At 40.1% G+C, this 62,664-nt stretch overlaps 1 protein-coding gene across 12 annotated transcripts; it reads left to right on the top strand.

Annotated features, from left to right (window-relative positions):
- The first annotated feature begins 5,207 nt into the window (after positions 1-5,207).
- arhgef9a (Cdc42 guanine nucleotide exchange factor (GEF) 9a) lies at positions 5,208-60,702 on the top strand. Of its 12 annotated transcripts, XM_077531413.1 has the most exons (16): positions 8,411-8,632; positions 9,177-10,821; positions 14,105-14,443; positions 15,602-15,719; positions 16,071-16,186; positions 38,012-38,191; positions 39,810-39,899; positions 43,104-43,304; positions 44,234-44,413; positions 45,097-45,329; positions 46,684-46,813; positions 47,997-48,128; positions 50,933-51,176; positions 52,143-52,211; positions 54,191-54,258; positions 55,097-55,244. In XM_077531413.1, exons 2-16 carry the CDS (start codon positions 9,247-9,249, stop codon positions 55,100-55,102), a joined length of 3,681 nt encoding a protein of 1,226 aa, XP_077387539.1. In that variant the 5' UTR covers positions 8,411-8,632; positions 9,177-9,246; the 3' UTR covers positions 55,103-55,244. The 12 variants fall into 12 exon arrangements, with proteins under 12 accessions (XP_077387537.1, XP_077387536.1, XP_077387542.1 ...); XM_077531411.1 differs by lacking the exons at positions 8,411-8,632; positions 54,191-54,258 and adding an exon at positions 5,208-5,286 and having other exon boundaries at positions 55,097-60,702; XM_077531410.1 differs by lacking the exon at positions 54,191-54,258 and having other exon boundaries at positions 8,410-8,632; positions 55,097-60,702.
- The last annotated feature ends 1,962 nt before the right edge of the window (positions 60,703-62,664 follow it).

Raw genomic sequence — 62,664 nt, 5'->3', positions numbered from 1 at the left:
ATTACAGGCCAAGGATAAATCAACATTTAGTGTACACCAACACTGTGGAAATATTTATTCGGGAGAACAAACAATGTGTGCGACAAAGCTGCCATACTGGGAGAAGCAAATAAGGCAGATTAACTGTTCTGGTGATGTCCTGTTCCCAGACATGTTCTTTTGGGACAGATGGAGGCAATGAGACATGTAAAACTCATTGTTATCACAGAATGGGCATAGACACATAAGAGTTAATCACACAAAATAAGAGTGAGGATCATTACACTTCATGAAGCAATGTTTTGGAAACAATAGGGGTTGGATTACAACCCCTTGTTTGACCTCACATCGTCGGTTTCTTTCTTTCTTTCTTTCTTTCTTTCTTTCTTTCTTTCTTTCTTTCTTTCTTTCTTTCTTTCTTTCTTTCTAATCTGACAGTATAACTGCACAAACTAAGGTCTTTAAAGGCATTCTTGTTGGAGTTTTTCGTGGTTGCGAGTCCAACCCCATCAATCATCTTTGGGATGAACTCGAACAATGATTTTGAGCAAGACATTTTTTGTTCATCTTTTTTGTTTACTACCAAATTACACGCCAATATTCCAAAGACAAAGAGAGAAAAGTGAGCCAGCTGTTATCGCTGGGAAAAGACAATCATTATCTACTTTCAATTCTTATACGTGTAATGGCCAATTTTCAATTTATGCACAGCAAATCTTGTTGATAGTTAAATTGAACAAGAGGAAGCTGAACTGAACAAGGTGACCTTTCAGCGCTATTGTTCACATTTTGCAACCATTATTTTAAACCTTCTATTTACACCGATGGGAGGTGCCGTGTGATGCCAGAGCATGTGAGACTGCAAAGGAAGTAGTTTGTAGTGCTTAATTATGCCAAAGCGCTTTCGTGCATTTAGTATCAGTCGAGTGAGCATCATTCTAGTATTTCTGGGAAAAACTAAAACTTATTGCAAAGACGTTCAGGTCCACATTACATCTCATCTCGGCATCGTTAATGTCCCAAGACTTTATTTGAACCTTTGTGCCAACATGTCCTTTTTATTATCTGATTAGGATCTGTATTTCCTGGACAAAACAGATATTCGTGTCTGTCCACCTCAAAATGTCTAGCCGAGCGAATGAAATAAAACATTTTCTGTATCCCTTTTCAAAGGCAGCCAAAGCCACCCACATGTGACACTCTGAGCTGCAATATCAAACCTGATGAAAAGCCAGGCAGAGATATTTCATCTGAGAAAATAGACTCCCTTTCACCGTCCGGGACTCTCATGCTGTTTAAGCTTCTGTTCACTGAAACTCTGAGATTGTTGCACTGGTTTTAAAGCAATACAAAATAAAATGTTGCCAATAAGCATGATGAGATTTAATTTTTAGGCTTTCGGAATACTGTATAAAAATGTCCTTAACTCATTCAGTCCCAGCCATTTTCACTGAAGCAAACCCCCTTCGCTCCCTGCTGTTTTGCTCGATTTTGACTTTGATTTTGAGTTTGATTCATTTTTTGGGGGGGGGGGTTATATTTCTATCTCTCTGTTTCCATTTTGCAACAATTAGCATTAGAATATAGCTCAGTTTCATCATTATTCACAAATCTATTGAAAACTGTGGTGAAAACAGCTTGTTGCAACATGGCCCTGGTTGATCTCTTATACTCTGCTACCACCTGTTGGCCCTTTATGTAATAACTACCATTGCTTCAACCGTTATCTTCAGTTCAGAGGCTGCATCAAAGCCTTCTGTAAAACAATGAAACGTATAAATACGTAATTTGCTAATGTTTAAAATAGAACGTATTTATACGTCTTTGGGAGCAAATGCATTTTATTTGATTTTTTTTAAGGGTATTAGGTACATATTCTATAATTGTATTGAAAAACAATGCATTTACAGCACCTGGACAGATCATTGCCACTGTTGCAGGATTCAATTCACTCTCAGTAACAGTATGCTGATACTACATATTTACTTTTCCTGTCATTCTTCAGGACTTGCTTATTTACACTGCATAATCAATGTGAGCAGGCCAGGTGATGCAATTGCAATGATATTATTATTATTATCATAAAAACAATTCCTGTGTGTAGTCACATACCAGAGGGACCCATTTAATTGAATCCATTTCCTTTGCAAATGATGGATTCACCTCCTGTCATGGTGGATGTTGTCTGATTTCCGCGGGTCTCATTTTGTGGCTTATCGCCGCCGTTTTTTTACTTCATCTGCCGTCGGCTCCTTTCTATCTGCCTGATGCTCCCGCTAACATTACCAACACCAGCAGGAAAATGATGGTAATTGGCCATTTTTTGGCTCAGGCAGCTGCTAACATGAAGGCGACGGGCTTTGGCTAGGAGTGCTGAAAAATATTCGACAATCTTTCCCCTAATAGTCACGACTTTCTCTCTCTTTTTACCCCCCATGAATGTGTGAATCCGCACTCGGGAAAAAATATGGATTAAAAGGTGGAAACATGAAGCGTAAACTCAATGATTAGACCTTGTCGTGACTGATAGGAAAAGAGAGATGCGGCAGATGTATGTCTCCCATATATACAGATTAAAAGAGGCTCTTATCTCACCTCTTAAAGCCCTTAGCAGGGATGATATGCTTCACTGAATAATGAATGAGAAAGTTCCACATGACTTGTAGCTTCTAATTCAGACCAAGTCATTACCTAACTTGCATCAATTAGCTGCTATCAGATTTTATGAAATTTCCTTACAAATGAGTACTTTTTTCTCCCACCCAAAATTAGCCATTTTAGCAGATAATATTTACAGTGAAAATCACAAGAATGAATGCAGCGATTCAACTATTCTACAGAACATCCTAAAGATATTGGAACCTGACAGTGGAAAACCAAATTGATGCCGGCGGCTTTCGTCATTCTAGTCAGATTCTTTTTCTTTACTTTTACGTCAAATTACTTCTCAGCCCGTGGGGTGTGTCTTCTTCACACACACACACAAAAAAAAGGCGACTGATCAGTCGCAGCTTAACTCATTCACTGCCAATGACGACTATAGACGTCAAAAATCCAAGCAAACAGCCAGTGCAAATTTTGACAAGAAATTTGAATTTAGTTTTAGTTATTCATTGTTTTCATTCATAGTTATTAATCCCCATTGTTGTTAATAACAACAATGACAACAATTTCATTGCTAAGTGCTACCATCGTGCATAGTGATCGGTCTTGGTCTTACTGAGACCACAAACTGGGTCTCGACCTCCAGAAGTCAATTTAGTCGACTAAAATTGCTCCTTATTTTTGTCGACTAAAGGTTGGATTAAAACTCAAATACAATCAGGTGACTAAGTTATGACTAAGGCTTTAATTATATTTAGTCAGAAGACTAACTAAAACTAAATTGAAATTTCTTTTTTTTTTTTTTTATTAAAATTTTAATTTTATTTATTTATTTATTTCAAAATTAACACTGGCTGTTTGCTTGGATTTTTGACGTCTATAGTTGTCATTGGCAGTGAATGAGTTAAATATAACAACCACGATCCCCTAAATGTCACTGATGGGTCTCCGTGGAGAGCGTTCCTGGTACCGTATGTGGCCAGCTGCCTGAAATGATTGCACATGTACTCATACAATTGCACCCTCATTACAGGGAGGTGACCCAGAAGCCTCCGGGTGCCATTTATGTATGGCAGAATTCAGACACAGAGTAGTTGTATAGTGGACAGCCCCGGCACTTTTATTAAGTTTGGGAGCAGTGTCTTATTGGAACCATCTAATACTCACCAAATAATTCAATGAAAGTGTGAACGGAACCTACTCAAGCAGTTAATTAAAAATCCGAACAGCAAATTTGGCGCATATCATTTCATCACTTTAGATTAATTCCTCTCGTTGCAGTGGATTGGTGCAAATCCCAAAGAAACCTGGATATGCCTGTATCGTGTGGCTTTCTGATAAAATGATATTCTCAAATGTGCAACTGTATCTGATTTGTTACAATAAAGGATCATCTTGTGAACCAGGCAACCTTTTTTTTTATTTATTTATTTTTTTTTGGAAGACCCAGAGCACCATCATGTGGCGAGGAGCTTTCACTACACATTTGTTACACAGTTGAAGTCAATGGCAAGATTTTTTTTTTTAAGTCTATATTGTAGATAGTCATTAAGAGTTCAGACAGGTAGATTAAAAAAAAAAAATAGCATATAGGCCTACTACATATATTGTTCACATACATATTGTATTTGTTGATATTCAGCAATACACTTCCCTTTTTTTTGTTTTTCTTTTTTCTTTCTTTTCTTTTTTTAGACCACTCCTCCTTTTTAGGGTCACGGCTAGGTCTGGAGCCTAAACCATTTGGATTGGCGTAAATTGGACAGTTATTGTGAACCGCTATCATAAAAGCTATGATATCTGTCTTTTTTCTGACATCCAGTGAGATTACAAATAAATCAAGACGACAGTTTCGGATAGCAACCTCTAGATGTCTCTCTTCATCCATGTTTAACTCTGAAGCTGTCTCTGTCGGCCTTTTCGATGCAGCAAAGTTGCACCATAACAGTCAGAAAAACTGGCCGTGTTAAAATTGTGCAGATTTCATGATGAGAAAGTGGAGGGATAAACATTGAGGTTGTCATATGCAAAACTCACTGTCCTAAAGCTGCTAAAGTACAAATTGCACTTATTTTTGCAAGAAAGTCTCCAACAGAGGATGCTTTGAGTGCTTTTCCATTCCCACATTTAAAGCTAGGATCACCAGTGGATTAATGTAAACGTGCAGAGGAACATTTAGCCCCTCCCTCTCACTTCCGTTTGTGACAAATGAGTGGAAATGCCCACGACCACATTATAGGCTATGTCGCTAAGTGAAGAACTATATTTGTCGGATCATTGAATAATGTTGCTTTACCATCTACAATCCTGAGGTGAGAGGTCATCATTCATCACAGAGATAAAACAGACATCTCTAAACGAACATTCCGAACAAACAATAGCTGACAGGAATGGCAGCGTTCTATCCATCGCACGCTAATTATGTACGAAGTAGCCTTCAATCACCAGTATTTTGAAAAAAAAAAAAAATACCCTGGCCTCATCTGCTGGATGATTTGGCTCATTCTCTTGTGGGAGTCAGTGAGACGCTCCGCTCTCCAAAGAAGTGGACGCATTCAAAAGACCGGAAACATTTTTTTTTTTTTTTTTTTTTTTTGTGCCAGGCCGCCTTCCTCTCTTTGCTGCTGACCCACAAACGACGCCAAGTCCAGCTCAGCCCGAGGCTTGTGCAGGAAGATAGCACACCAGATAACCAATAAACAGGTTAGCTTGATCATTTTTTCATTCTGACTTCTCATTTGCAAGCCCAAAACCATCCAAAGTCAACAAAGACCAACCATAAGATCATGGAGGGAAGAAAAAGAAAAAGAAACCAAGTATGACTCATGAAAGCTAATTACTAACGAGAGTACGTTTTAAGTGAGGACCGCAAAGTTCAGATTTGAATTCCTTAAAAATCTGCCGTTTCCTTTCTTGCTCTGAAACAGGAAGTAGAACTGCGGTTGTCTTCCGTTCGCCTTGTTTATTGGAACCCGCCTTCCTGTTTTTAGATTCCTCCTGATAAAGGCTAAAAGTCCCCAGCTGAAGGCCCCCCCAAGCATCTTTACACATTTTTTTTTTTTTTTTTTTTTACCTGCTTGTTGCCATTGGGATGTTTTTTTGTGTGTGTGTTTGACAAAAATAAGACAAAACAAGTATCCCATATGCAGGTGCAGTTAAAAAAAAAAAAAAAGTGAGTTGGTGGGAGACTGACTGGCCAGTGAATGTGATTGTGCGCGTGTGTCTCAATGATCGTGCCATGTGCAGCATGGCCAGGGTAGAATGCAGGTCAGCAGAGAGGGAATGTCTGGAATGTCAGGATAATTCAAACTTTTGGACTACAAGAGAAAACTTACCTGAGCCTGTTTAATGTATTTTAAAAAAAAACCTAAAAAAAAAACCTATTGAATCCAGTTCACATGTTTGTAAACCTCCCTTTTGATATCACAACTTATCTACTGCCATACACCCACCCCCATTGACCCAGACTGGCCAGCTTTTTTTTTTTTTTTTGAAGGCAGCCTGTTTTCACTCAACAACTTTGACAAAGACTGGTGAAATAATTACAGCTGGGCTGAAACTCTGCGAGTGTTTGTGTACCGTAATCTCCACCAGTGAGGACCGTGTCATAGGAAGAGGAGGAAGAGGTTGATTGTTCTGACAATCGAGACCGCAATGACATCATATCAAAGAGCTCTGTTGAGAGCGTTCAACACTTGAGATAAATAGGAAATTGGCGCTAATGCACACGGCTCAATCATCAACAAGACTTATCGTTTTAGACACAGGCACAGCTGGCCGAAGGTCCATACGTCTCTAATCTTTCTTTCCATTAAATGTAAAAAATAAATGGAAACAATTTCATAAATATTAACTAAAAATATACACATTAAAAAAAAAATACATTATATTATCAGCTGCCACAATTTCAAAAATTGTATATTTGTGTTGTGGATAATATTTGTATCTGTTTGTGTTTTGCTTCAATTAGTATTAGAATATAGCTATTCTAATGTTGAAAACACCGGGTAAAAGAGCTTGTTGCAACATGGCCCTAGCTGATCTCTTATACTCTGCTGCCACCTGCTGGCCATTATTTTTATTTATTTTATTTTTTTTATTTTTTATTTTTTATAATAACAACCAGTGCTTTAAGTGACCTCTTTAGGTCAGAAGCTGCATCAAAGCCATGTCTATATTTAATTAAAATAGAACTGGTTATACATTTTTGGGAGTAAATAAGTTCATTAGTCACTGACAATACACTCTGCATATATATATATATATATATATATATATATATATATATATACACACACACACACACACAGTGAGAGAGAGAGAGAGAGAGAGAGAGAGAGAAAGAAGTGCGTAGGCCAGAGTGCTGCTTCACAGTTTGTCTTGTGATGGGAGGGGACAGCAGGAAGACGGCTTGGGGGTCCTGAGGAAGTGACTGAGTATGTAGAGGGAGGGAAGGGAGGGAGGGAATGGAAGAAAGTCGTGAGGGAAAGCTGACAGCAGAAAGACAAAACAGAAGAAAAAATGAGTCAGTAATACCGATAGCATGTACAGTGTGAGAAGTGGCGGTTTTGAGTTGAGAGATTTTGGAGATAATGTTGCTGTATAATTCCTCGCGACTCCTGTCGGTTGACTTACGACGAGGTACGGTATGCGAATCACAATGTAGCTATACGTGCTTATAGTCGTCCCAGGACCAGGCACTAAAATGTGGCTCCATGGGCAGCAAGGGAAGCATGGACACATAGAGATATTTACATACAGTCAGACAGACTTCCTGGCATTGTCAGCCCGAGAGCATTGATGTCAGATCCACTCCTTCCTGTGCAGAAGGGAGAACGCCATTCAATGACAATGGGCCCAAAACAGGACAGAGAGGAAATGTTTAAATTTAGGTCCCTTCTTCCACCATCTCCTCTTTCTATGGGCTACGGTGCTGTGGAGCTGTTTAGGTTTTGTGAATTCCTTCAGTTCCCCGACCCCCCCGAGCTCCCTCTCCCCATAGTGTCCTTTCAATGGAAGGATTTTCACATTCAAGGCAAATCCCAAAGGAGGATCAGCCAGTGAGACCAGAGTGCAGTCAATTACTTGTTTTCACTGACAAATGCGCTTTAATGTAAATCGGCCTCACAAATAAGCACACAGACAATCATGGTATAAGAGTTAGCTTGATGGAAATAATACAAAAAAAGTGCTTTTAACTTAGATACATTTTGTTTGCTGCTAGTACTATATAAATATATTGTATAGCGTAGCTGCATACATGCAAAATATTCAATAGCTTTAAAAAAAAAAAATCCCACCTTTATGAAGTTAATAACGCTTTCTTTAATTGAAAAGTAATAACAGCGTGTTTAATAATAAACATCGACCATGATTATACACTATTTGTATCTTCTCATTGTAGTTATGTTTGTTGTGGTTTAGTGTTATCATTTTTATACAGCATTTCATAGTGTTTGCAATACATAGATTATACAAGTTTTGTGTTAGTGTTTTTTTTTGTGTCTTTGTATTATATATTTTATAGACTTAACAGTACATTTGCATATTAGTGCTGTCACTATCGAATATTTTTAGAATCTATTAATCTATCCATTATGTAGTTTCATACCGATTTTCTATTGCCACTTGACAGTGTTAAAACTGCGCAAGTTGTTTGTTGTGGAGTTGAATTTACCATGTCAACCATGTGCCTTGTGCGCTCTGGTGTGCGCGCGCACGGATCTGAAAATCAGCGTGTCGGCGAGCGAGCGCGCGTGCACGCGGGCAGGCCAATAGTTCACCGGTGTGTGGCTTCACTCAAACTGTTGCTTCGGTCAGACTGGCTCGGGCGAGGTTTTGTTGTGTAAACCGAGCAGGAAAGGATCTCGTGTGGGGAGTCGGCTGCCGCCCGTCACTGAACCGCCGCTTCGCTCATGGATGTCAGCTAAGCCGCTAACAAACAGCCGGATGAAGTTGAAAGTCGGAGTTTGGTTTGGTTTTGTTTTGTTTTGTTTTTTTCCTTAAGGACACAAGCGACAACAATGGCGTCTTCACCACCGACTGGGAAGTAAGCGAACAACTTTATCTTAAACTCGCAAACGTCAGTGTTTGTTTATGTTTTCGTTTGAGATGACAGTTGAAGAACCTGCGCTTTTTAAAGTGGACGCCCAGTGTCACCATTAATCCGGGGAGTGTCAGTATAAAGTGTCTGACGAGTAGCTCGTCTTTCAGAAATGGCATTATACTATTTTGAATGTAACATGAGTCATAATTGTGTGAAAGAAATGAGAACTCACATAAAAGTGCCCATAATAGCATACTGAAGCTTACTATTGTAAATACATTTTATGTGTACCAAACGCTATTTTTTTTTTTTTTTTATGCTCGGTTTAGTTCACTTTCTTTGCATCAGTTTTCTGAAGCGGCTTATTTGATGTCATAACCAGCATCAAATAACAAGAAGTACCTGACTTGAGGGTTTCCATGACAACACTGCCTCCTAGTTTAAATGGATAAGGTGGCCCAAATGTGAGGGAGAGGCACGCGGTGGGGAAGAGATTATTGTTGTTGACAAAACTGATATTGTTGTTGTTGTTGTTAATTGTTTTTAGGCGTTGAGCGAGAAAGAGGCCCGAGACATGATGCTCATTGGAGCGAATAGCTGACATTGTGGAATGAGAGATGATGGAGCAACTAGACAATCCTGCCGCTGAGAGTAGCAACCCTAATGGGTTTGTGAACCGAGTGTTTAACGTTTCCCTGGATGTGGAGAACGAGACCAGCAGTGTTTACATTCAAGAGACTGGGTCAGGACCTGAAGAGACGCAGGGCCCATCTTTTCAGACCCCTGTCAAGGACAGACAGGAGGTCAACCGGAGACCCCGTGCCACTGGGGGCATCTGGAAGATCTTGAACCGGAAAAAAAATGTCTCCGAGCTGGAGCGAAGACCCCACTCCATGATCTTACTTGGGGAAGCGTCTGTCCCCAAACTCTCATTTGCCGATAAAGTCCGCTCCTTTAAGAAACTTAAATCCCCTTCTGTGTTCCGAGGGAAGGCTGGGAAATTGTCTAGTGCCAAACTTAGCAGCTCACTGGTGGATGAGGACTCTTTTTGCAGAGACGTTGGCACGCCGCAGCAATCCAGCAGGGGCACGCTTCGACATCGTGGCAAGAGGCATTCGTATGCCGGCTACACGGGCGAGTTTGACTGTTCTTTCGAAGACATCGACCTCCCAGCTCCGGCGGATGACCAACAACCCACCGCGGTGCCAGAAACTACAGTTCAGAACGGCTGTAAACCATCAGAAAAAGTTTCCTATTCGAAAAGAAACAACGTCAATTTAACTAACTGTCACAAAGCTGCAGGCTGTGAGGAGGCTAGTGTTAAGGCTAGCAAAAGTACCGCCCAAGGTGCAGGAAGGCGACACAAAGACGTGTGGAGTTACTTGAGGAGGATCTCTCTTTTGGGAAAGGCAAATCCTGTTTATTCAGAGAGGAGCTTTGATTCAGAGCATCACTCTCTTGACAAGACTATCGACTCCGACTACGGTTCTGTAGACCTTGAGAATGTCAAAGACTTCCAAGCACTGCCTCCAAAAAATCCAGACATGAAGGGACATTTTGGTGGACTGTTTAAATTTTTTAATAATGTAGCAGAAACGGCCAGAAAATGGCGGACAACGTCCCGCTCCTTCTCCCCTCCTGAGGAAGAGAAGACCCCAATAAGCTTGACTCATCAGTGCACAGTTCACAAAGTTCACAGTGTGTCCCTAACACACCGCGGCGAAGGACTTCACAATTCTCCGTCCTCACCATTGACCACTAAATCCTCAAAATCCTGTAGCTTTGACCACGAGGTCCCAGCACCTGTGACAGGTGAGGGATCTCCTAAGGTTGCGTTCAAAGCTTTTCGGACGTGGTCGGCGTCCGGAAGCGTCAACGGCCTTCAAAGCTCAGCGAGCGCAGGCAATCATATCGGCACCGCGACGACAAACCACAGGTCCACGATTGTACAGAATCATATTCCTCACTCCACTCCAGACACGGAGAGTCATGCTGAGCATGAAATGAATCCATCAAACTGTCTGCACCTTGGAGAAAAGGTAAAGGAAAACACAGGAAATGATGAGGATTCCAAGGATGCTCCACCTGTCTCGCAACAGATACAGGAAGTGAATATTCAATTACAAGTAAATAGTAAAGAGAGCACAACCAATAGCATACCATCATCCGATTCCACTGAGGAGATTTTTAAGGTAATGTACATCATTTGTGTAAATGCAGCTATAGCACAGATAAAGTATCTTTCCATTTTACGTTCAGATCCCATTACAGAATTTCTGTAAATGTGTAAGACAGGGGTGTCCAAACATTTTCATTTGAGGGCCACATACAGAAAATCAGAAGGACACAAGGGCCACATAATGTTATGAAGAGAAATTGTGTTTAGTCCTAAAAATTGTGCAAATCATTTATTTGTGCTTTGGCATATTTAGAAAAATGCTACAGTATATACACCATTTTATTTTTAATATGGCAGTACGGTTAATATAGTTTTGGAAATTTTAATTTTGGTTCTTTAATAAATGCTTAGTTTTAGTTTAGTTTTAGTTAGTTTCAGTATTAGCATTAGTTTTTTTGTGAAATGTGTATTACTTGTGCGCAATATTTAAAAAACACCATGAGAGCGACGTCATCTGAAAGGTGCTTTTCTATTGGCTGTTGCTAGATGATGTCACTTCTGTGTGCCATACTTTCAAACGTCATTATTCAGGTTGATATCAAAATAAATCTACAAAAAATCACACCAAAAATGAAGTACATTTTTGCTATAATATAGTTCTAATTAGTTTTGTAAACATAAAATGTAATTTCAGTTAGTTTTGATTTTTTAAAGCATTTTTGTTTTTATTTTATTTTGTTAACGAAATTGTTTTTTGTTGTGGTTATTTTGTTAGTTTTGGTTAACTAAAATCACCTTTAATAGCACCTGTGTTTTTCGACACCCTCCCTTCTTACTTTGACCATCTCCAAACATTTTTGTTTTTATTTTATTTGAACTGAGTCAAATGCCATTTTTAAGCATATGTCGCGGGCCACTGAAAAATGGACGGCGGGCGGCAAATGGCCCCCTGGCCGTAGTTTGGACACCTCTGGTGTAAGAAGTCAGTATGTTTCTGTTTAACAATGATGCCCTAACCAGTAACCACATCCCGATGCAACCTTTTCCTAATCATTAACACTGCCAGAGGCATGCAATTACCGTCCATGTTCAAAATGTGTTCATGTAACAATTTTAACCAAATACATTCATTTTCCTGTAACAGCAACTGAGTAGGAAAATAGCAACAAAGCTCTCATTGCCCCATGAGTTCAATCCAATAGGTGTGGTATAAACATAAGGAATAATAAAAGTATTCATTTCACCAACCTTGTGCTGAAATGAATATGGCACCTATTGAAATGTTATCTTTTAGCACCATCTGTTGGCAAGAGGCGGTAGTAATTGCAGTGGCAATTAACTTCAAACCAGAGATGTTTGTTTGCTCTTTCTTGCTCTGCCAGCCTCATGTAGCATGCGACGACAGCCCGGACTTCCCTTGAGCACGGTCATGTCTATGTTGCATAATAGTGGCTATCTTTTTTTTTTTTTTTTTTTTTGTACACTAGTGAAGGTATTAGTCATGCCCCTGCCAGTCACACTGAGTCAGGACATGGTAGCCCAAATCCTATTGACAAAATGAGAAATGACATCGCAATACTCAGCACAATATCATAAGGGTTTGTCATGCAAGGGCATGTGCAGTGAATTTTGTTGTCATTGTTGCACCACTGTATTTTTACATGTTAATTTGTTTCAAAGGCAATTCAACATATTGTGTTTGCTGTTCCCCACAATTCTTTGGTAAAAATAGGAGCTCGTGTAAAATGTACATTTTCTGATTGAATTGAATTTCCCCAAATCCTCAAAAGGTCAAAAGGTTATAGAACTAGAACGGTACATTAATCAGTCACCTCACAACATTAGGTACACCTGAAAGAGAGGGGGTCAAAAGAACAGTAAGGTAAATGTTGATCATTATTACTTTGATCTAGATCGGTGGTTTTCTAACTTTTTTTCACCAAATACTATCTAAAAAGGCTTTGCGCTTCAAGTATCACCATCCTGACCAATGATACGTAAAATATAGCAGCATTTTATAGTTTGTTATTGTCATCCACCATATTATGCACAATCTAAACATTGACACTATAAAAAAAAAAAAAAAAACATTATGTACTTAAATAATAATTTAATAAAAATGCACTGCACATAAAAGTTATAAATAAATACTTCTTAAAGATTACATGCAAATTAATTGAACTAAAAGTTAAATGCAACTTCGCTGGGCAAAGAGATTCTTTGGTGTCCCATTGAAGGTTGTACTGGTGGTGTTTTGATAATCATAGATCTTGATCATCACCGGAATGTAATGGCTTCTTTCTTGGTCCAAGCACCGCCCCTTACTAGTGCTGCATTTATTACTTTTTTCTTAATCCTAATAATTGAATCACTGCTATTTATTAATTAAACTTAAGTAGTGTGGTCTCCACTGTGAAAGATAAATAATTATGCTCTTAATTATTAATACTTAACTCAGTTTTGATTTATATGAAATAGAGCCATCCATATTCCACCGCTTATCCTGCTTATTGCTGCAAATTAGTTTACTTTGAGCCTATCCCGGTTGATTTTTGCTCATATCGGCTCATGCATATTAATAAATGTTCCCGGTGTGCCTGTGAAAGCTGCTCCTTGCTCTGCAGTGCGTGCACATTTAAACCAGGCATGCCGCTTGGTGGTAAACCTACGGAGCCCCTAAGGTGACATGGTAGAAAAAAAAAAAAACTTTGCGTTCCCTCGCAAAACATTTTGCGTTCCCTCGCAATCTAAGATTGCGTGCCCTCGCAAAAAACTTTGCGTGCCCTCGCAAAACATCTTTGCGTTCCCTCGCAAAGATTGCGAGGGAACGCCAAGATTGCGTTCCCTCGCAAAGATTGCGAGGGAACGCAAAAAACTTTGCGTTCTCTCGCAAAGATTTTCTACTGCTTTGTTTACACGTCGCTTTTGTTCACATGGAAGATGACCCGGAAGTGTTTACGGCGCAGCGAAGGTGACATGGCAGGCGAAAAAAACAACTTTGCGTTCCCTCGCAAACTTTAGGTGCACATATGACTGTTATGCAAGTAAATTAATGTAATATCTCGGGATACGTGTCGCCTCGAAGATCAAGTATTGGGATACATATGTATCGCGATACGTATCGTATCGTGACCCCTATATCGTGATACGTATCGTATCGTGACATTGTTGGCAATACCCAGCCCTAGAGCAGAGTCTCAAAACATTAAAATAACACGTTTCTAAATTTGAATGAAAGCAAAGCATTGTATGTGAATCTCATTCGATTTCAGGTGTACCTAATGTAGTGTCCTGTAAGCATTTATTGTTGCACCTTGTATCCGGGCCAAGCCTCTGAGAATCTTTGCCAATCCCAGCTGTGTGAGCAGATTGCAAGCCAGACAGGCTGCAGTGTAAGACTGCCAGGCCCGGCCTTGGCCCACTCTAACACAGAGAAGACCTCTGTACCCCAGAAGCTGCTGCGCCCTCGTCCTCGCCCGGCATCAGCTGTGTTGGATCTGCGGAGGCCGAACCCAGACCGAGATCTCGACAACGCTTATAGTGAGTTTGGCTCACTGTGCCGACGGAGGCACCGACCTAATCCCACCGTGCAACACTCGCTGGGGCTTAGATGGAGGCCTGCTCGTCCCAGGCCCTGCTCTGTCATTGAAGCAAGTGTGACTAGCACCGCGCAGTCCACGGAGTTGCACAACAGAGTAAGATACAGGCATTTGTGTAACTCAATTTGTGCTATAGAAGCACATTAAAAGTTAGAGTTAGATGAAGAGTTTAACTCATTTACTCCCAATAACGTATAAATATGTTTTTTTAATACTCTTAAGTGTCCCAAAGACGTATTTATACGGGTTTTTTTTGTTTTTTATGCTAGAGCATAAAGAAGGCTTTGATGCAGCCTCTCAACTGCTAAGAACGGTTGCACAAATGGTAGTTATTACACAAACAGCCAGCAGGTGGCAGCAGAGCAAAGGAGATCAACCAGGGCCATGTAGAAAAAAAGCTCAATTACTTACAATTTTAAATAGATTTGTGAAAACTGATGAAACTTAGCTCTCTTCTAATGCTAATTGCTGCAAAACGGAAACGGATAGAAACATACTTTTTTTTTCCTGATGAGAGACTTTCATCTTTCTTTTGATAGGTTCCATGCTTTTATAGCAATAGAACACAATATTCTGTGGGCCTTGCAAAATCAGTCAAAATCCAGTAAAACAGCCGGGAGCGAACGGGATTGCGAAATCTGAAAATGACTGGGAGTGAATGAGTTAAAAAAAAAAAAAAAAAAAAAAAAGAAGAAGTCTGAGTGTCTCCACCAGCTCACTGATAAATAGAGCACAGGGCCAGAATGAATGAACACACTACAGATGCTGAAGGTCAGCCTGTTCCTAACCCAGTATTTATACACTACTCACTGTTAGCCGCAACAATGCCAGCATGCTCTGCCCCATTTATAAAAGCGAGGCCTTTTATTTCCAGACGCTGCTTTTTCCACCAGCTCACATCCCCCCCTTGTCACTCTTCTATCTTTCTCTTTGTTGCCTCTCTCATTTTTCCTCCATGTCCAATTTTCTGCCTCATTGCTCCCATAAGTTCTCCTTCTCGTTAACCTAACTCAAAGTCAGTTCGTTTGAACCTTCGAGGCTGCCCGGCTGGCTTGATGTACTGCGTCGTCTGACAGTTTGCAGCCAGCCAATGCACAACTAACGCACCATCACATTCGGCATGCTGGATTGTGAAATATTTTGAATTCACTTGGACACAAAGCAGAGAAGGCAGGATGTTTTTTTTGGTATGTTGTCGTGTACATTCAGTCTGAGAATATATCAACTGCGTCCTAACTCCTGAGTACCCTCTAGGCCTTGTCTCGTCCTCCGGGGGTGTCTCCATTAGAACCGCCCCTGAAGGTTTCTCTGCAGCGGTGCCGCTCCCTTCCTCTGCCCCCCAGTACCTTGGCTCTTCTCCTGCCTCATTCAGGTGCCACATTTATTTAACTCTTTTACTGCCACACGTTATCAAAGAAAAACTTTGATATGACAGAGGCTTTGATCATTGACGAAGAGAGATACAATGCTCCCATCTGCTGGCCATAGTTTAGAGTGTTTTAGATTCCACAACCCATTGACCAGGCAGTGCTGCACTTATACGTTGCACTGAGAATCAAATAAAAAATAAAAAAAAATGTTGACGTTATTTAACGTTTATGGCAATATACGTCATGATTTTATTGATCGTTATTAAACATTTTTGGCGGTCAAAGAGTTAATATTCCATATATCAATGTGTCTGATTCGATAGGATCGTCTAACTTTCTTGCTTGTTTAACAGATGCGGGTCAGTCATCATCATCATCATCATCATCAGTCCGTCTGCGGTCTGAAGGCAGTAGCTGCAGGAGGAAGAGGCGGATGCGACCTGGGTCAGAACCCTTGCGGGTCAACGTTGTAAGTTGCTCATCCTCGTGTTTAAACTACCGGATTAACAACACATCATCTCCAACTGACTATCCGTTAGTGCACCCTTCTAGTGTGAGTGCTCCTGCAGCCGTGCATCGTGTTGTACTGTATATTGTCGTCTCATTTGGCACACACGGCTTGTTGAGGCTGGCCCATCTTTTGGCGCAAAAAATAATCATCTTTAATTATATACAATTATTTTTTATTAAAGAAAATCAAAACAAAACACACTTTCACTTCTTTGATGCTGGTTGACTGACTTCCAGAGAGGTATACTGAGATGAGCTTTGTCACATGTCACATGACATCATGCATGATGACTTTTACACTACTTTGGTTTAATTACAAACATTGTGAATTTTGATTGACCACGATACTGTACATCTAGATGTAGAAACAAACAGTGTGGGTGTGCATTGCGTTAATGTGGATAAATTCACTTCACTACATGCTGTAATATGAGGATGACAGCGGTCGAGTCAATACTTCATCACCAATGTAGCAAATGATGCATGAATGGGATGACCGTCGAGATTGATTTCATCCAATCTTCTCATGCCATTACTCGTCTTAAACGAGGCAAGTGGGGTGATACTGAAAGACGGCTTCACACTTGCATCTGTAGCAGTTGGAGGATGGTGCTGGCGCTGTCACGTGATCCCATGGAACATGTCTTGTTGTTGTTGTTGTTGCTACAATCAAGTGTAATAGCGCATCCGCTACAGTAGGTGGCAGCGGCACGCTTTTTGGCAGCGCGCACACGAGTATTATTAGCTCCTCTGCAGAGGTGTACTTACAACAATGGGATGGCATGGCTCTGTGGTAGAGTGGCCATCTCCCATCTGTGTGGCTGTGGGTTCGACCCTCGCCCCTAGTGACCATGTCATCGTGCCCTTGAGCAAAACACTGAACCCCGATTTACTCCCAGTGGACTTGGCAGCTCTCTGCATGGCAACAGGCGACCACTGGGGTGAATGGGTGAATGTGAGGCATTGTAGAGCACTTTGGCTACCATGTGGTGTAGATAAAGTGCTATATATTAAAAAATAAATAAATAAAATAAGCAGTCCTTTTACCATTTACCAACCAAAGACACATGATGCTATTTATATTTTTGGTTGCGGCGGATAGTTGGGGGGAGCGCAAAATAATTTCTTCTTTCTGGGGAGCGTAGCAAAACAAATAAAAAATATAAAAATGAATAACTGATCTTTTACGTTCATTTATTTTTTCCTGTTAATAACCTGCTCTTAAGTTTTTCTTATGGTAAGTATTTATGAACAGTAACTCTGCTTACCGGTTTTTTTTTTTCTGACACTTGGAACAATGAATAACATAATCTAAAAACAAACACAGTAAACTGTTTACTGTATCAAGTAAACTCCACTTACTTGACCATTGTTTCGTTATGGGGCGGCGTGGCTCAGTGGTATGGTGTTCGTCTTCCAAACCAGAGGTTGTGGGTTCGATCCCATGCCATTGTGACCACATCAAAGCACCCTTGAGCAAGATACTGAACCCCCAATTGCTCCTGATGCTGCGTTATCAATAGGTGAATGGGTAGTCAAAATGTAAAGCGCTTCGAGGGCCTTGTAAGGTGGAAAAGCGTTATGTAAATGAAGTGCCATTTACCACATAGTTGGTCATCTCATTCTGGAGATTTTGCTTTTTCTCTGCTCAAGTCTTTATGATTTAAATAGAATTACCTTCTTGTAGGAAAGCGGCTAAGAAAATGGTTGGATACAAAAGCAGAGAGGAGAATAAGTGCTTTGATGTGCAAGTTGCCTTGGGGGGGGATTCTTGGTCAGTAGGGATGTAACAGTAACAGCAATATCGTGATATTGCATTATTAAAGCTGCCACAATATATCGTCACCATCATGTCATGATATAAAAAGCGGCACATCTGTTAAAAAGTCAGGTTGATTTACATTTGTGCAGTTCTAGCACCCTCTGATGGCTAGTTTTTTGTGTTTTTTGTTTTTGTTTTTAGCGCAGTTTAATTTTCACAAGGCATGTTTTGTCCCTTCTATGTTTAAAATCCACACTCATGGTCAGATGACGGGGGAACGTAATATGCTTGTGAAGCGAGGAACTCAATGTGTGCGCGCATTATCTCTATATTAAGTCTTATTTGAGATTGTAGGGTGTTTATATGCATTTCTGTTATGCACAAAAGCACAATATTGTACTTTTTATTTTATTTTTTATTTTTTTTTATTTTTTTTTTACTATGAGCTCATTTTTTTTTCAACCTTTTATTTTTTAATATCACCAACCTCCCCACAATATCATTATAATTAATTGTCATGTGACCTTCATATCGTGATAATATTGAATCGCAACGTTTGGATATCGTTACATCCCTATTGGTTAGTGGATACAAAGTGGGTGTACCATACATGTACTATGCAAACTAATTTTGAATGTAATGGTTGATATATCTGTGTTTACTTAATTCAAAATTGGAGAATTGCAATATCATCCCCTAAAAATGGTTTCTAAATAATTACATTAATTATCATTGATATCACATTCCGTGACCTCAATATAGAATTTCTTTTGTTTTTTTTCTAATGAAGTCTCAAGATTGAATTAAGCATTTGGAAGACTTGATGTGTTAAATGGTGTGCAAGCCGCTGTACAATGTTGCCATGACGCTGGCTGTCTCGCGTTCATCTACTTGCTTCTATCTTTAGGCAGCCTTTTTAAGCAAGGGCTAAAAGAAGACAGTGTGTGGGTGACAGAGAGAGAAAAGGGGGTGGCGGAGAAAAAGAGAGGGAGAGGGAACGAGAGATGTTTCCTCTTTTTTTTTTTTTCATTTTTTTTTTCATGTGTGCACGTTGGTGTCGTAGCCCGCCCTAGGGTAAGGGACACGCACCGCTGGAAAAGGTCGCTGAATGGTGAGAGACATTTATGTGAAGCATCCGCAGATGTCTTGATTTGACGGAAATCTTTTAGGTACACTACAAGCGTGCGTTACTGTTCCCATTAGGATGACGACTCGCGCCCGGAGGCCGCAGGCGGAAAAGAAAGCATTCTCACTGCAGTGGATTAACTGCTAATGCTGACGCCTCTCTTCTTCATTTCATTTAAATGGATTTCTCCTCCAGTCACTGCCCCCTCTCCTCTCCTCGCCTCCGTTAATTCTTCTTCAGATCGAGGGGGACAGTTTGCTGTGGTTTCTTACTCATGCTGCGATACGGACTATTTGTGATAAAGGCGCATTTATTAAGTCGTTCGTGCTGATTAAAACTCAGAAATTTTACATGATTAAGTGTAAGACCAAGCCGGGTATGTTCGGTCGTAATCATATTACGCAACGCTGTCAATTATGAACGCATGAGTCAGCAGGCAGTGGTAGTTTGGGCAAAGAGTTGGCCAGTTGATGGAGCCGCGCTACTTGCGCACGCAACGGCAGGCACATGCCGGGGCACCGGTTCTCATTTGTTGACCTCGCTCTGTCACTTATAGAAAATCAGAAGGACGCAAGGGCCACATAATGTTAGGAAGAGAAATTGTGTTTAGTCCTCAAAATTGTACAAATAATTTATTTGTGCTTTTGCATATTAAAAAAAAATGCTACACTATATAAAACACTTTATTTGTAATATGTCAGTAGGGTTATTATAGTTTTGGAATTTCTCATTTTAGTTAGTTTTTAGTAGTTTTCAGGGTCGTTCTGTTAGTTTTTATTAGTTTTAGTTCTTTAATAAATGCTTAGTTTTAGTTTAGTTGTAGTTAGTTTCAGTATTAGTATTAGTTTTTTTTAATGTGTATTACTTGTGCGTAATATTTAAAAAACACCATGGGAGCGACGTCATCTTTTGGTGCTTTTCTATTGGCTGCTGCTAGATGACATCACTTCTGTGTGACATACTTTCAAACGTCATTATTCCGGTTTATATCAAAATAAATTCAATTAATTACCAAAAACTAAAACGAAGGACATGTTTGCTATAGTTAGTTTTAGTTAGTTTTGTAAAGACAAGATATAGTTTCAGTTACATTTCGTTTTTTAAAAAAGCATTTTCGTTTTTATTTTATTTCGGTAACAATATTGTTTTTTTTTGTTTTTTCATTAGTTTTAGTTCACTGAACCTCTCCAAACATTTTTGTTTTGTTTTATTTGATTTGAACTGAGTCAAATGCCATTTTTAGCATATGTCGCGGGCCACTGAAAAATGGACGGCGGTCCGCAAATGGCCCCCGGGCCGTAGTTTGGACACCCCTGATGTACATTATTTAAAATGCTGCGTTTATAATACTTGCCACATGGTAATACATCCTCAGCACAGCGCACTCAGATAGAGAGCAAGTACATTTTGCATTTCTTCTGATGCGTTCTATTCCAAACGCATTCTTTTGTGATGCATGACACATTCCAGTGGCATCATTGTTTTAAGAAGGATAAATAGCAGCAGGTGTGTGATGTCTTCGTCAAACGCGGCGAAGGTGTATCAATGATGAAGAGCTGCCACGCGCGCTCTCGAACCCGTCCTTGGTGTTTGTTGAGCAACACTGCTCTCCCAAGGTGCAAAGCCATATGCAGCGTGACATCCTGCAGCCACCAGCTGTAACAGTTCTGATAAAGTGCTGCTGATAGAATCTAAGCAGGTAGTTGTGTCACAGCCTCCCGAGGCCGTTTCTCCTTCTGACTGGGTTGGCGCATGTCAGCCGTGTCCATGTGTGTTGTTGTCGGTGCGTGCGCAGTATGTCGTGTATTCGCGAGTGTGCGTTTGGCAGACAGAGAGGCTCAGGGCCTTTTTCTTATATAATTGTCGAGAGAGTTTCCTTTGCTCCCTTGTAAAAGCCGTTCCCACATTTATTTAATGTGGCTTCATGTTCCCAGAGACGATGTGGTAACTCTCTGATCTGACTCACTGGAGTAGCCTGCTTTACTATAACTCCAATTATTTCTCTTTATCTTTCCGGATCTTGTGTGTCTGTGCAAGTGCAGATTTGTGTTTGTGTTTTGGTGTTGCACATTGTATCATAAACTCCCAGAGGGCTGTTTGTTTGTTTTTTTCCAGCATCATCTGTGAAGTGATCATATGTCGATGTCATATTAGGACATGGAGGACATTTAGTAGATGAAAGTGTCGGATGTGTTACGTAATCTTTCTTTTGGGAAAGCTTTAGAACAGTGGTGTCCAAACTACGGCCCGGGGGCCATTTGCGGCCCTAAGTCAATTTTTCAGTGGCCCTCGACATGTGCTAAAAATGGCATTTGACTCAGTTCAAATAAAATAAATAAAACAAAAATGTTTGGAGATGGTCAAAGTAAGAAGGGAGGAGGTGCCATTAAAGGTTATTTTAGTTAACTAAAACTAATGAATAAAACTAAAATTCAAAAAACAATATTGATACCGAAATAAAATACAAATGAAAATGCTTTTAAAAAAACGAAAACTGAAACTAACTATAATTACAGCAAACATGTCCTTCGTTTTCGTCTTTGCTAATTAATTGAATGCATGAGCCTTTGGGGATGATTTTAAATGTAATTTTTAGTAGATTTATTTTGATATAAACCGGAAAATAATGACGTTTGAAAGAAAGTCACACAGAAATGACGTCATCAAGAAGCAGCCAATAGAAAAGCACCAAAAGATGACGTTGCTCCCATGGTGTTTTTTTAAATATTGCGCACAAGTAATACACATTAAAATAAAAACTAATACTAATACTGAAACTAACAAACTAAACTAAAACTAAGCATTTTTTAAAGAACGAAACTAATAAAAACTAACAGAACCACCCTGAAAACTAATAAAAACTAACTAAAATGAAAAATTCCAAAACCATAATAACCCTACTGCCATATTACAAATAAATTGGTTTATATACTGTAGCATTTTTCTAAATGTGCAAAAGCACAAATAAATTATTTGTACAATTTTGAGGACTAAACACAATTTCTCTTCATAACATTATGTGGCCCTTGCGTCCGTTTGGACACCCCTGCTTTAGAACATGCAGTACTTATTATCCAACCCCAACTGTATTTAAGTCATCGTTTTGCCTGGCCGCCATTTTGTACGAGTGGTATCGGTAATTGATATCGGTGACTACTCAAGAAAGATTCGAGTACTCGTTCTGGTATCGGTCTGGAAAAAAAGTGGGAACAAACATCCCTCGTAACAATTATACTGATATCCTCCATCTTGACTGACGACTTTTCTGCCGTAGCCTCCATATATCCCCCTTACCAAGTCATTCGGACAATGGATCTTGTTCCAACCGTGTGGGTACAGATTGATGAAGTCCCATTTCTGTTCTGACTGTGCCTCAGAGCGCAAAGCTGGGTCCATAAAGGCAAGGATGGATGTACAGTATTCCGTGTGAAATAATGGAGATTCGCTCACAGAGCCTTGACGTCCACCTCGTCACTCCTTTAGGACGAAGAGAAAAAAATCCCCACAGACTCATTCCAAAATATTGCGGCAAGTATTCTCATGTTCATATATGTGTTCATATAGTGGCGTCTCTTTTTTTTCCTCATTTTTCAAAATTGCAGTCTCATTACGTCCAAAATATAGATTTAAGTAGTTCTTATTGTTGGGGGGGGGGATATTGTGGCACAGGTCTTGCCAACTTTAAGTGGATATGCAAATGACATCAATAATGTTGTCTTCAGCTGAAAAGTTGTCATTTTATTGACCGCGCACAACCACTTGGTACTTGACATTTAGGATGCTGCCTCAGCTTTGTCTCTGGTCACCCTCAGGCCAAAATCCTACACGTTGGAATTTTTTACCTTATTGGAAGAAAGCCATGCGATCTTAAAAATGTGACGTAAGCTGACTGTGGAGGTGGGACATAATTAGCAGTTAATAAAATACACGAGTGATTGATTGTTTTTGTTTTCACTTTAATACTCCAGCTTCCGGAATTAAAATTGTAAGCATTATTGAATCTTTCTTGTGCTCGATATGTGCAATTACCGTATTTTCCGCACTATAAGGCGCACCTAAAAGCCTTCAATTTTTTCAAAAGCTGACCATGCGCCTTATAATCCAGTGCGCCTTATATATGGATCAATATTGAGCCACAACAAGTCTGCACGATCGGTGACGCGCATGCGCAGAAGATCCCGCCATCTTGGATCGCTAGCTAATACTAATACTTTACCTCAGAAAAAATGATAAAACAGCTGTTTATTCATTTTGGGACTGAATGGAGTTGTCAGAAAGCTGGTTTGTAATCTATTAATAAAGTTTGACTGACCTATCTGACTGTTTTGTTGACATTCCCTTTAGCACAGCACCATCTAATGGATGCGTAACGTAAGCCCAGCCTCTACTGTCGCGCCTTATATATGGAAAAAGTTTGAAAATATGTCATTCATTGAAGGTGCGCCTTATAATGCCTTATAGTGCGGAAAATACGGTAGTTTAAATAATCAACAAGCACAAGTGTAGCTTTTAGGAAAGACAATTACACTTTAAGGCATCTATGCAAATGCTGACGGCTCGCACACACAAGAATAAGAGACATATAAAGATCACTTAAGGTGTCAAAGCGTTTTGGATACTCCTCACAGCTACTTTAAGGTGGTTTCACCGCTCCTAGCGTCCCTGTTGTTCATCACAAATATACAATGTAAATGTGTTTCATTCTAGCAGTGATCCCATTAAGGCATGGCAGTATAAGCTAATTTATTATTTAAACCTCCCACATAAGAGATTGCTTAAGCAGGGTCTATAATTGTGACAAACTCTTGTGTAACAGACAAGCTGCTCAGGCCTATCTGAAGTGGTCGGTGGTTAACGCTGCCGCGAGTCAACAATTCTTTTTCGAAACTGCTTAAACTGACTTATGTAAATCTTATTAGACAAACGTACAAGGCCCGGCTTGCTCTGTGGAATTCAAGCTTACATCGCTTTATTTACCATTCAATGGATTGTGCACATGTGGTGGTGGTGAACCTAAAATAACGAGACAAGTATAATTGGCTGTAAGGTGTTGTAGTTGTGTCCTGTAGGCCCATGTGAGAGATGGAGTAGATTTTCCTGGCAGCTGACACTTCCTGTGTACATTATTTTTTTATATTTTCTGTGTCTGACCTCTCAGGCTCCCTGCTACACCAATGCGGCATCAGAGACACACACGCACACACACACGTACAGTATTATGCAACAACTTCACTTTTAGTTTTTCTTCTTCTTCACCCTGCCTCTCCCTTTGAGTTCCGAGATGAGAGCTCGACCTCATTCACTGGCATCTCCTCTTTCTCCCTCTCCTCACATCAACTTGATTTTGACTCCCCAATGTTTGTTTTTCGCCCGCTCACCTCACTTGCGTTCTCCCCATGCGGGCATGGGAAGCGTACCTGCTTCTTTAGGGGAAGTTCTATGTTCTTGTGGGAACGTGAGGATGCGTTGCTGGTGGAATCTAAAGCAGGTGGTTAGATTGATTTGTAAATTGTTAAAAAAAAAATTAAAAAAAATACTGTAAATGAAAAATGTTACAATATCACATGGAGTTTCTCTGCGTCAATGTACAGTCAAAAAGTTTAGAAATGTGTTTTGTTGCAAAGAACCTCCACAGCACAGGTTAGTCTTTTGAATTGGAAAACAAAACGTCAAATGTCATTCAAAATGTACATGAGTGACGTGACGGTATGGAGGACCAAAACTGACAAAATTCAAAAATAAAATAAATGACTAAATAATTAAATAAATGACTAAAAATGAAAATTTAAAAAAAAACTGATATGAAAAATAATTAGAAAATTGTATCAAAAAAATAATATAATTGGAAATAAAAATTGTATTTAATTTTTTAATTGTATTTTTTTTATTGTATTGTAATTTTTTTATATCTGCTTTTCAATTTGTACTTTTATTTATTTATTCATGTATTTATTTATTTATTTAATCTTTTTTTTTTTTTTGGCAGTTTTGGGCCATACTGCCATGTCGAAATGTTATTCAAATGAGGGGGGGCGGTCCTAAGCCTGTCTTGGGTTGGACTCCGCCCATAGCAAACTGCCTGCCATTGGTCGAGTGAGCAGCGCGGCGAACAAGGAAGTCTCGCCGGCTTGCAATGGAGAGCTCCAGCAACGGACGACTATCTTGGCCACTGTCACCTCGACTTGTTGTCGAGCAACTCAAGTCGCAGAACCGACTTGTATGCGAGTCTGGTGTCGATACATCAGATCAGTTGAAAGGGCCTTCCATGTGCTTACTCTTTTAGTCAAGTATGTAGACTGTTTATTATCAACTGTTTAAAAAAAATGGCTCCACATGTAATAAACATGCAAAGAGACATTTTACAAAATTCGAACAGACATTGCATGCAAAAATAGAGCCAGCAACCAGAAAACACAGCCAGGATTCCAATGTTTAAGGCCCCAGGTGGCTGCCAGTGCTCTGATGAGTTGTGACACTAGTAAACACACTCATAACTGGCACAATGCAAGTGCACTAGTGCAGCGCTCGCCTGCAACAATTCAAAGCTGAAACAGCTCATGCATTTTTACTCCTTTTAAATCATAAAGGCTTCTTTCTGGGGGGTTTGTACAAACAAAAACACATCTTATATAAAATGTGAGGTTTTTTTTTTATTAATATGTTATTATTATTATAATTATTATTAGTTTTGGGTATATAGAAAGTTCAGAGAGTCTAAATTGGAATATCTGATCAGATTAAATGTATGATAAATAGGCAGTCCAAAAAGAGGAAAAGCCACCACTGAAAAAATCTTTTTTTTTTCTTCTTTTTTTTTTAACCCTCATTAGACTCCCCCCCCCCCCCCCAAGCAAAATATGCAACAGCAAAAAATGTAAAAACCTTACATAACTTTATTTTCAATGACTAATTTCTGAACAATGGTAAAAGACCTAGGTTCAAGCAAATCCATATTTTTAGGCATTCTGAGGCATAGAAAGAAAGAAAGCAGGAAATCAGTGTGGTTGCCGTGGGGATAGGAGGGAAGCAAACGAACAGGAGCAGACTGGAGTGGAAATGGGTGTGGTGCAGGCCATTGCCTCAATAAGCCAAATGCCCTCCGGCCACAAACAGATTTTGATCACACAGAAATTCTTATTCAGAGAGAAACATTCTAAAAATGTTTGTGGTCTCACACAGACTGACTCGGGGGGGGGGAAATGTAGGGTTACAATTATGCATTATCTCTTCACCCGTTTTGGGCCACTACTTAAGATACTGAAAAAAAAGACAACCTGAGATAAATATAATTTTTCTTTTCTTGTATTTGGTCTTTTAGTTTTGTTGGGGCAGCCACATTATCTACTACAGTTTATGACTGTTAAAAATATATAAATAAATGGAGCAAGTATATTATGAATACTCTTGTTGACAAGTCAGTTCCACCACCTCTTGGTGAGGCGTGTGGCATCCATTTTGACCATCCACTTAAGTTCCCAAGTCTGGTTTCATTCCTAATGGAGAGCTACAGACCTTACTCCATAAGATGAAAGTTAAGTGCATCTATTTTTATACTGGATAATACCGACAATACCATATATGAGCATACAGTACAATATATTTATCTATGTTTCTCTAAGAAATATAATGTAATGTGAGCTAGTGCTGCTTAAAACAGTGTCTGTGTGACATTCATTGCAAGGATGTTGAGCACAGTCACGATCTGGAGAGAGTCCAGTTTGATGTCAATTGATTTGCTTGTGTTCCCCTCTTCCAGATCACGTTGACATTGTTGTGGATCGTGTCAGCCTTGCGTGCTGGACTTATGCCTTTTTAATGTATGAATTTGGTCTCTCCGTGTGTTGTGTTGCTCGCTTGGGAAAGGGTTCGGGGCATTTTAACTCAGCAAATAGGATCAAGTTACCAAACAAAAGTCCATTTAATCCATATTGTTTTTGTTCCTCGTTGCAGACTTATTGACGCACATATTTTTTTTTTTTTTTATTCAAATAATTTATTTACATTATGAGTCAACGCTTTCATGTTTTGACCTCACAGTTAACTCTTTTACTGCCACACGTTATCAAAGAAAAACTTTTATATCACAGAGGCTTTGATCATTGACGAAAAGTGATACAATGCTTCCATCTGCTGGCCATAGTTTAGAGTGTTTTAGATTCCACAACTCATTGACCAGGCAACGCTGCAGTTCGACGTTGCACTGAGAATAAAAAAATTTAAAAAAATTGTTGACGTTATTTAACGTTTATGGCAATATACGTCGTGATTTTATTGATCGTTATTAAACGTTTTTGGCGGTCAAAGAGTTAAACAAAGGCTGCTTCTGAAATACGTGTGAGCAATGAATGAATGTTCCATGCTAGACAGATCATGTACAGACAAGTCTGGTTTGCGGCAAAGGGCTGTTTTCAGGAAACTCTTTTCACAAAGCAATTTGTGAATATAAAGTACCATCCTGGTAGAAATTCAATATAGGCTACAGTACCAGTATCAAGAGTCGTTGTTTAGAAAATAACTCTTTTGCAAGTTGTCTTATCAATATTAAATAAACGAGAAACTGGTCTATCCAGTTTTTAGTAGGAAGAAAATGTGTCGAAACAAGATGAGGGCTCGGAGAAGAACATGCCAATGCTTGTCGTTCATGCGAAATGAGTTTCAACATTTTATCAGGCGTAATACTGTGAGGAATTGTACTGTTTGCACACTAACTCTCTTCTGTATATGTATGAGTAAATTAGCATTGGTGTCTGTGCACATTTAGACTTTCAGATGTGACCTTTGTTGTCTAAATGTCAGGGAGATTGGAGAGTGAGCCCACAGTGGAAGGGCACACTTATGTAACGTGCTCCCACACGTGCACGCACGCGCGCGCGCGCACGCATATGCAAGCGCACGGAGCAGGATCTTGTTTGAGAAGGGTTGTCATATCTTCGCTGCGACGCTTCGTACAGCTCTTTGCAATTCACTGAAAGCCTCACTTTCATGAGCGTTTGCTTTTATCTGAATGTATGTGCGGAAAGTGCCCTGGAAATTATTTATGGCTTTAAAAATACTGATGCACTCCGTTTGGTGTTATTCTTTCAAACATATTCTTAGATCTTTGATCCAAACCTGAAGCGCTATGTGAAGTTGTGTTGAGTGGTTGATTTGATAACTGGTTTTGGGGGATGTGGTGACTGAACTGAACACCAAACGCAGCCTTATGAAATTATTTATGATGGCAGTGTGCACCCATAATCTTCACAACAATGAGGACACAAATACGAGGACAATACCATCATGCTCAGCTGTCTCGCTATTGATTTTCAAAAGTCGCTGTTGATTCTGAACTTCTTTTAAAAACTCCTAGCTAACCTGTTATGATTACCGTATTTTCCGCACTATAAGGCGCACCTTCAATGAATGACATATTTTAAAACTTTTTCCATATTTAAGGCGCTACAGTAGAGGCTGGCGTTACGTTATGCATCCATTAGATGGTGCTGCGCTAAAGGGAATGTCAACAAAACAGTCAGATAGGTCAGTCAAACTTTATTAATAGATTACAAACCAGCTTTCTGACAACTCCATTCAGTCCCAAAATGAATAAACAGCTGTTTTATTATTTTCTCTGAGCTAAAGTATTAGCATTAGCTAGCGATCCAAGATGGCGGGATCTTCTGCGCATGCGCGTCACCGATCGTGCAGGGTCACCGATGACAGCGAGACCTGTTGCCGCTCAATATCGATCCATATATAAGGCACACCGGATTATAAGGCGCATGGTCAGCTTTTGAAAAAATTGAAGAATTTTAGGTGTGCCTTATAGTGCAGAAAATACGGTATGCAATCTTGGAGTGCACACATTTGGATACTCAGTAATCAAGTGAATGTGGCAAGAGAATCCCACCTATACGATACATGAAGAGGTTACGCGGAACCAACTTCCATATTTGGCAAAACAGGAAGTAGCACTTCCTTCCAGTTCAGGTCACTGGTGGAACCACATGGAAGGAGACCAGGACAATGCCTGTATCGAAATATTACACATCCACAATGTCTTTTGATTTACACAAAGACGTCTTCAAGAGCAGTGTTGCCGTTAACGTAACTAAGTATTGTAAGTACTCCAAAAAGTGCATGTTTTCCAGTTGCGGCTAATCTTATACGTTACTTTTCTTTTATGAATCGATTTTTGGCACACCCCTAATAGGCACCCATTAGTTTGACATCCAAATTTTATCCAGTAACGTATTACTGTAATATGTCTATTACAGTGTTCCCTCGTTTTCCGCTGGGGTTCGGTTCCAAAAAATACCCGCAATAAATGAAATCCGCGAAGTAGTTCGCTTTATGTTTTACAACTCTTATAAATGTTTTAAGGCTCAAAAATACCCGACCGCACAATTTATACACTTTTATCATTGAGGCATTTACATGTTCTCCCATTTCTCTCTTGTTCAAACATTGATAATGTTCGAAACTTCATAAATTTTTGTAAAATGGGTATATTACTGTAAAAAAAATATGCAAAATTGCACTGGAAAAAAAAAATCCGCGATACAGCGAGACCGCGAAAAGTGAACCGCGTTATAGCGAGGGAAGACTGTATTTACATTAATTATTTACACTAATAACCAATATTTTATATATACTGTATATACCTAAGATTTATTTATTTTTTTGTGTGTGTTAGCACACACTTAAGTGTTAGCATTTGATTGTTGCGCAAGAACGACTTAACGTATAGAGTCGAATGGTTTGTTTGTGTCTCCCCCATTCGAAAATAAACCGTATAAGAGATCGATTTGGCATAATCGCCTCAGACAGAATGATGGTGGTGGAAATATGCTGACATCATGCCAATGTACAAGATGTTCAACGCTTTTTAAAAAAAAAAAAAAAAAAAAAAAGATGCGTCGCGAAATCCTCCTGTCAAGGCGTGACTAAATGACAAGTACGGCGGTTATTGTTAGGGATGATGATGGCTGTGATTTCAGCGTTGGTGGTCAATGAAGTCAGCGAGGGGGGGCTGGCCGTGCCCCTCCCCGCCCGGTGTGATGTCTGATGCCGGTAGTCTAGCAGTGAAGCTGATGAGTATTAATTCAGGACCGCCTCTACCAACGCTGAGCCCTTCTCTTGCCTGCCTGGTCCCCGCTCACCGGAAGGCGGCTCTGCAGCTGCGAACAGCCGCCTGCACACCGCCTCCCCCCCCCCCCCCCCAACCCCCACCTGCTTTAATCTACAACCCGGAGAGTAGGCTCGTTTGTCGGCGACGAGGCGAAAACACCGTCAGGTGTTGACCAGCAGGGAGAAATCGCGGTGCAGACTGATGACGATGATGATGGTGAGGATGATGCATCCCCTTCCTGTGCCATTATGAATTACAAGACGCAGTGTGAGGAGGCGTATCGGCATCTTTTCTCCACGTTTCGCCCGACGACCGTAAAGCTGGATTACATTCTCGCCCGGGGTCTTCGAGGCTGAATACCACCCGGCCGGGAACGAGCTCTCACGCACGGGCCCGCAGTGCTGCGCCATGGCCTTGGATGTCCAGACTTGTGCGGTGTTTACGGTGATCGCGTTGCTGGTGCTTGTGAACGTGCTGTTGATGTTCATCCTCGGTACTCGTTAATGGATCCGCGGTCGCAGCGCGCCTCGCTGTCGCACGGGAGGAGAGGAGAGACAGGCGGTGCGCGGTGGTTGAGAGCGGGGACACCCGGCGCTCCATCACGGCTACGCGTTGAAATGAATGACGTTGGTACAACATAATGTATTTGTGTTACCCCCTTCCCCGATCCTTCGTTTGTGTATCGTGTCCTCTCACGTTCGTTTAATTGTGATAGATTATGTTGTTTGGTGGTGGTGGTGGTGGTGCGGACACACTCGATCTGTGATGCTGTAACCTTTTTTTTTTTTTCTGTGCTCACTCGAGTTACTGTATTCCCGCATATAAACATGTCCCTTTCGTTGAGCTCCTCTCTTTTCTCTCCTCCATGTTGTATTCCATGGCTGCATGAGAGTATAATTGAATTATCTCAGTACGTTGATTGGGTGATATATATATATTTTATTTTTTTAACATCTTGCTGCTGCATGATTTTTATTATTATTCTCATCATGGCAGCAAATATGTGAGCTCCCTACTGAGGGACAACGTGTTATTCCTAGCAAATAGGCCCGCAAGTGAGATGTGCGCTGCAGACGCTGCAGGAAGATGGTAACTGAACAGTAATCAGTCGTGGACAAGGCCAGGCCTAATAAAGGAGGGCCCTCCACATTAGGTTTCCCCCATTTTAGATGCTGTTAAACCCGGCTCCCATTTCCAGTCCTGTGTTAGTCGCACTTCAACAATGCACATGTTGCTGAGGTTCGCGAGCTCTCTGACCATTGCAGACTGTATTGAAATATCTGCACTTTTTATTTATTGATTTATTTTTTTATCCGCCAAGTGAAAAGGCATGTCAGAGGGAAAAAAATCATTTCTTCCGCATGCAGTAGCATGAGCCAATAAAGGATGGGAAGCAGGTGTCATAAATGTTTAATGATTGTTATAAATAGATATGCTAAAAGCCCATCTCAGAGTTGTTCATGACATTCCTATTATTAGTGATGGTGGGCAAGCTAGTTTGCCTTTTCTCTCTCTTTATTTATTTATTTTTTTTAGGTTTAAGTGCTTTCTCACCCTGTGGGCTAAGTAATATGTGTTTGTTTAAGGGAGGTGGAAAGATTTCATTGCATGTGCAGACAAATACTTGGCAGCCATTCGTATGAGAAGGGAAGGCATCTCTTTCACTTGTCCTGGCATGTAGACCGACGTTCTCTTCACTGTAGAACAAAGCTTAAACTTGGACTGAAAGCGGAGCATCATGATGGTGTGCACACGATCACATTAGCATGTCCGTGTCTGCAGTGTGCGTGTTTTCTCACTTATTTGTATTGACTCTTATAGTCTTTTATTGAATTGGAATATATTTCCACATTTGTAATCCCTCCAGGGCAGCGTTCTGTTCAACGTTGTGCAAAACGCAAGCGTCAGCGTGCGTATAGTGCGTGCGTGTGAGTGGCAAAACCATGTGTGCTGAAGAAATGTGCTGCTTTTCCCCTCACTGTTTTTAGGAAGAGCTATTTCTGATTGGCTCCCAGACTCGGGGTATATGTGTATTACATAACGAGGTTGGCAGACGCAGGGAGGATGGACCGCGAGACTCACAGTGTGCGTCAGAAAGAGAAAACCTCTTTCTGGAATCGGCGCTTCTGGTGAACAAGCCGCACAATCTTGAACTCTATTGAAAAGGGATCATCGATCATGATCATATGAGCCGGACTTCTCCATGCATACGCTCTCCTTACAGCTACATGCTACGAACATGGTAAGGCTTGCTGAGACGTATGCATTTGCTCAGGAATGCTGTCGGTGCAATCGGTGCAGCTATGCTACAAGTACAAAGAGAGGAAGAATGCAGTGGGGCTGCCAGTGCAGTGAATGCTGATGCTTTGTGGTGCAAAGATAGGAGGACTCGAGCCATGGCATTTTTGGATTTCTTACTCTGTGTTCATTTTGGCCTCTTGAACACGCCACGTAAATCCACACGATATAGAGACATTCCTTTGCCTTAATTTGCTTTGACCTAAATAAAGATCTTGCAGTTTTAATGGCGCAAGTTGACACACTGTTATCGGTCATTACAGCTGTCAGATACACAGGTCACGGGTGCTTTTGTGTCAGAGCTTCCTGATGTTGTTTGATCAAGCTTTGGCTGAGCTGAGCTATAGCAGGGGCAAATTGTTAAGTTTGATTATGTAATGCTTTTAATTTATTACGACATGTAGGGAAAAGAATGCAATGTATTGGAGAGTGCTGATCTCATTAACTCATTTACTCACAATAACGTATAAATACGTTTTTTCTTAATGCTCTAAGTGTCTCAAAGACGTATTTATACGTTTTTTGTTTTTTTTATGCTAGAGCATACAGAAGGCTTTGATGCAGCCTCTCAACTGCAAAGAACGGTTGCAGAAATGGTAGTTATTACACAAACGGCCAGCAGGTGGCAGCAGAGCAAAGGAGATCAACCAGGGCCATGTAGAAAAAAAGCTCAATTACTTAGAATTTTAAATAGATTTGTGAAAACTGATGAAACTTAGCTCTCTTCTAATGCTAATTGCTGCAAAACCGAAACAGATAGAAACATACTTTTTTTTCCTGATGAAAGAAGAGACTTTAATCTTTCTTTTGATATGTTCCATGCTTTTATAGCAATAGAACACAATATTCTGTGGGCCTTGCAAAATCAGTCAAAATCCAGTAAAACAGCCGGGAGCGAACGGGATTGCGAAATGTGAAAATGGCTGGGAGTGAATGAGTTAAGGGGATGGGATGAGGAAGAACATCGCCATAGTGACTGGATCACTATCTCCCCCCCCCCCCTCCTCTCTTGTTCCTGATGCCTGTTGCCTGTATTACAGCAGATTGAATAGGAAGTGCACTGTGGTGATTTGGGCAGAAGATGGTGTAGCGCGGTGGTGTGAACCCCGATAAGTTTTAATAGGGGTGCATCAAAGCTGACCTCTGTCGAGTATGTGCTAGGCCCAGTCGTGGTCGATCATTCCACGTTGCATTTCTGCATTATAATCATTTGAGTCTGAATGATATAAATCCAATTTCTCCTCCCGAATGAACAAAGATTTTTAATCTTTTTGAGCAGCCTCCATCCGTGCTGTTTCCATGGCAGCGTGACACATGTTTTTGCAGTAATCCTCCTCTCTTCCTGAAGTGAAGAGCTTTGAGATATAGGCTGGAGCTATTGTTGCAGCAGCTCGCAGCCCCTGTGCGATTGCCGATGTAATCAACCGACTGGGTGACATCTTTGAGCCAAAACCTGCACGCAGGAACGGCCGCTTTTGCAACGACATGCGAGGATGAATTGAGCAGATTCTCCAGATCCAGAAGTCCGATATGATGCAGCGTTTAATAATTAAGGGATGGACTCACTCCTAAAATTTCGGATTTGCTAATCGGGCCGACGTCAGCAAACGAATTCCGGTTGGATTTCAATTTAATTCAATTCAACTTTATTCCAGACTCTAAGTCCAATACAAACAAATAACAAAATATACACCATCAAAAAACAATAAAAGAACAATAAAAACAGGGGGACGGTTATACAGTCATCAGGCAGTCATACCAATGTTTCCACATCCTAGACTGATACCGTACAGCACTACACTTAATATCAGTCAAAGACAGCACAACTTCATTCATAGTCCTATTCAAGCGACAAATAAAACTGTATACAAGGATTTGTAACTAATATGACATATTTGCAACGTATTTCCTGGAAAATAAATCGATTGACCTAAATAGTAAATTTAGAAGACTAATAAAGCATATTATCTACATCATACACTGTCCAAAGAGTTTTGCAAAGTCTGATGTCCAATTATTTGAAAACATATTATTATAATCAGCAATATTATCATATAATATATTATGATCGACATTGTTGCCGTATTGTTCTAAGTCAGGGGTGTCAAACATAAGGCCCGCGGGCCGGATCAGGCCCGCAAAGGGGTTTAATCCGGCCCGCGAGATGATTTTGTAAAGTTAAAAAAAAATAATAAAATAAATAACATTGTAATGTCGGACTAATTAATCAGCCGGCCACAATCAAAATATATAAAATTTGTAATTTCACAAGCAGTCCTCAGACGAGCAATGCAACGTACGGGGGAATTGTCCTGGATGTCATTTTTTTTCACACAACTTAAAGTTATGGTTTGTTTAATTGTTATTATTATTATTTTAAATCATAGACCAACATAAATGTGTTAAATACGACACAGATTCAATTACTGTTAACACAAATCGATATGACAAGGATTAGCGTCCTTATAACGTCATTAAATACGCCAGGCAATGCATTCTGGGAATGCATACAATATATATGCAAAACAGGTCGATTTAACACGTCCGGAACGTATACCGGGAAAGTGTTGCCGCGTTCCATTAGCATTTGTGTTATTCTTCGGAACAACATAATTACACTTGAGTTCTGTAATTTAGGGCTGGTCCACGAAAATCTGCGTATAAATGACGGTAATCGTATATAAGTTATATACCGTTATTTTACCGATGTGGCCCACTTGGTAATATATTTTCTTCCATGCGGCCCCTGAGCTAATATGAGTTTGACACCCCTGTTCTAAGTTACTATGGAATAGTTCTTTTAAGTTTTGCAATGGTTAAGTAGAGTTTCGCGTTGCATTGTGGTCACCGGTAGAATCTGGGTCGGCTATTGCACACTTTGGTGTTGTAAAACCAAAGTAAATTGTCCTTGCGGCAAACATCCTCAATGCTGGATGGGTTAGCCTGCATGCTACTATGTTGGTACGGTAGCTAGCTGCAGAGACAATATTAACTATGGAGCAAGCCACGCGTTTGGCTCCAATAAGTAGGCTACATTATCACTTCTGGAATTATTCAGCGGTTTTAAACGTGGATTAGTTGATTAGAAACTACAGACATTGCATGATACAAGCCACGGGTCATTTTACAATCAGGGCTTTAACATGGAGACCATAGCGGGACTCCCAGTTGCACACGGCACCACTCAGAGCGAAGGCCCTATATATAAATATCTATGTCAACGGCTGCTTGCCATGTAGCTGTTTTGCTTCCTTTTGTGTTTCCAAATATCTTTGCAACTTGTTGCGCTGAAGAAAAAAAAAAAACACGTTTCTGTTTGTTTCATGTCAATTCAGTGGAGAAGAGTTGAAGGATGCCAGGAAAAGATTCAAAGCATTGTCAAAATAACACCAAGTATGATTTTATGTCTCTGGACTTCTATTTTAAGATGTGCCAACGGGGTTTAAGTCTGTATCTGTCATAGAAATTGGACTCGTGCTAAAGTTACCATGTAAACAAAATGCTCGTTCCGGTGACATCACACTATCTGATCCATATTCCCAAAATGTGATTCCGTCTTTAAATTGCCACACCCACACCAACACATTTCCAAATCACCACAAATTCACGCACAGCGCTATTAAAAAATGTACCCCGAAAACGATATTAATTATTATTTTTTTTATTCAGGCGGTGTTGTATGAGTTCATGCAACAAACGGGCATTATTATACGTTCATTTAACTGTTTACTATTTTGCAGTTTTAACTAAAGTAACTTACTAAAGTAAAATTTAGGGCTGTCACAAATGAATCTTTTACAAATTACATTTAAGTTGGCTGAAGTTGACGTACAGGCTATTAACCCTATACTCACTTCAAAGGAAACGTTTTCATATTAATGTTCATTCAAATTAATGTTTGGCATCTCAGTCTCTCGCCAGCTCAAGTGCCCCTGAGTGGACCCGAGGAGGATTTATTCAAAAATGGCCTCGCTCCAACTGTCACGCTCGCCTGGTCTTAATTTTCCATACGCATTTCCCACAACAATCTTTACACACAAACAAGGTCACTGCTGAGTGACGTATTGAGTAGCGATGCAGAGAGCTAAGCTAAAGCTAAGCTAAGTTAGCTGGAGATGCTCAACTTGTTAAGTTGAACAGGGCAGGACGATTTAGTGGAAGATACTTTGCTCCAGTGAGGTAGTGAATCGATGGGATGTTCTGTTACGAGGTTTTCACGTGTTCATCGCTAAAAAACTAAAGCGAAAAAGCTTCTGTGAAGGTGACTAGATTTTCAAAATTAAAAACAGGTTAAAATTTAAAAAAACAATTCCGCTGAGAATTAAATATAAGATAAATGTGACCAAATTTAATCTCTATTGAATCTCCCTCAAAGGGGTTGCGTGGGCATGTGAGCGAAAGACGGCCATTTTTTTTTTGCCAACAAGCGCCAATCGGGAGCAGTGGCAGGGCGGCTTGCTAATTTGCTAATGCTAAACGCTATCATGGTTGACAGTTCACCAGCGCTAAAACAGGACAATGCACTCACCATTATCCAACATGTTTTGCTCGGTCCCAGTGTTGTGGCAATGTAACCCCCTGAAAAAAAAAAAAAAAAAAAAAATGGTATGCCCTGGAACCTGAGTTGACATGCGCTTGTTCTGATTTTAATAATAATAATAATAATAATAATAATAATAATAATAATAATAAGCATTTTTTTGTTTTTATTTTATTTTATTACGATTAAGCAGATTGTTCCACAGTTGCAAAATTTGAGCCAAATTCGAAATACATGGTTGCGACTTTGTCTTCATATTCATATAGCTGTGCCAATTCCATACCGAGAGCCAAAGCAGATCTTGACTGGGTAGTTTGGGCATGGAGAATTCTGATGAAAAGATCTGGAAATAACTGGAAGAGGAAGTTTGGCCAAACAATATTGTTGAGCTTTGCCAAAGATGCAACATGCACAGCTTTAACGTGGACATGATGTAGACTGCAAATCAGGGGGACAGAATCGCATTTCCGTACGTTTAAATGGAAGACATAAGATCTAGTGCCCCACGTAAGAAGCAACGTCGCTGTCTCTTGTCATTTAAAGAGAATGACTTTTATCTGCAGATATCCCTGATAGAAATGCCAATCAGCTCACAGGCCATGATTTCCCCCTCCCCGATTGACTGATGCATGTTTGATGACTGTGTTGTTTCTCCTGTCATAGATTTACCCTTTTTGTGTTGGTACACCATGTTGTATTGTGCTGTGGTTTGTGTTAGCAACTGTTTGTCTAATGCAACCAGGGGGCTTTGAGGTTTTAGTCATCTGAGAGGTTGCAACTCAAAGGATAAGTGTTGATTGCAAATGCTATCACATAGACTATAGAAGATTTAAAAAAGATGTAAGCAACTTAAAACTTCCTACCAAAGTAACGCTATGTCAGTATTGGAGACAAACTTGAATGAGCCATCGATTTGAGATATCGTCTCTGTTCTTACCTCTCCTCTAGTTGATAAGTGGAGGGTCAATCGTCAACGCTGAGGCGGTATGGGACCATGTGACCATGGCGGACCGGGAGTTGGCATTTAAGGCCGGCGACGTCATCAAAGTGCTGGATGCCTCCAACAAGGACTGGTGGTGGGGCCAGATCGATGAGGAGGAGGGATGGTTCCCTGCCAGCTTCGTGCGGGTGAGTCTTGTGCAGGCCGCAGCTGGCCCGCAAGTGCGGACGCAAACATACACCAACTGGAGACTCGGGAGCATATGCAGACAAAACAAACATCGGTACGCTGGGTCTTCACGCATGTACGGAATGGCGAACCGTCACGTTCTCCGTTTGTTCTCTCAAAAATGCACTCACCATATTGCCATGATACATTGTGATTATATAATACCCACATCTGAAGTGAACTAACCCAACTCTTGTTTGAACTGATATCCTACTGTTATCACTAGGGGGTGTGCTCAAAAAATCGATACAGCAATATATCGTTGCGGATACACGTATCGATACGCAGGCGTCAGAATCGATGTTGCTCGTTAACTTTAAATAGGCAGCTAATGTTTTCCTTTGCAGCTTTCATTGTACCTAAAAAAAAAAAAAAAAAAAAGCAGCGTCTTTGAAGTTAATTGCCTTCAATTAATGCAAAAATAGCTCACCGGTGATTGGACACTGTGTCTTGGCTAAGAAAAATTAAAGCAGAGGAAGAATATCACCATTTATTTACTGATAAACTTAACATGGCACGTGTCTTAATTAGGGATGCGCAAGTACCGATACCATGTATCAGTATCGGGCTGATAGCAGCCTTTTTTCAAGTACTCGAGTACTCGTGACGCAGACGAGTACAAGCGACCGATGGCAGAGTTGGAAGACGTTAAGTGAGTCCTCCTTGCCTGTAACTGGCGCTAGCTTGCAGCAGTTTTTCACCAAAACTTCACCAGTTTGGAAATACTTCAAAATTGTGAATCTTGAACTAAAAGAGCATTTTTGTGTTTTATTTTTCAGCGTTAAGACTATTGAAGAGTGACTTGCTGTTTTTTTGTCAAAATTAAAGGAAATATTTTTGTTTAAAAATTTATTTTAGTGATTTTTTTTTTTTATTTGTCAAAATGTACTACTGGTATCGGCAGTTGGTATCGGTGAGTACTGAGGGTCTGAGTATCGGTATCGGTCTGAAAAAAAAGTGGTATCGAACATCCCTAGTCTTAATGTACCAATTTTCCTATATTTTGTTTAAAAAATGAAATAGAATGTGTTACATGAAAAAAAATGCTGTTTTTATTTCCCCAAATATTTCAAATAAGCACATTTTAGAGCTGTAATTTTAATACTTTCATAATTTTGCCCATATCGGCTCATGCCTATTAGTAAATTTTCCCGGTGTGTTTGTGAAAACTGCACCAGCACCAGAAGAGCTACGAACAAACAGATTTTTGTCATCCAGCATAATAAACATATCCTTTAGGTATACATATGACTGTTATAATAAAATGCAAAGTTTAATGTAAAATATCGGGATACGTATCGCCTTTAAGATCGTGTATCGGGATACATTTGTATCGCGATGCGTATCGTATCGTGAGGTTGGCGGCAATAACCCAGCCCGAGTTATTACCTTGAGGGCTCCCTGAAGGAATATTTTAGCATCCTTGTAGGTTGGAGGCTCACAGCCGAACGCCTCCCCCGCTTCCAGACACCCCTCATTGCCATTCCCACCCGTCCACCCTTCCATCGTCACTCCCGAGAGGGGCAGGACTGTCTACCAAAAAGTATCTTTTCTGTTGTGTCATTCTTTCTCTCCAAGGTGGAACCCCACCCTCCTCAGCCCCAAACAAAACAGGTTTTCTATATCAACCCCATAGCAACTCCACGGTTCCAAAACACCACGTCAAAGGTGCGTTTCCCCCCCCCCCACCCACCACCCACCCACCCAACCAGCCTCATCCACCCATCCAGCCTGTCCAAGCCACCACGCAACGCACCCTCAACATCACCAAACATTAACTTTCATCCAGTCACTCTTGAGCGGTGTCATATAGAAACTAGGTTAGTAGTGATGAGTCAAAAGTAAAATCTTAATTTTCTTCCTCGAGGTTTTCCCCCCCAAATATTTAAGCTGTAAGGCCGTTTGAGTGACAACTCATATTCATAGAATATTCACATGAATATTTATTTGCTCTTTAACTCATTTGCTCCCAATAACGTGTAAATATGTTTTTTTTTAATGTTCTAAGTGTCCCAAAGACGTATTTATACGTTTTGTTTTGTTTTATGCTAGAGCACACAGAAAGCTTTGATGCAGCCTCTCAGCTGCAAAGAACGGTTGCAGAAGTGGTAGCTATTACACAAACGGCCAGCAGGTGGCAGCAGAGCAAAGGAGATCAACCAGGGCCATGTAGAAAAAAAGCTCAATTACTTACAATTTTCAAATAATTTGTGAAAACTGATGAAACTTAGCTCTCTTCTAAAGCTAATTGCTGCAAAACGGAAGCAGATAGAAACATACTTTTTTTTCCTGATGAAAGAAGAGAATTTAATCTTTATTTTGATATGTTCCATGCTTTTATAGCAATTGAACACAATTTTCTGTGGGCCTTGCAAAATCAGTCAAAATTCAGTAACACAGCCGGGAGCGAACGGGATTGCGAAATGTGAAAATGGCTGGGAGTGAATGAGTTAAAAAAACAAAAAAAAAAACAATGTTTTTCAATATAGCTCTTTTACTGTTGACTCTGACTATTTGTCAGTTTGAAGGCTGCGCTACTGGTTCTCGTCTCTGCAGTTCAGTGCTCTCCCACCCGTCACTCTGCTTGTCTGTGGCGCTGCATTTCTCATCTTTTTGTGTTTGGCATTCTACCCATCAGTTCCTCAATGTTATAGTGGCAAAGCGTTTGTTGTCAGGTGTTGGCTGCTGGGCATTTAAAAAATCACACTCACTTGTGCCCTTTATATTAGGAGGATGGTATATTATGTACGTGAACCTGTGGGTGTGAATGTTGGGGAGCAAATGTGCATGTTTGCAAAGATCTACAGTGGGCATAGAAAAGTGAACACATCACTGTTAAATGATAAAATAATAATAATAAATGTGGTGATGAACTGTTTGAACTGACAATGGTTTTCTGGAGTGTTCCTGCACGTGGCGATATCCTTTACATCAGGGGTGTCCAAACTTTTTCATTTGAGGGCCACACACAGAAAATCCGAAGGACGCAAGGGCCACATCATGTTATGAAGAGAAATTGTGTTTAGTCCTAAAAATTGTACAAATAATTTATTTGTGCTTTTGCATGTTTAGAAAAATGCTACAGTATATAAACCAATTTATTTGTAATATGGCAGCAGCGTTATTATAGTTTTGGAATTTTTCATTTTAGTTTTTATTTTGTTTTGAGGTTTTTTTTTTAATTTAGTTAGTTAGTTTTAATTAGTTTTCAGGGTGGTTCAGTTTTTTTTTTTTTTTTAGTTTTAGTTCTTTAGTAAATGCTTAGTTGTAGTTTAGTTAGTTTTAGTATTAGTTTTTTTTTATGTGCACTATTGTGAGCAATTAAAAAAAAAAATTATTCATTATTCAGGTTTATATCAAAATAAATCTACTAAAAATCACATTTAAAATCATCTCCAAAGTCTCGTGCATTAAATTAATTACCAAAGACTATAATGAAGGACGTTTGCTATAATTATAGTTTTATTGTAGTTAGTTTTGTAAACATAAAATGTAGTTTCAGTTAGTTTTCTTTTTTTAAAAAGCATCTTCATTTTTATTTTTATTTCGTTAACGAAATTGTTTTTTTGAATTTTAGTTGTTTTCGTTAGTTTTAGTTGACTAAAATAACCTTTAATAGCATCTGTTTTTCGACACCCTCCCTTCTTCCTTTGACCATCTCCAAACATTTTTGCTTTGTTTATTTTATTTGAACTGAGTCAAATGCCATTTTTAGCATATTAGTTGCGGGCCACTAAAAAATGGACGGCGGTCCGCAAATGGCCCCCGGGCCGTAGTTTGGACACCCCTGCTTTACACAATGATGCCTCTTTTTTTTAATGCCAGAGCCGCCTGAGGGATCGACGGTCACAGGCCTTCAGTGTTGGTTTTCGGCCTTGTCACTTCAGATTCTCTCAATCTTTTGATATTATGGACCGTAGATGATGAAATCTCAAAATTCCTTGCATTTGTACATTGAGAAAGTTGTTCTTAAACTGTTGGACTATTTGCTCTCACAGTTGTTCTCAAAAAAGGTGACGCTCAGCGCATCCTTGCCTGTGAACAAGTAAACTTTTCACTGATGCTCCTCGAATGATGACACTCCACTGTTTCCATTAAATCAACCTGTTTACCTGTGGGATGTTTCAACAGTTTTTTTTTATTTATTTATTTTTATTTTTTATTTTTTTAAAGCATTTCTCAGCTTTTCCTTTGTGGCCCCTATCCTGGCTTTTCTGGAACTTGTTGCAGGCATCAAATAAAAAATAAGAGAATATTTTGAAAAAAAAACCCAAACAATAACAATCAATTTGAACATTAAATATGTCTTTGTAGCATCAATTCAATTCAGTTGAGTAGATTGAAAAGGTTTTCAAATGTTTTTATTCACGGTTTACACAATGTCCCAACATCATTGGAATTGGGGTTTGTTCTGTATGTCTTACAATATTGCTGTAACTTTAAAGACACACTATTTCTCTTGCAGATTTTTTATTTTTTTATTTCCTGAACTGAACAGGTTAGATCACACCCGTGGAAAAAGTGGAAAAAGTTTTAAAATAATTTACAATGGCGCTTTTTTTTTTTTTTTTTTCAGGTCATGTTATTTTAACAGTGGTGTGGTCACTTTTTGTGTATATCCTCTGTAAGGGGAGGTCACACACAAGGTCGGATATCCTCAGGGAGCTCATCTTTCAAATGCTATGGCGTGTGTCGTCGTATCTGTGTCTGATTTAGGTGTATGTATGTGGAAGTAAGTCTCATTCAATTTCCAATCAAGGGTCTGTTAGCTTGATTTGTCTTTAATACCGTTTCATCAAATGCAGTTTTAACGCACAACTTACCAAGTCATCACGTGTCCGTGTTTGTGCGTGTGACTGTATTTATCCTTAGTTGTGGGTGAATCAAGAGGATGGAGGAGGGGAACCAGCCGAAGGGACCAGCGAGGTCCAAAATGGTCACCTGGACCCGGCCAACGATTGTTTGTGTCTTGGCTCGCCTCTCCAGAACCGCGACCAGATGAGAGCCAACGTCATCAACGAGATCATGAGCACGGAGAGACATTACATCAAACACCTCAAGGACATTTGCGAGGTACCGAATGCATTTAAAGGGGTCTGTCTGCCGGATTCACTGTGGAAAATGCACTTTTGAAATACAGGATGTACACACTTTAACTTTCTCTCAGTCTACACATCTGGGTTTATGTTCATCTTTGGTGGTTTTCGTTTTCATTCGATTCCTGGCTCCCAACCGCATTATGACTGACAGCAGTGCAATCATTTCGCTAATAGTGGTGCCACAAATACAAAATGTGCACTTTTTGACAAGCGACCTCTTTAGCCTTTGCGAAATGATCAAGCCAAGCGGCAAACAAAATTTGCGGCGAAACAATTTGCAGGACAGACGTAGCCGCGTAGAACACGACGACACGCTAACGTGCGTAGCTTAGCAAAGAAAAAAAAAAAGTCTGCTGCATTCATGGCCCGTTTCCGAGCATGGGAAACTACACAACCCACGACTCACAAGGGTTGCAACAATATTGACCTTTATTTATAAAAGGTGCTTTTTACTTTGCTACCATCAGCGTTCCTTTATTAACTTTGTGTTTCCGTGCTGCTCTTTTTTTTTTTTTTCTTACCATGACTTTATACCAGCCAAGTTTAGTGTACTTTAAGACATTTTCTATTTTGATTACACTACTTGAAAACAGAACTGCGATTTTTGTTGTTTTACTCAAGTATTTTGCTGCTTTATAATTTATATTTTTCTTTACAGAAAGGATTTATTATTACAGTGTACATTTCCACAAAATAAAGTATAGCCTATTTATTTAATGCTATTTCATGTGTAATTATTTAATTTGTATTTCATATTCATTTAAAAAAATGTGATAAAATCAAAATTGTGATTTTATAATTAAAAAACAATTGTGGTATTCCATTTTTGCAAGATTGCCCACCCCTAATTACATTTATTTATTCATTTATTTGTAATTCTTTTTTTATTTTTTTTTCTTCCAGGGTTACCTGCGCCAGTGCAGGAAGCGTGTGGACATGTTTAATGATGACCAACTGAAAGTGATCTTCGGAAACATTGAGGACATCTACCGCTTCCAGATGGGTTTTGTTCGAGATTTGGAGAAGCAGTACAACACAGAGGAGCCCCACCTTTCTGAAATTGGACCGTGTTTTTTAGAACACGTGAGTTTTGTTGGGTAGCTACTGGTTTTCCCGATCCGATGAACATTTGAACATCCGTGCTCGCATCCCTGAACCATTGTGTACTGACAGTCCAAAAAAGCATATAAAGAAGTAACCGATTTAAATTATATATATATATATATATATATATATATATATATATATATATATATATATATATATATATATATATATATATATATATATATATATATATATGTATATGTATAATTGGGTTTTCTTGCCCACGCTCTTTTTTTTTAAAAAAAATTTAAGAAACTGTGTGCTTTCGTTTTGTCTTTTACGCATGGGCCATTGTGACATTATGACATAAACATTCTATTTTATAACTCTTATGACACTTTTAGGAACAATAATGTTTGGCTCAAGAATCAAGAACATGATTAAGGAAACAATTCATGCACTTGACATTTGCCAATGTCAAACATTCATGCATGGATTTTTTATTTTTTTTATTTTTTTTTTAATAAAATTGTACTGGGCAAGTAGTATTCCGCTTCAGTCCTGTCGGTAGCAGACTAGTATGACTAACATTCTTTTAAACACACAATAAAACATGAATATAAAAATAATATTCTTGAATTGCATGTTTATGCTTGGAAGATGACGATTGAAACGCATTTTATTTTTAAATGGATATTTCTGCTGTTTTTGTATTACAGCAAGATGGTTTCTGGATATATTCCGAATACTGTAATAACCACTTGGATGCTTGCATGGAGCTGAGCAAGTTGATGAGGGATGGCAGGTACCAGCACTTCTTTGAGGCCTGTCGACTCCTCCAGCAAATGATTGACATCGCCATAGACGGCTTCTTGCTCACTCCAGTCCAGAAGATCTGCAAATATCCCCTCCAGTTGGCTGAGCTTCTCAAATACACTGCACAAGAGCACAGGTGTGACACATTGTACACAACACTGGAACAGTGTTTTTTTTTTTTTTTTAAGATGGGTTCGATCGCACCCCAGGGGTTCAGTGAGTCAAATCATATTTTATTTTTCAATAAAGAAGGGTTCAGTGAATGCACAGAGGAAACTGGTGGGTTTCGGTACCTCCAATGAGGTTAAGACCAATGTATTAGAAGTAGGGATGTAACGATATCCAAACATCACGATACGATATTATCAGCATATGAAGGTCACGATACGATAATTATCACGATATTGTGGAGGCGTTGGCGATATTTACAAAAGATCACAATATTGTAGAAAAAAAAAGTGCAATATTGTGCTTTAGCGCTTAACAGCAATGCATATAAACCACCTACAATCTCTAATAACAATATTGAGGCACTTACTTGCTAATGCAAGCACACATTGATCACTTCACGAGCAAATTAGGTTCCCCTTCATCTGACAATTAGCATAGATTTTAAACATAGAAGGCCAAAACATCCCTAATTAAAATTAAATTGCACTATTAAACTAGCCACTAGAGGGTGCTAGAACTGCACAAATGGAAATCAACCTGACTTTTTTTTCCACAGATGTGTTCCTTTTAAATATTGTGAACATGATGACGACGATATTGTGGCAGTTTTAATATCACGATATTGCCCTTATCGTGACATCCCTAATTTAGAAGTACCAAAAATCTTGAGGATTTGATCCGTTTTCTCACTTTAGTACATGAGTGCACAATCAACACTTTTATGGCTCTCTTCTAAAGTATTTGAAGAGGTTTCCCTGACGATAGATGCAACCGGTACATGAAAATTGAGACAAGCAGACTTGCGCATGCAAATCCACAGAAACATTAGTGTACGAGATTTGAGCATATCCTCAGCCAGCTCCGGGTCATTCACAAACCAGGCGCTGTGAAGCCAGATCGGGACGGGTGCCAGCTCTGCCAGCAAAGCCTGCCAATTCACAGTGTTTGACTGCAAGAGAATCTGCCAAGTATAGGCCAACCCTCTGTCAAACACATACACACTATATTTGGATCTATGCAATCAGAGGCGTAATGGGAACAATCTTACTCGGATAGCATCGATGCAGTTGTATTTTACAGTCAAAGTGGCTACCGGTAATTAGAACTCAGTACTTGCTATTTGGATCGCTATTACTTCAGTATACATCCCACGTCTAATAAGGTACACTGCGTCTTTCATTACTGCAACTTCACCAGATTTTTTTTTAATTAATTAATTTATTTATTTATTTTTAAAGAGTGGCCAGTTTTCGAAGAGCTTAACTCGACCCTTGAATTCCCCAAGAGTCATTATGTGTGCGCCGTGTCTGTGTCTGCAGCGACTATCGATACGTGGCGGCGGCCTTGGCAGTAATGCGAAACGTCACCCAGCAGATCAATGAGAGGAAGAGGAGGCTGGAGAACATTGACAAAATTGCTCAGTGGCAAGCATCTGTTTTGGACTGGGAGGTACGTACGCGCGTGTGTGCGCGTGCGTTCAAAGTGCAAATGTCTTTTCACTGGCTCTGTACACTCAAAACTACAGATAAGTCTCCTGTACCATGAAGTCTTACTTAACACAACAACTGCGCACGTTGGTGTAGCGTGTTCCTTGAGGGGCAAAATACTCTGACTATATTATTTCTGACCGTGTCTTGTTACTGAATGCTGGTTTTACTTTATGTACAGTATTAAATCAGTTCTGCTCTGTCTTCATTCTCTTCATCCACAGTCGTTATCGCCAAGTTCCTCCTTGTTCAGTTTCATCTTCATATATGTCAGTGCTTCTCAATTATTTTCTGTCATGCCCCCCCAGGTATGAAGAAAACACCTCGCGCCCCGCCCCCCCTCTATCTATAAATAGTCTAATTTGTCTATAAAATTGTTATAAGCACACCTCTGCCTAACACTGTGTCCGTATTAATGTATCAGAGACTAAAAAAAGAAAGAAATATGGACCAAGTTACATCAAAGAATAGATTTATTAACTGTAACAGAAAAGATTTAAAGCACATCTGAAATTCAAAAATAAAATTAAATCCTTCATTAAACTATTAACATTTTTTGACTGGCCATGTCAAACCATATGATAAGGAAAAATAAAATTACATAAAATCAATAAATAATAATGCATTCAAACTGATCACCAACGTTAACGCAGGAGCACAATATTAAAAAAAAAAAACTTTTAACCTGCAAAACAAAAATATATAAAATAATTTGTGCTGATTAATTTTTTTTGCCGTGTGCAAAGCGCACATGCTCAGTGCAAACAAAACCCCTACACCACCGAGCGAATGCTCCCTGCCATAATGAGAGCGCTACTGCCCCCTAATGTAGTGGAGGTGCAATTGCACTTTATTCTAGGACAGTAAAAAATAAATAAAAATTAAAAACCATGTTCCCCGAGATGAAACTCGCCCCCCTTGATGGAGCCTCAAGCCCCCCCCCACTATTTGAGAAGCACTGATATATATGAACTGGTCATTGTTTCTTGAGTCGCACAATTCAGGGGGGTTGCAGTTTATCTATACATCTCTTAAAGCATGCTGGATTAAAAAGATAAAGCCGAAAATAAATGTATTATTTCATGATTATTTCACAGAGTAAACCTTTGATGTATTGATTTTGGTATCTGTTTTCCTGTGTCCAGGGGGATGACATCTTGGACAGAAGCTCGGAGCTCATCTACACTGGGGAGCTGTCATGGATCTATCAGCCATATGGGCGCAGCCAGCAGCGAGTCTTCTTCCTCTTTGATCACCAGCTGGTTCTCTGTAAGAAGGTAAAACGTCTTTCTCTTTGTTCACTTTCCTCCTTTTCATTTTGATTCCCGTTTGCTCTCGAAAACAAGCTGATAAGGGAGAACACAAACAACCGAGTCCGCTTGCTTGAAAGTTGCGCATCTCGCGCTGATCCCAGAGATGCTTGCTTAAGGATGGAAAATATACAGTATTAGCCAACGCAAGACGCATGAGCCCTCGGTGAAGTTCAAATACTCAGCACATTTCTCCTAATGTAGCCGCGGCGGTTTGGGGCTCTGATGCACCAAGGCTGTGCTGCCCTGTCAGACGAATGTTCATGCTCGGCTGCACGAATGCAGTGAGACGCTTGGACACGCTGTCTCACCGAGGCGGAGGGGATGCCGCCTCGCACGCATCCAAATGTGAACCAAAACAATTAGCTCATCATTTACTTACATGCAGACACCCAGTGTGTAGTTCATGTATGGCTTACATACTGTTAATTCATTGACTCGCCGCCATTTTCACATTTCGCAATCCCGTTCGCTCCCGGCCGTTCTACTGGATTTTGACTGATTTTGCAAGGCCCACAGAATATTGTGTTAAATTGCTATAAAAGAATGGAATCTACCAAAAGAAAGATTAAAGTCTCTTCTTTCATCAGAAAAAAAAGTGTGTTTCTATCTGTTTCCGATTTGCAGCAATTAGCATTAGAAGAGCGCTAAGTTTCATCAGTTTTCACAAATCTATTTAAAATGCTAAGTAATTTAGCGTTTTTTCTAGATGGCCCTGGTTGATCTCCTTTGTTCTGCTGCCACCTGCTGGCCGTTTGTGTAATAACTACCATTTCTGCAACCGTTCTTTGCAGTTGAGAGGCTGCATCAAAGCCTTCTGTGTGCTCTCGCATAAAAAAACATAAAAACATATAAATACGTCTTTGGGACACTTACAACATTAAAAAAAACATATTTACACGTTATTAGGAGCAGATGAGTTAAGTATTGTCTTCATTAATCTTTTATTGACCTCATCCACCCTGTATCTATCCCTGCTGATCATTTCTGGCACCACAAATCAATGTATGCGTGTGCAGAGCTCAGTTTTTGCAGTGCCACTTCAAAAAGTTCCAAGGATACGCTGAATTTGATGTTTTTGTCCTTTTTTTTTTTTCTATACTTCCTGATTTAGCATTCTCAATCCAGCGACGGGCCTCTGGGGGTGTTAGCCCTCCATCTTTCTCCTCTCGTATTGTTCTTATCACTATTGCGCATAGATGCAGGTTTATCTCCGCACGCTCATTAGCTGTTCTGTTTCTCATTTTACCCCTGCTGACCTCATCATGCGACTTGGATGTTGTTTGGTCCTAAGGCAATAGCGCTGTGGCGATTAGTTGATGTGTACGTAGAAGTAAATAAATCGACGTTGGCTGGACGCACTGTTGTTGCATGGTCAGATTTGGCCTTTGGGCTTATTTTGAGATTGTGAATGTGTATGTTATATAATGCTCTATCCATCCATCCATCCATCCATCCTCTGCCGCTTCTCTGAGGTCGGGTCGCATGGGTAGCATCTTAAGCAGGGAAGCCCAGACTTTGGTATCCCTAGCCACTTCATCCAGCTCTTCCTGGGGTATCCTGAGGTTCTCACGCCAGCCGGGAAACGTACTCTCTCCTGGGTCGTCCCTTCGGTCTCCTCCCAGTGGGATGTGCCTGGAACACCTCAGCAGGGAGGCATCCTAACACGATGCCCAAGTTGCTGCATCGTGCTCCTGTCAGTGCGGAGTTCAAAAGACTCGACCCGAGCCACTCCTTGATGACCGAGTTTAGTTCTTCCCTTATCTCTAAGGGAGAGCCCGGACGCCCTGCAGAAGAAATTAATTTCGGCCGATTGTATCCTGGAACTTGTTTTTGTTTCGGTCATGACCGTAAGTGAGGATAAGAACATAGATCGACTGATAAATCAAGACCTTCGCTTTTCGGCCGAGCTCCTTCTTTACCACAAATGACCTATACAGAGTCACCTCACAACACTGCACCGATCAGCCTCTTGATGTGGGAGATCTTTGTTCTTCACTCACTCGTGAACAAGATTCCAAGAAAGTTGAACTCCTCCAACTTTCCCGACCTGGAGTGAGCTCTCCACCCTTTTCCAATTGAGGTGGTCTCAGACTTGAAGGTGCTGAATTGTTTGCAAACAATATTTGAGAAACATTGTGATATTGTGCATTTGGAAGAAGTTTTAGATCTTTGAGTTCATCTCGTAAAAAAAATGGGAGCAAAAACAAAAGTGTTGCATTTATATTTTTGTTGATGCACGTCCTTGCTTTTTGCCTGCTCCAAAATTTCAACACATTAACACACATGCACATACAAATTATAGCAAACTTTTGATCCTGGTGCTAAATCTCGGAAAACAATCAGTTTTTATGAAATATGTTGCTGTGCAACAATAGGAAATATGTACAACTTTAAAGGCTTACTTCCCCCCGGAAATTTGGTCAAGTATTCTTTAAACATTATGATGTTTGAATTGTGAGGTTTATGTATCATTTTTACACACAGTATAATGATCAAAAGTAAAGTCTAACTTTTTTTTTTTTATTATTATTATTTGTGCAACTACAATACACTTATGAATGCCAATGATAAATTTGTGTTGATAAGCATATTTTCTGGAAAAAGGACATCTCTGTATGTGCGAAGTGGGTGTTAGTGTATTTGGGCAGCAGATGGAAAAGGTGTCAGATGACAGACTATCAGGTATCAATGAAAAGTAGCTTGTTAACACCTGAGTAATGTAAACGCACACACACACACACAATTCATCTTTCTGTGTACCTCACCAGGATCTGATACGACGGGACATTTTGTACTACAAGGGTCGCATCGACATGGATCGCTACGAGGTGCGGGACGCCATTGATGGGCGAGACGATGACTTCAACGTAAGTGTGAAGAATGCCTTCAAATTGTGCAACAAAGACAGCGACGAGATCCACATCTTCCTGGCCAAGAAGCCGGAGGAGAAGATCCGCTGGCTCAGGGCTTTCCATGAGGAGAGGAAGATGGTGCAGGAGGACGAGAAAATCGGTTAGTCACATCTTTGGATACTCTTTGCTTCATTCATCCCTCTTATGTAATATAATCTGTCTGCATAACAAAACTATTTGACGTGTACTATATTGTGGTATAAATTACAATTTTTTTTTTTAAATGATATGTAAACTTCAACGTTATGTCCTTTTTATCAATCGTGCTTATACTGATAAACAAACATTTATGCTGTTATTCATCAAAATATTCTTCCGCTGTCAAACTTTATCGCAGTTACCATTGCTCCACATATTTAAATACAATATGTACTTTTATGAGCCGAACAATGTATCGGTTCCAAAACATTATTTTTTTTCGGGATCGGAAGGAGGATTGTTGACAAAGAACAATGATGAAGATAAAGTTGCCACAGCATCACTTAAGGCACTTACTAAGCATCCAATCAGATTGTTCAGATGTCAGCCCTGCATCCCCAGACATAAATGCATATTTGTATGATGATATATGATACATGCTGTGATAAGATATATGATATGATATATATCATATGATGTGATATATGATTTGATATGATATATCACATGATATATATATATATATATATATATATATATATATATATATATATATATATATATATATATATCATATGATTATATCATGTGATATGATATATCATATGATATGATATCATCTCATGTGATAACATGACATGATATATCATATCATAGGATGTATCATATTATATGATATCTTGATATGATATATGATATATCATATGATATGATGTATCATATCATATGATATGATGTATCTTATCATATCATATGATATGATGTATCATATCATATGATATGATGTATCTTATCATATCATATGATATGATGTATCATATCATATCATATCATATGGCACTCACGTCACTTCTTTTCTATTTCGGAACTGCAATCTAGCCGTGTCAACGCTTATTTTTCACAACATACTGTGTTGTTTTCTGTCTAGGTTTTGAGATCTCAGAGTACCAGAAACGGCAGGCAGCCATGACAGTGAGAAAGGTGACCAAACAGAAAGGTGAGGCAACAAGAAGATATCAGGTGATTTCCATTTTCTTTTCCTCGCTGGTGTGCTCTGTCTTCTCATCGTTGTTTACTGTTTGTTCAACCTGCTTTTTTTAATTTTTTTTTTATTATTATCTCTTTTCATGAGCTTTTCTTAAACACACAAGCACTGGAAAAGTACAGTAGATTTTACGTTTACTTTCGGTCTTCCATTTGAGTTAAATGTCTGTCTGCTCACGTTAAGCTGACTTGCCACGTGTCGTAAAGCAGCTGTTAAGCATCAATGAAAAGACAGAGGGACTGTTTGCATGAAGTATTGAGTTTTAAAGATGACACCTGTCTTCATGGCATCTGGATCCTCTGTCATATAGTTTTAATGAAGCAATTTCTGACCTCAATTGTTTGTGGGGTTTTAACTTGACTTGATATCCAGACATTTATTATATACTTGACAATCAAAGCTGTCGCTATAGTTTTAGGAATTTTTTAGTAGGGTAGGTGCCCATGTAAGTTTAGCTCCTAAGCTTGTGACAAGCTGACAAGATCCAACACAAGATGACAGAGATATTATTTGTAAAATATGATGAACTAGGATAGTCAAAGTGTCTGAGGTAAAAGGTCAGATCTGTCATTTTATTTCCACCCCTCTGTAGCGTGCCAGCTGTTCTTCAACCATTTAAAGATTACAGGTACAGTGCCTTAAAAAAAGGATTCATAGCCTTTGAGCTTTTTCACGTATTGCAACCTCACAATCACAAACTTGAGTGTATTTTCTTGAGATTGTATGTAGACCCAACCTTCTAAATTGTAAGTGCCTATGATTCTGTAAAGTGTATTTGTAATCAGTACTCTCGATGTGCAAATCTTGTAGAAAAAGTGGCTCTCCAAAGTGTTGACCCAGGAGGGCTGAAAATAAACGCACGCCACATTTTTCAGAATGTTTTTCCCCTAAAATTATGAAAACTACCGTATTTTCACGACTATAAGGCCTAAAAGCCTTAATTTTTTCAAAAGCTGACCATGCGCCTTATAATCCGGTACGCCTTATATATGGATCAATATTGAGCCGCAACAGGTCTCGCTGTCAAGACGCTATCGGTGACCCTGCACGATCGGTGACGCGCATGCGCAGAAGGTCCCGCCATCTTGGATCGCTAGCTAATACTAATACTTTACCTGAGAGAAAATAATAAAAACAGCTGTTTATTCATTTTGGGAGTTGTCAGAAAGCTGGTTTGTAATCTATGAATCAAGTTTGACTGACCTATCTGATTGATTTGTTGACATTCCCTTTAGCACAGCACCATCTAATGGATGCATAACATAACCCCAGTCTCTACTGCAGCGCCTTATATATGTGTGGAATATACGGTACTTATCATTTCCATACCACTTCACAATTATGTGCTACGTTATGTTGGTCCATCATATAAAACCTTAAAAAAAAAAAAAAAAAGCGTAAAAGTTTGTGATTGTACGTGGCAAAATGTGAAAAACTCCAAGGGGTGTGAAGACGTTTTCAAGGCACTGAACTCTGCATCCTTTACAAGAACCTTTAGCCAGAACCTTTTTGTTCTCTCTGTCAAAACTGAGTTCACTACTTTAGTTTGTGATACAATCGCCAATGAAACGTGAAAAGTGTTAGAGCGAATTGCCGGGAAAAAAAACACATGCCAGACGCATTTTCTTCGATGCTAGCACCCGTCAACACAAACACTGGGCCCACATGTCACAGCTGCTGGTGTCATCCTTTGCATTTTTAGCCATTTAGTGTTAGTCTAGATGTTTTGTTTTCCATGATTGATGTTTTTCGCTATGGCCAGTTGCACAATAAGCATGATCATCCATTCAAGTCTGAATTAACCAATGACCACTTCTGAATGTTCTCTCTGGCGTCAACCCTCATCGATGTCTTTTCCCAAGTAAACGTTGTGTATTGTGCTGTATGTTGTACATGGCTGGCACAAGGTGAAGTACTCTTTTGAATTTCAGATTCATTTATAGATTTCATCTTGCGAACGAGGGCCATGTTGTATGGACATGGTTTGAAAATGCTAAAGGTATATGCATAAGCGTTCTCTTTAGAGCTAGCACAATAAGATGCCATGGCAACTGTTAAAACAGCATATTTGTTGTCATTAACGTTGGCACTGCAGCATGCAGTCACTGTCCAATGTGCTGATAAGCATCATCACGTGCAGCATCGCTGAGAAACGGCTTTCTCGGTCGCAAATAGATCAAACCGTCCTCACTGCTGCTAAAACAGCGTTTGGCAAAACACCTGCAACGAAGCGCACCGTTTCTCATCATTGTGATTTATTTCTGAGATGCCATGGCAACTTTGGAATCTTTCATCTCCAAATATAGTTTGTTTGTAACGACGCCAGCATACTTGTGATGCTTGTAGACTAGCCAAATGACATGGTAGAATCTAGTTAAATGCACATGAAAAGCTTTCTGTTGGGCTCTATTTTCACCACCCCTTGTGTTTCTCATGTGCTATTCAAACAAATATGCTGTCAACAAAAAAAATAAAAAATAAAAATGGAGGACCAACGTGTCTTGTCCAAAAGACCGTCGCAGCATCGGCTGGGATGTGCGGGTCCTCTTTGTTTGCTTGAATAGCATCTTTCGTCGCCCTTGTGTCATCACTAACGCTGAATTCCACTTGTCATCTTCGTCCGCAGTCATCTTCAGGTTTAACACGCAGGAATGTTACCAACGGAATCTCATTTTGACGCGCGCGCCTGTGTGCTGTGGCAGCATGAATAGATGTTGTGTTTGTCCAGCAAATGAGTGACAATACTGACGGATTTGTTTTCTCTTTGCTTTGTGCCTACGCCGCCTCCTCGCCCCCCCCCCCCCGCCCTCGCTTTTCTGCGCCCGCTGCTCTTCTAGGTGTAAACAGGAGCACGCCCCCCTCATATCCACCCCCCCAGGAACCCCCCCTCAGCGCGGGGCAGTATGAGGTAACGGAGGACATGGCACAAGGAGAGGTTTTTGAATTCAGTCAATCCAAAAGAGGCCAGGCTCCTTTCTGGCAAAATTTTAGTAGATTAGCTCCATTTAAGAAATAGAGACTCTTCCGAAGGACCAGCTATTTTTTTCTTAGAAGCACTAAACACTGGATGATCATGTCCCACAATGAAGAAAATACAAAAACACACTAACTTGAGACTTTCACAGTTAAGGACCAATGTTGAGATTGGGCGTGGTTGAAAGCAGCAAGAGGACTGAAGACTTTCGCAGAACTTGGGGGAATAAAACCGAACAAATCATACATGTTGAAAACCTTCTTAGTTATTATCACGCTTCTCCGGCTGAGTCAACCCTCACTTGCACTCTCACTCCGATTCTGCAACACTTAACCTGTATCAACAACATCTGAATGTCCTGGAATTCATAGAGATTGTTGTCTTACTCCTCTTTAAAAAAAAAAAAAAAAAAATCCATCGTCTGAAGACACAAAGCGGACAGCGCCAGCTCGTTGTACGATTGTGTCTTAAGATCTCGCTGTGCTGCTATGTGAAGACTGCGCGTTGCATTCTTGTGAATGTGTGTCCAAAGTAACGACAGGCCTATGGCGCTCGCCGAAAAGGAAGCTCCGCTCTGTTTGGGCATCGCCTCTCCCACCGCCGACGACAGACGCGTTCGAATCCGCTCTGTCGTCGCCCTCTCGTCGTCGTCCCGCCATCTTTATCTCTCTGCTCACCGCGCTCAGCCTATGCGAGTCAGAGGAAGCATTTCAATCCTTTCGGAAACCCGCCACCAGCCATGATGTGACGGCTCCGGGAACAAATCAATAGCGGGAATGTGGAAAGTATCGCGTATTAACATTCTTTCACCAAGCAGTTTTGACAGGGTATTCATATGCCATCACGCAGAAGGTCAAGGGCTGCGGGTTGCGGCGAGCTTGCCGCTCAGATGAACCTGCTGGGAGCGGGAGATAGGCAGGCTGCGCTCCAGCCGCCTCGTGCCAGAGTGCCCCTCCCCTCTCTCCCCAGAGACCCCGACCCCCCCCCCGTAGCACTGTGCTGGCAGCTCGCGGACGAAAGAGCATGCCGCACCTCTGGAAACGCATCGAGAGCGAGCAGTGAGGTCGATCTTTAAAATTTCACCTTTTCTCGTCAGTTTATTTCAAACTATTTTTGACTTATTTTCTATTGTTCACACTGGAAAATGGCAAGAACGGCCGAGTACTTTTTTTTTTTTCAAGGAAGATTGATGTGCACGGACGGCCGTCGTAAAAATGAGGTAGACCCCAAAGCGCCGCGAGGAGGTCAAAACGGGCCAAGGTTATAGAAAAGGAGCGAAGAAGAAGCGCAACGCGAGGATAGAGGCACAAAGATGGATCAAATGTGTAGCATGCAGGCATCCTATGATTGTGATTCATGCATCTTCACAGACTGCAGCTTACAATCTTGGCATTCCCCTCCCATCGTGTTGTTTATTCCAAATCTGATCCATGTTCTGGCACGGCGCTCCACACTATTAGCAGAATTTCTCAAGACGAGCCTGATCAGATGGATTTGTTTAACCCACAATGAGACGAGACGCTTCTTTCCGCTCAGCGGTTAGAAAAACTGATCTTGAGAAGGCTTGTTTTTGTTGTTCCAGTTGGAATGGAAGCAAAAACATCTGGCCACACGGCTTGTGAGCATATTTTGACCTCAGACGCATGTCGTGTTGGATTCAGTGGACAGAAACATCGAAGTATTTGAGCAATGTGCCGTCTAGGGCTGGACGATTAATCCAAACGTAATTGTGATTTCAATCTTGGCTTTTCTCGATCAGTGATAGGTTCATAAGTTCCACCATGTTGTTTAATTAACACCCCAGTTGGTGTTTATTGTAAAACTTAAAACCGCCGCTAATGCTAAAGTCAATGTAATGTCCCATTGAAATGCTAACAGGAAATTAGCATCGACTTCAAGAGTGTTATTCCTTCAAATGATAAATATTTACACGCAAAAGTTGTAAATACACATACACACAGGTAAGATAACACTACTAGTAGTTGAGTTTTAGTAGTTGAATAAATACTTAAAAGGGCCAGTCTGCCGGTTTGACTCTAGAAAAGGCACTTTTTAAATACAGATTCAAACAAACAAACTACTTCTCAATTTACAGATCAGGGCTTGTCTTCATTTCTGGTGGTGATTTTGTCCTAAACCCCCTCAGCCTATATTTTACCATTTTGTGTTTGTTTTGTAAACAGCGGGAGGTTTCTGTGGAAAGACAGTGTTTACACCCCTTCAGCCAATCACAGAGCGGGAGGGGGCGTGTCGCAAACGGGGCCGGGCGAATTTGCCGGCTGCGTGACGTCACTCCCGCGGAAATTTGAAAGCACGCACGGATTCTTATTTTTTTTTCACAAACTCATTCACACATGTAAGCTTCTGTGAGTGAATGAGTGAAGTTTAAGTTTTTAAAATCAATTATTAGTCATTTTCTTAATCTCAATCAAAAAAAATAAATAAATAATGTGATTGCAATCGTCCAGCCCTAGTTATCGTCATGACTTTATTACTAGTGTATTGTTCTTTGTCATTTGTTTGCCTTCAAACGGGCCTTTCCAACCTTTTTTTTTCCTGGGAAAACAGCGTCGAATTGATTTGTATGATGTACAAAATCTGTATTTTGTTTCAGTAAAAGAACTTTTGCGACACGGATCAGTGGTGTCTCTCCCAGTCGGATTGTTCTGGAAGATAATTCCCTTCGCCAAACAACATACGGTTCCGAGACCATGATAACCTCAGGTCCAGTGGCTGCGCCCGCCCCCACCTCCTTAGCCCCTCCCCCCCCTCACGCAGATGCACACGCACACAGAAGACACACAATCATGCGCACTTAACTGGCCCGTCGTCGTGCTGCGGAGAAGAGAGATGCTATCTAACAGTGCCTTCCAGCATTCCACTAGTGATTATCTTATTCCGTTTCGCAGGCAGGATTTGAATTTGTTCGTGTATTTTTTCCCGTCAGTGTGGGACTTGCAACGGTCTCTTCCTTTCTCTCGCACCAACGGGATCCGCTCGGACAGAATTCTTCCGCACGAGTCGTTTCTGTGCACACGGCACGCTCACAAAAAACACACACACAAAAAAAAAACACTTATTTTGTTACTATGTCACCCTTTGCATAGCTGCAATTACCTTGCACAAATATAAGTTATTCTGATTTCAGATACAGTATGTAGAAATGACGTAGAATTCCTTTATTGTCGAAAGAGCATTTGTTTGGAATATATATTAGAAATCATTAGTTTTTGCTTAGTCGAGTTAGAGTATACTGTTTCAAGAATATTATAAGCAATGAGTTATGGATTAAATAAGACAAAGTCATCTATTTTAACTGTAAATAGTGTAAAAAGAACAGATCATATATTTGGATATTGGTATTTTGCGTTGGAGACGAATGTTGTTCCAGTTCTAGCGTACGGTAGAGCTCAGTACCAGGTAAATGCATGCTCGTGGCATCCAATACTTTGCATGAGACTTAAAACAACTCTTTACACTTTGTTTGGTTTCCTTTCACTTTCTGATGGGATTTATTTTATTTTTTTATTTTTTCCCGCCCCGCCGCCAAGCGTTCAGTTGTGAACTCGCTCGCCATTTCACCGGAGGGAGTTCTGCTCTGTCCACCTGTCTGCCGCTTGTGTGTCACGTTTCTGCTCGCAGCTTTTTGTTTCTTAGTCCGTGTCAGGAAGAGGAAAAAGGACTTGGCCTCACGCAGAGTCAAAGTCGGCTCTTGATGGATCAAATTGAAAGGCTTTGCCAAATATTAGATGTTTCCCTTTTTTTTGTTTTTTCTTTTTGTTTTATTCCAATCTACACTGGCATAGCTCTAACGGCCGGTTATTTATGGCTGCCAGTAACGGCTGAGCTTCAGATCTGATAGCAAAACGGGTATCGTTTTTTTTTCTATGACAACAATATAAGAGTTAGCACTGATCATAGATGTTGTGTATCGATTTTTAGTCCAGCAGAAGAGCTGAATGCATAGGAACTCTGTGGGCTAAAAATAGCCCTAATCCAAAAAAAAAAAGAAAGAGTACTTCATTACAATTCATATCATGCTCTCGTTTCCAAATAATGCTCGGAAGTATAACAACTTGACAATGACGATTCATTTCTCACTTGTATTTATTTAATTAGAAGCCAAATATTAAAATTTTGGGTCTAATTTTTTTTTTTTTTCCACTAATGTATATCTTGGTTTTGTTGCTCTTATATGGTTCTGAGCTTATGTTTTATTTTTTTTTCAAGGCCTAGAGCAGGGGTGTCCAAACTACGGCCCGGGGGCCATTTGCGGCCCGACATACATTTTTTTTGGCGGACCGCGGCAAATACTAAAAATAATTTTTCAATGCTGTTTAAAAAAAAAAACAAAAAAAAAAGAAAAAAGAAAAAAAAGAGGGTGGATTAAACATTTCTAGCTACGCAAAGACACAAATTTGCAGCTAATAATTCTGTTTCAGAAATAAAAATAGTTTCATCCACTTGTTGCTTAGTGTCAAGGTCCAATTTGTGAAAACATCACATTAAATTAATGGTTGTTAAGTGTGGTCAGTTGACGACCGATTGTTCTTGTTGTGGTTCAGAATGTCAAGTTGGGATTCAGCTGCTGCTCTATTATAGTGGCACACAGGGGTCACTATTTGCCTTGTGACTGTTAGCAGTTTTCAATAAGTAACTGTACATTATATCAACCATTTATAATTGCTTCATTGATTTTGACCATGTTTAACTCATTCACTGCCATTGACGGAAAAAGACGTCAAATGATGCATTTTTTTTGCTGGTCTGGCAATGAATGTGTTAATAAATAACTTTTTTTTTTTTTAAATCAAAGTGGCCCTTGCAGCTTTCTATTTTTCTGTATGTGGCCCTCAGAGTAAAAAGTTTGGACACCCCTGGCCTAGAGGATGGCCCTCAATGCTGTTTTATCCTATTTGTTCTCCGGTCATGAGCTGAGACAGCCGAGTTAACCAACAGAATGCACAGGAGGCTGCTTTCGCTCACCCGTTTTTTTTTTCATTCCAAAACGTATACAAAGCACTCACGTGGCGCGTGGCGACATCACCGCTCGCGATCCCTTGCTTGCATCTGAACAGTCAGGGTATCACAAAGTCCAAATGAGCCATATTGGATGTGGTTTGCAATGACGGCAACGTGAGCCGAAGACTGACGTCCCACTTTTAGAAACACGATCCATTGTATAATACCATATAGTCTAAAGGTCTGAGTTTTGCCTCCTGCCACCCGAAATCCTCGTCTCCATATGCAAACATTTTTGTCATTTTTGTTCTTGCTGGCATTTTCAGTTTGATTATTTGATGTAGAAATGAAAAATAATGCCTATTCAATCCAGAAACTGTGAATGGGAGAGTGGAGATGTCAACTGTATGTACATTATATGTTTTGGTGTATTCTGAAGCACTGGGAATATGTTGTACTTCGCTGTAAAAAAAATAAATAAATAAATAAAAATGAATCCATATCTGATATAGTTGTACTTTTGTTGACAATAAAACCTCTACAGAAAGATGTTGGGGCATTTGTGTGTGAGTACAATTAAACGTATTCTGCCCGTTGACACATTTGGCACATGAATTCAAAGAGATTGGGATCCATCCATTTTTTTTGACCGCTTATTCCTCACAAGGGGGTGCTGGAGCCTATCTCAGCGGGCTTTGGGCAGCCAGCTTTGTTGCCAGCCAATCGCAGGGCAGAGATTGGGATCGGGAGTAGCCGGTGTAAGTTGGGGCAAAATCTGTCGTTTGGAAATACGCTTCAAAAGCGCACCGGTTGAAAAAGTGCGTTGCTCCAATTTGCCGTTGGGAAATTCAGAGTGCAGTGCGCACTATAGACACTCCGACTGGGGACACACTGTGCCAGTGGAGATAAAAAAAAAAAAATGGTACTAGCAAGATGATATAAACATCATTCACCATTCTTGTACCGTTAGAAATTTCCCCAATTTGGTTAGTTATTTGCTTCACCCCCCGCAGCGTGTTGCCATTATGGCCGCCATTTAAAGGCACGGTGTAAGATTTCGTGCCATTTAGTGGGGAACTAATAATTCATTCATTTTAAAATCATACTAATAAATTCAATAATACGCAAAAAAAAATGTTCTATCACATCAGTCTTTTTTTTTTTTTTTTTTTTTTCATGTAGCCGTAGGTCTAGTAATCGCTAACGGGTTGCAGCGCACCTTACAGGAAGCGGACGTATTTCACTGCCATCTTTCTGTTCCGGATAACCGAAGGAGAAGAACTTGTAAATTGGTGCTAGGCTTGCAAAGTGTGGGCTCTCTGAGGCACTGTAGTGCGTGTTGCGCTTCAAAACGCACCTGCTTGGAACTTAGGTCGGTGTATTCCATTTGTTAACCACTAGATGGCACTCAATTGTGCACATTGTCTCTTTAGTTGTCTTTCACATTGGCTGTCTTTGGTTATGATTTACTGTTTGTTTGTTTGTTTGTTTGTTTGTTTTTGTCATCCACAGTTTGATGTTTGGGTTATCTTTGGATACTATGAATGTGAGAAGATGAACATTGGCTCAGACAAGTTGATGTAGCCAACTTGTGAACAATTTCCGCCTTCGTCAAATACCCCCAATTTCTGAAATTGTGTCTACTCCCCTGATGGAAAATGACTTCATCAAGGTGATGCTGCAGATAAGTCGGGGGGGGGGTGACGCGGAGCGGGGAATGCCCATCAAAAATGAGTCTACAGTGTGTAGCTTATGCTGCCATCAATAAGTAATGAGACTTATGCAAATACATCTCTCAACCGAATGCTCAGTTTTTCAAGCTCACAGATGCAAGACTGTTTTTTGTTTGTTTGTTTTTTCAGACGAGATTGACTCCCTGGCGCGATGTGGCGTGGGTGTCTGTTTTTGAGCGGTTTGCTCCAGTTGTGACTCTTTATAAGAAGGGATTTAACTGTTTATGAGTGAGAACATACGTGCAAAATCAGAAGATATGGCTCAAGGGTGACTGAAGACGAAAATAGATCAGCTTAGCCGCCCGAGGCGAGTCCCACCAGTGAGTCAGAATGATGAGTAGCGCAACTGCGGCCTCTAGTGCTCATCGACGGTGTTACACTTCACAAGGACAAGAAACATTTGGCGAGGACTTTTAATAAGTAGTGAGGCCCTTTTAACTCTTTGACTGCCACACGTTATAAAAACAAAACGAAAAAAATCCACAGGGCCAGCCGCTTTTGAGCATTTTAACTCATCTTTCAACGCAAAAAGAATATTGTTTTGCCTTTACTACATATACAATGTGGCTACTAAATGAAAGATCGCATTCCATTCAAAGGAATTTTACTCATCATTATTAACTCATTCACTCGCCGCCATTTTCACAGAAGCAATCCCGTTCGCTCCCGGTTGTTTTACTGGATTTTGACTGATTTTGCAAGGACCACAGAAAATTGTGTTCTATTGCTATAAAAA

The sequence above is a fragment of the Festucalex cinctus genome, chromosome 9, assembly GCF_051991245.1.
Source record: "Festucalex cinctus isolate MCC-2025b chromosome 9, RoL_Fcin_1.0, whole genome shotgun sequence".
Taxonomy (NCBI): domain Eukaryota; kingdom Metazoa; phylum Chordata; class Actinopteri; order Syngnathiformes; family Syngnathidae; genus Festucalex; species Festucalex cinctus.
This window is presented reverse-complemented; position numbering and strand designations above follow the sequence as displayed.

Bases quoted from the DNA above. Each gene is read 5' to 3' on its own strand.
- arhgef9a (XM_077531411.1), top strand. From the start codon at position 9,247: ATGATGGAGCAACTAGACAATCCTGCCGCTGAGAGTAGCAACCCTAAT. The intron at 43,305-44,233 runs GTACCGAATGCA...TTTTTCTTCCAG, and splicing joins ACCTCAAGGACATTTGCGAG to GGTTACCTGCGCCAGTGCAG. The intron at 48,129-50,932 runs GTAAAACGTCTT...GTACCTCACCAG, and splicing joins AGCTGGTTCTCTGTAAGAAG to GATCTGATACGACGGGACAT.